This window comes from Podarcis gaigeae (assembly GCF_964106915.1).
Source record: "Podarcis gaigeae genome assembly, chromosome: 2".
NCBI lineage: Eukaryota > Metazoa > Chordata > Lepidosauria > Squamata > Lacertidae > Podarcis > Podarcis gaigeae.
Genome location: NC_139679.1, coordinates 46,645,361 through 46,717,449, shown reverse-complemented (window position 1 = coordinate 46,717,449; position 72,089 = coordinate 46,645,361). Strand labels below are relative to the sequence as shown.

Genomic DNA, 72,089 nt, shown 5'->3' with positions numbered 1-72,089 from the left:
AGAAATGCCATGTACACCTGTAACAGCAAAACATGATGCCTTCTTCTGTCCGAGCTGCAATCAAACATGTCTCTCCCATATTGCTCTCTCCAGCTAATTGACTTCACCCCAGTGGTACACTCTTCCATTGTTTCTCAACAAGACATATGGATGAATGCTCCCAGAATGCTTTGAACCCTAGCAGGATGTGATGAAGCAGCTTAGCCACCACTGTATTTGCAGCCACATTGTTCATGAGGGCAGCCAAAGAATAGAGCTGGTATAGTGAGCAAGCCTGAATGAGGTCCAATGCCATCAAGTGATGGCTGTGGGGCCGGTTCAGGGTCCAGCAGATCCATGCCAGCTGAGCCCATCCCTGGAACGCCACATGTTTTTTGTCACTTTTTGTTGTGCTCAATGGAAGCAGGCATACCACTTTATGTTGGTTAGGCCTTCCCTTCATTCTAGATCCCCCAATCACTACAGATGATATGGCCGTGGATATTTTAGGCATTCTACATTTAGCCTACCATTTCTACTTTTATTTCAGTATTAGGAGACAAATCCTGTTCCACATCCCCATTATGAAAAAGACTAGTCAAGGACTGAACTAGTCCTCATGGGACCATGGGAAGGCTGAGTTTTGCTCAAACAGATAACTCTCATAAAAACACCCACCTAAAACAACTAGCTTTTCAGTAGCAGAGAGAAATATATACAATACCTTTCCTTGGACAAAAATGCTAATATTAGTTCTGATATCAAGAGAAAGAACACAATAGGAGAAAAATATTAGTTCCTACATGTGGCCTTGGCAAAACAGGGGGCTGCATATCAATAAGCTTGATGTTATTGCATTCACTGTTTGACCATCACTTTCCTTCCTGCATGCACACTATGTTGTTTACTTTAATTAAAATGGAATAATACAGCAGAAGTACAAAATGAACCCTCCATACACGGCTGCCATCATTAGGTTTCCAACATTAACAGGATGGTCAAAATAATAGCTATAACTCCTAAGTCAGAATCTTGTACCCAGGATCAAGAAGAGTAAATTTGTTTATTTCCTAGTGGGTAGTATTCAGCCCAGTTTTACTCAGAGTACACTAACTGAAATTAATGACCATGACTAACTTCACTGGGTCTATTCTGAGTAAAGCTGAGCTGAATACCACCCATTATTTTATACACTCACACATACAGTGCTGTTTTTCTAGGAAAAGGTGCCAGAACCCATTATGAACACCTCCCTTGTTCTGTTAGAATGGCAATGGTGCTCACCTGAGAGGTGCCAGAACTGAGTTCCGGCGAGTTTCGGCTGAAAAAAAGTCCTGCACACATCTATCACAGCAATTAAAACAGGAGAGCTGAGGTGGAGAAATCAGAAAGGCATGCATGGAAAGCAACTTCTCTCCTACCTCTTCCATATTTACACTTTTCTCTTTTTAAAGACCTGTCTGTTGTGATTTCTTGTGTGCTAATTTCCAGCCCATTCCAATCTGCCGAAGATGCTACCTTTTTTATTTAGAAGGGAGGAAAAGAAAGCTGTTTTGCAGAAAGGAATGCGCGTGCACACACGCACACACACAGAAAGATTCTCCTCCGCATCAGCCCTTTTTATAGATTCGTGTCACACCACGTTCCTTTTAAAGTTCCTTGCACTGTCATTCATTCGATGCCCTACCCTGGCTTTGAAAGCTTCTGGCTTGGCCCCTGAGATTGCTCACTTCGTTTGACGTGTTCGGCTTTCATTCTTTCCTCAATAACATACAGCCCTTAGGAACCCGTTCTCTTCTCCCCCCCCCCCCCCACCCTTTCCTCTCCAATTTAAACATTCTCAAGTTGTGGCATTCTAGTCATGGTTCCCTGCATTTCTCCCTAGTAGTACGGTACTGCAGTCACATATGAAAGTCATCATTTCATTCCCAGCTTTTAAAGAAAGCCAGTGTGTAAACACAACATGCACTGCACACCAAATACAGGGATATGTTGTTCTTCCGTTGCGGGTTAGGTGTTATTGCAAGCACTTGATGTTGAAAATCCATTTTGATGTGTTCAAATGAAGATGAGTTTTGTCACAACAATATATGCCTTTCAGAACGGTTAATAAGTGTCTGTATGAAGCGTTTTGTTCCCTCACAAATGAAAATGTAATTAGAGCTTGTCTTAAAACTATGCAATGTCTAAGTGCATCTTGCGGGGGACAACTTAATTAGAGTAAAAACAACACCGCAGGAGGGAAAACAGAAAAGCAGTAAACTGCGGGCAGCTAACAGCTCAGTGCTCTGCATATTTATATCAAAGTCCCACTGCACTCAATGACACTTACTCCTAGGTAAGCGTGTACAGGTGTCATTCCTTCTTATAGGGAATGGTAAAGTGGCACACCTGAGGAGAATATCACAGTGGAGAAAGCAAAACCTCCAGGCCACATTCCTGGCACCGAAAGGCTCAGCCACCACCAAGAGTGATCCTGTGGGGAAGCAGTGTCACCCCTGTGAGAGAATGGCAATATTTCTGATGCTCTCCTCAACAAAACAAAATTGTGAACCATCCACAGAAAGAGAGTGGATGCCTTCCCACCACCTTCAAATGCAGATTCTGGGTAGGAAAGAAGAAAGTCTCCCTTTTCCTCCACAGACCTGGGCAGCCCCATGCTTGGTTGCTTAGGTCTCAGTGATCAGCTGAGAGAAGGGTAGTGGGCAGAAGAAGCAAGGAAATGGGTTTGCGGGAGCTTATTATTATTTCATTGTTTTATTTGGCTGTTAACGGTTGTCAGCTGCCTTGAGACTCCCAATAAGGTTGTATAAATATTTAAATAAACAAATAAATAAATAATGACATGAAATGAAATGAAAACTTGTGACAGTTGCTAATTATTTTGCAATAAACTTGATTGCTGGGATGGTGTTTCAGCTCTAACTTGGCTGTTCCATTTATTCACCATAGTCCACTCACCACTTGGTTAGTAGTGAATCTAGCTAAGGGTGGCTTGAACTGACATAGCTCTTTTTGACAAGACTGATTGGGCCATATGCTTTGGAGGACTGTTCCATCTACATATGATTGAGTCCCGTGATGCCATGGTGAAGGTTTTGCATTTCAGTAACTATTTTCTCATTTGGTTTCCTGCCCATCCTCTGGCTAGTCATCACTCAGCCAAAAGAACTATTAGAAAATTGTCCTCTTCTGCCAAGTTGCCAGACACCACAAAGCAAAATAAATGACCAAAGAAAGTACAGAGCCAAGATGTTTTATATGGAAGTCAATTTCCTTCTCCATTTGTGATGTCTCTCTATTTTTATTATCACTCCAGTACTGACTGAATTACTTTTTTTAAAACCATTAGCCTATGGCTAGGATAATATGAGACTTCATTATACGTATCGTGGAAGTGCTTGAATGACAAATTGGAAAACTTAGGCAGGACTGTGTATGATGGAGTGAAATGCAATCTTTGTCTAATGACCTTAGCAAAGGCACCAAATGTGTCATGAGGCTCTTTGTGCAGGTGCTTCTCCTTAAGGGATCTCATCCAGGCATCTCCAACCTGCGGCCCTCCAGATGTTTTAGCCTACAACTCCCATGATCCCTAGCTAACAGGACCAGTGGTCAGGGATGATGGGAATTGTAGTCCAAAACATCTGGAGGGCCGAAGGTTGGGGATGCCTGGCATCCATCCATCCCTCTTTCCAGGGAAGTCTGGAGATTATAGGGGAATGGGTGTCTCCTAACAACTCTCAGCACCTTTAACAAACTATACTTCCCAGGATGCTTTGGGGGAAGCCATGACTGTTTAAAGTAGTATGATACGGCTTTAAATGTATAGTGCAGACAGGGCCTTCTGCAGGAAACAGTCAACTGTTTGAAGCTCATAGAAGCACCCCTAGGTCCCATTATTAAGTCCAAGGTCAGCATTAGACTCAGTATTCTCTGAAATGGATTCAATCACGTACCAAAGATGTGGGTTTGAACAATTAAAGTGAGTTAAACTCTCTGGTGCAACATATTCACTTCTTTTTAAGCACATTTTGTGGTTAGGAAAGTGATGGACCAAAGGAATAAAAGGAATGACTGAATTCTTAACAGGAAGATTTGTAAACACCCTGCAAGCAAATCATGATAAATGCCTATTGACATGTAACCTCCCTGCAAGCAAATAAGAACAAATGCTCAATAAAGACCAGGTTAGTCTAACCTCTGCTGAAGCTCTGTGCAAGCAAATCAGGAAGAATGCTAAGGAAAGGTCATCTGGAGAGTATTATTTTTTGAAACCACAGACAATTCTTTATTTTGTTCTTATAACCCTCAGAATAAGGGACGCAGGTGGCGCTGTGGGTTAAAGCCTCAGCACCTAGGACTTGCCGATCGAAAGGTCGGCGGTTCGAATCCCTGCGGCGGGGTGCGCTCCCGTTGCTCGGTCCCAGCGCCTGCCAACCTAGCAGTTCGAAAGCACCTCCAGGTGCAAGTAGATAAATAGGGACCGCTTACCAGCGGGAAGGTAAACGGCGTTTCCGTGTGCGGCTCTGGCTCGCCAGAGCAGCGATGTCACGCTGGCCACGTGACCCGGAAGTGTCTTCGGACAGCGCTGGCCCCTGGCCTCTTAAGTGAGATGGGCGCACAACCCCAGAGTCTGTCAAGACTGGCCCGTACGGGCAGGGGTACCTTTACCTTTACCTTTAACCCTCAGAATGTTGCCCAGAGGCAACCCTTGAGCTTGAAAAGCTCTCCCATCCTTGGTGTAACAATACCAAGTTAAATGGACCAATGTCTGCTTTGGTATAAAGCAGATTCTCATGTTCCTAAGGCAAATTTGGAGAATAATGCTCAAGCAAATAACTTTAGCAGAGGATTTTTTTGTGGGGGAACAGAAGAGAGTTGCAAATATTGAGGAAGTTCATAGCTTTAAGTACTAGCAACATTTCTTAGGACAGAGATCACAAACAGGTCGAAGCATTATAGGAGAGGTACACATGCTTACTTTTCTCTAACCTAGTAATCAAATTTGAAATGGTACTGTCAGAGCCACCCGAGGTCCCAGCTCACAAGAGACCAAAGTCCAGTCCGGGTTATATACAAAAGCTTTTATTGAAGAACATTCTTGGTTTTACATCCGAGCTCCATGGCTCTACGTCTGTTACCCTTAGACCGCTGAAGTCCCCTCTGAGTCAGTCCCGCCTCTACACCAGTTTAAGAGGCTTGTGCTGGACCACCTCTTCCTCTCCTTTCTTTTCCGCAGGGTCTTTCTGCTCCCCTGTGTTCTCTCCCTCCGGGACTCCCCAGAGGCTGAAACCTCTGACGCCTGCTCCCCCCTCCTTCGCGCTTTGGGACCAGGCTCCTCCCCAGGACTCTCCTCACTTCCGCGCACCTCCACATTTGAACTTGGCGCGCGTACGTTGCTTCTGACCTTCCTTTTGACAGTTACACTGCTCTCAGTACTACTCTCCGCCCCTTCCGGCAGGATGTCTTGCGCTGATCTCCTTCCCCCCTCTGCTCCCTTTTCTGCTGCTTCTGACACACTGGTAACTCCACCCCCTTCACTCCGTTCCGGCGGAGAAGCCGGTCCCGACTTCCAACTCCCACTGGGAGTTCCCCCTTCGTTCCCCTGCTCCTGACTGCTTCCCCCTCTAGCTCCCCTTGGCCTGACCAGGGGGGCTCCTCTTTGGGAGTCCTCCGATTCACTGGACGGACTCATGGACAACCTCGGGTCATTGTCATCCTCTTCCTTGTTGTCCTGGGATCCTTCCCCCTCGCTCTCTGTCTCCTCCCCCACCTGCGCCTCTCTCCCTGAACCCCTGACAGGTACTATGTATTATCCTATGTCGGGGATCCTTAACAGACATAGCCAAATGCATCTTATAAAAATGATCTTCATTCAGAAGTAATCAGAGTCCGAGCAAGTTTGTTTAAAAATCTGGTGGTACAGCTTTATTCAGACACAGTTCTAGCTCCATCTGGATTAACAGAAGACTGAAGGCCCATGGAGCGAATCATTGCAAGATTTTTGTCAGGATGAAAATGAACTCTGTTGGCTGAAGCTCTTCTAGTGTTCCAGGGGGAAGCTTTCCCCTTTCTTGTTGATTGATGCTGCTGCTTCTGTGTCTGCTTGCTTTGGGAGAAGATGACAAGCTGGCTTCAGATGAAGCACTTGTGTTAGCTGGTCTGATGCACAGGGAATATTTGTCATAGTTGGCCTCTTAGGCAGACACACTATGTGTTAGAAAGTGAAGGGAAAGACCAATCTGGGAAATAACAATCTACACTATAAGCCAAGTAAACTTTCCTGGGGGAAAGTGGATTTTAAACGAAGTTTAAGGGCCAGAATAGACAAGAATAATTTGACACTCAAATGGTAGTAGCATTGTTCATTGAGTGCCATATACAGAGCAAGGAGATGGGGGGGGGGGACCAGGCCAAATGCCCTTATATGTTTCCTTTCCAGGATCAGGATTGGGCAGGGGTGCTCCTTTGTGACTGACAGGTCTATTTTGAAATCTAAGGGAATGATTTGACCAGCACTGTCTAATCCCAGTTCCTTGTGGGAGGGAGTGCCTTTGTAAGAGCAAAATCTATTTCTCTAAGCCTAATGAGCATGCCAGGAAAGGGAAGGGGAGTTCCATTGTCACTGACTGTAATCAGAGGGAGTGATTTGACCTGGAAAGCAAATCCCTTTTTGTTCTTTTCAATAATTTAAGGTAAAGGTAAAGGTACCCCTGCCCGTACGGGCCAGTCTTGACAGACTCTGGGGTTGTGCGCCCATCTCACTTAAGAGGCCAGGGGCCAGCGCTGTCCGGAGACACTTCCGGGTCACGTGGCCAGCGTGACATCGCTGCTCTGGCGAGCCAGAGCCGCACACGGAAACGCCGTTTACCTTCCCGCCAGTAAGCGGTCCCTATTTATCTACTTGCACCCGGAGGTGCTTTCAAACTGCTAGGTTGGCAGGCGCTGGGACCGAGCAGCGGGAGCGCACCCCGCCGCAGGGATTCGAACCGCCAACCTTTCGATCGGCAAGTCCTAGGCGCTGAGGCTTTAACCCACAGCGCCACCTGCGTCCCTAATAATTTACCTAGTGGCAATTTTCAAACCAATTCCATCCCGCACAAGTTGAGAGGGGTATTGCAATTCCTTTTTTGTACATCCAAAGCCCCTTACAGACCCCCACCCCACCCCCAAAACACACTGCATTTATCCATTTCAAATTGGCAAGATCCATGCATTCAGCAGGCAAAGCCGTGTCTGCAAATTTCATCTAATTCTGGGACAAAATAAAAAAGGACTTACAGATATTTTCTTTTTAAACAACAACAAACTTTAAAGATTTCCAGCTCAAAAGCCTCAGGACCCATTTGCCTGAAATTTAGAAGGGCTACTATGCTTGGAAATTCCACCAACTTCTATCAAAAGCAGGCAGGGGAGTTATAACCATTTTTTTATTATTATTATTATTACCAAATAGTGAATTGGAGGTGGACTCAGATAGACTCTGAACCAAATTGGGCTGCATATGGAGCACTTCAGACCTAGTTTCACTGGGTACCAAAATCCTAGTATGTGGTCAGAACTAAAAACCTTAACATTCCATGCAAAGGCAATCCTTAACACATAATAAGAAAAGTCAACATTTTAAACCATTATGCACATTGAACTATTTTGCATGATTTACCTAATTATTCATAATTTAGTCTGCAGTTTTGACTTTTTGTTACCAATTTTACTCCGGCTGTGCTAATCACATGGAAAAAGCAGGAGCTATGCATTGACCTAATAACTGAATATCTTAAAGCCATCACCCTAAGGCTTGCATAGACATTGTCTGCATACTTTCAAGCATCCCCCCCCCCCCCGCAAGCGCAAAGACTTTCTAAAAAAAGGTTTCTGGTTTTTAAAAAGAAAAGAAAAACCAGGTTATCAGGAAGAATTCTACACTCGACAATTTTATTCATATAAGAATAAAAAGAAATAAAGAAAACTACTAATCCTATTAACTTAGAAAGACACTTTGGCCAGTGCTATATTCTGAGGGATCATACACATGGATATATACACAGTCCTCAGATTTGGTTTTCATTCCATTTTACATGATGATATACAGTGCTTTTAGAAGCTCTAACGAGACTACAAATAGATTATTTGAGTTAACATTTTCATCTTATTTCTTCCTGAATAGTACAATTTGAACCTGGGTCCAGTCCTAGCAGGTTTCCACTCCACAATACCAGGCCTAAATTCCGGAAAATGTGAGCTAATAACAAGATGGCATGATTCTAAACAAATGCTTTTTCATTCATCACTGAATAACAACAGCAGTGAAGGGAGACCAGAAACTCTTCACCAACAAAAATGGAGCAGTCTAGTATCCCCTTCTAACCGAGAGAAATCAGCCTTTCTGTGAGGATTTTTTTTGTACACTTGTCCTTCTACTTTCTTCTAGTCATAAATATTTTTGGATATTGATGAGCTCTGTCAGAGGACTACATCATCTCACATGCTTCTTTTTCCTTTCCAGAAAACATAGACCATGAAATCATTGTCTTGCTCTGAAAGACCAATGGCCTATTTGGCTCAATATTGTATGTCATACAATGGCCACTTGGAAAGTCCACAAGCAAGGCAAGACAGTGCTCTAACTCCTGTTTGTCACTGGTATCTTTTCAGATGTATTTCATTTTTCTTATTTCATTTTATTTCATTCCCCAGCTCTAGTAGAGCATTATTCCCAATCACTATGTGACCGTGTTGCAAAAAGAGAAGAGGTTGACCTTTCACAAGCCAAAACTTGTGAGCCTCAGAGCTGAGCCTCACATTCAGTGCTTCGGAAGAAGCAAAACTGTCATTGGGTTTACACATTTGCAACTAATGGCTGTCAGGAAAGCACGAGGGATGCTCTGAATTTCAGAGTAGCGATGAATTACAACAGCATTGGACTCTGCAATTATAGTTACAAATTGGCATGTATTGGCAGGCTCAGTTAATTAATATGTCCTAGCAGTAGAAGCTGGTGTGGTGGAGCTGAGCTGCAGAGCTTTCCTTCCATCATCATTGTTTCTGCAGCTTACCTGGATGAGACTGGTATAGGTAAGGACCCCTGGGTGGTTAAGTCCAATCAAAGGCAACTATGGGGTTGTGGCACTCATCTCACTATCAGGCCGAGGGAGCTGGCATTTGTCCACAGGCAGCTTTCCAGGTCATGTGGCCAGCATGACTAAACTGTTTCTGGTGCAACAGAACACCAATTCATTCGAAAATCAATTCAGAGTCAAATTAAAGGCAACCATTGGGCTAGACTTCTATGAGAATTATAGAAGGAGGGGGTCAGACTGTGCCTCAGCCTGTCTTGCAGGCCCTGCGGAAAGATGTCAAGTCCCTCAGGGCCCTAGTCTCTTGTGACAGAGCGTTCCACCAGATTGGAACCGCAGCCGAGAAAGCCCTGGCTCTGGTTGAGGCCAGCCTAACCTCCCTGTGGCCCGGGATCTCCAAGATGTTTTTATTTGAAGACCGTAAGGTCCTCCGTGGGACATACCAGGAGAAGCGGTCCCATAGTTACGAGGGTCCTAGGCCGTATAGGGCTTTAAAGGTTAAAACCAGCACCTTAAACCTGATACTGTACTCCACCGGGAGCCAGTGCAGCTGGTATAGCACCAGGTGAATGTGATCTCGCAGCGAGGACCCCATAAGGAGTCTCGCCACAGCATTCTGCACCCGTTGGAGTTTCTGGGTCAGTCTTAAGGGCAGCCCCACGTAGAGTGAGTTACAATAATCCAGTCTGGAGGTGACTGTTGTGTAGATCACAGTGGCTAGGTCAGGGCGAGAGAGATAAGGAGCCAACTGCTTAGCTTGTGGAGATGAAAAAAATGCCGCCTTTGTTATAGCTGCAATCTGCGCCTCCATGGAAAGGGAGGTGTCGAAGATTACACCCAAACTCTTAACGGACTGTGCTGGCACTAATTGTGCCCCCGCAAGAGATGGGAGTTGCTCCCCCATCCCATATTGTCCCGACCCAGCCAAAGGACCTCTGTCTTCGAAGGATTTAACTTCAACCGGCTCCCACATCTGATCAGTGTGTCTGGGGCCGAGTTAGGATGGCCGTCCATCAACAGATAGAGTTGGGTATCATCAGCATACTGATGGCAGCCCAAACCAAAACTCCGGACAAGCTGGGCGAGAGGGCGCATAAAGATGTTGAAATTCATCGGGGAGAGTATCGCACCCTGCAGCACTCCACACGCCAAGGAGTGGAGCGACGACAGTTACCCCCCAAGCACCACCCACTGTCCATGACCAGAGAGAAACGAGCGCAGCCATTGAAGGACTGTGCCCTGGATCTCCCACGTCGGCAAGGCAGTGTTCCAGAAGTTCATGACCAACCATGTCGAAGGCTGCTGACAGGTCTAAAAGAAACAGCACCCCTGACTCACCTTGATCCAGCTGCCTGTGGAGATCATCTGTTAGGGTGACCAGAGCCGTCTCGGTCCCATGACCAGAGCAGAAGCCGGATTGGAATGGATCCAGAGCTGATGTTTCATCCAGAAACCCAACAAGCTGTTCAGCAACCTTACCCAAGATTGGAAGATTCGAAACCAGGCGGTAATTAGATAGAGCTAAAGGATCTAATAATGTTTTCTTTAAGAACGGGCGCACCACTGCCTCCTTCAATTCCCCTGGGAATGTCCCGGTGCCAAGGGACAAATTGATGATATCCCCTAGGGGGCCCCGCACCTCGTCTGGACATGCTCTAATCAGCGAGGATAGGCAGGGGTCAAGAGTACAGGTGGTGGGCTTTCTAGCTCAGAGGAGTCTATCCACATCAGCTGGGGATATCCGGTCAAAGTGGTCCAATACTGGACCTGAGGGCAGTCAAGGGGCCTCCAGTTCTGTTATTGTATCCAAATTGGCAGGGAGGTCATGGCAGAGAAACAGGACCTTCTCCGCAAAAAAGTGGAGACCACAGTGCCACCCATGTCCCTGAGCAACAAGATCAGGGCTGCACAGTATTCTTTGGTATGACCAATCTATCACTCCTGTACCTCCAAACTACAAGGCCACCCTGCCTTTCCTCATCCCTATCCCAGTAGACTGCAGAACCACCAGTGGTGGGAGGCAGCTGTACCACACCACATCAGCCACTATGACTAAGATACATGAATTCACATAGTAAGCTAGTATATGTTAATTCGTAGCTATAATTGCAGAGCTCAATGCCTGGGCAGGTATATAAGAGGACAACCAGGCCTGGGCAGGCCATAGCCTCGGCAGGCAGGGTCATCCTCTTATATACCTGCTGGGATTGACAAGGCATCTGACCCTCACCTGAATCTCATAGCTCTCATGTAGCTCCCTCTGATTAGTTACCCTTTAACTCTTGGGGAAAATAATTAGCATCACATGTCATGTGCATGGAAGTGGCTGAACCAATTAACCAACTAGGATTACTGTTAATAGCACCAGTTTTCCTATAACTTGATATTGCTGGATAGTTTTAATGAACTGCAAAAGCATTTTTAGTTTGCTTTCTGTTGCCAGCCGGAAACTTTTCTTTATTAGTGCCACTTTGTTTTGTACGATTCCTTGCAAATGAAGGAAAACAACTTTTCTACTTGTATATGTTGATAATATAATTTTGGTTACTGAGGACAAACAAGATTGTACAAAAACAAGATTGGGTGCAGGCCTGGCCAGAACATAGGCGTCCTGACTGTGACAAAGGTGACCCGTGTGCTTGCTTGCTTGTTTTACAGCTGTTGGAACTTCAAGGTCCCTGCTGTCCCTTCTTATGGTCTTTGTACTGGACCTGGAGACTCTTAATAGAGAGCATTCCATGTCAAGAAGGAGGGCAAGTGGGCACTCTATCAACTGACAGGGCAGGAGTTACGTGGAGCAGGGCCTTTTCACTGGTGGTGCCCATTGTATGCCTCGCTCTTCCCAGACCAGCTCTCTTTTGGCCTGTATTTTGGAGCTTTATAATTTAGGAAGACTCTGGAAGAACTGGTTGACAAGTCTTATCAGTTGCTGATGTATGAGCAGATTTTATTTGCTTCTGTTCTGTGCTTCTGGCGCACCAGGGTTTACACCAGCATAATAGAGTTGGCCAGGATGCCAGAAGGGATACAATTTATGAGCTTTCTCCATTATCTGCACAGCAGGGGGTGTTCAGTCAATAGTGCAAAGGCTGAGCTGAAGCGTTGCCTGCTGATTACCTGCTTTCAGCAACAGGGGTCGCTGTTTGGTAGTACCCAATTGGTTAGCTGTCAGATTCTAGAGCTCCCTATTGGTGGCTCTTAGGTAATTCACAAAATACGGAGTCCATTCATAAAACACAGAGTTCATTCATAAAGCAGTAACATAAATCTCCACTGCTACATATTGAGTGTATATTTCAGCAATTGAACATACAAGTTTATGGCCATGCTGTAGTGTAGTGCTTATGCTCCTGTGAATAAAAGGTCGCTGGGCTCATCATCCCAGGGTTTGGGGGGAGAGGTGACAAAACTGATTTCCAATAAGTGCCCCCCTTTTTTACATAACAAGTCCTTGAGTCTGTACTCTGAATGGTGACACCAGGGACCTAGCAGGTGCAGGGCTTGTCAGTCCAACCCCTGCACAGTCTCATCAGGGCTGACCTTAAGGCAATTGGAGCAACTGGGCCAAATTGGGCCCCATGGGCCGCTCCTAAGGGGGCCTCTGCACCAGAGCAATCTAGATGGATTTTATTTATATCTATAAGATTTTGCAGACTTTGGCTGTGAACTGGGGCCCTACCAAAAAATAAAAATAAAAATTCAAGTTGTGTCCCATTGCTTCAAATTGGGCCCCACTGGCTAGCCCTGAGTCTATTAGTTGCTGGGCCTGAGTTGCCCTGTCCTTGCATGAAGTCTTGGGTTTGCAATTTTGGGAGAGGGGAGACTGCGGCACTGGGGAGAGGGCAGGCTGGTGAGGCCCCTTAGATTTAGAGGCCCTAGGCTTCAGTGTACTTAGCCTATACATAAATCTGGTACTCCATCCCACCACCCAGCCACTGGTTTGTCTCCCATCAGTGCAAGGATTTTGCTTTTCTCCTCCCCCTATACGCACCCTGCAGCCTCCTCAAATCTGCTCCAGAAAGTTGGGGAAACACCTAAAGCAGAATTAAGGGGAGCACAGAGGGAGGAGAGGGAGAGAATGTTCTGTTGTGCAAGCAGGAATCCTTGCACTGATAAAATTGTCACTTAGCACCGTGCTGAGTACAACCCAATGTCTGGAGTGAATAGAAAAGAGAGAGGTAATAATACCTTCTCATTTTTAAAAATGAATAATGATTTAAAATTAGGCTCCTAACAATCAAGGTCTGGAGGCTGCAGTGTAAGCCTTTAATTTACTTCTGCTTTTACTAAAACAGGAGTCTTGTGAAACATTTTAAAAGGATGACTAAGAAATGTATTATGAAAAGTATAATACATTTGTTAGTCATCTTTACTTAAAGGTGGCACATGTTATAATATAATCAGTCTCAAAGAGCCCTATAAAGTTATTGAGGCATAACTTCCATTTTACAGAAGCTACACTAACTTTTCCCCAAGAGTAAAGTCGGGATGAAGGAGAATTTCATTTGGTCTGTATTTTTAAGCGAACAGACCTAATTCACACCTCCTTCGGATTTCACACTTCTCCAAGTTTTGTGATACAGATCTCGCCTCAGAAAAGCACAGAAAAGTTTGTGGTAAAAAAAAGCACTTGTTTAAATACATAAGTATGGGTTTATTTATTTTTTAAAGAACGAATTGCAGGCCATTGCAGAAATGAGATGGAAAAGACTTAGGAATAAGCACATCAGAAATTGACAGAGCCTGGAGACAGTCGGCTGTATCTATTCCTACTGAAGAGCACATACTTCTGCCCTTGTAAACAATCCTCCCTTAAATAATGCTTTCTGTTTTCAGCATCACATACTTCCAGTTAAGCATTCTGACCAATTTCTTCCACTTCCCAACATACATTAAAAATGCCTTTGTTTTCCCCAGTGAATTCATTTCAGTGCATTGCTTCGATTTTTATTTTCGGCAAGAGCTGCAACCTCTACTTTAGAGATAGAATGAATCTTCTCTGTATGTTTAATAGTCACAGACAGAGTCTGCAGCCATTTGAAAAATGCAGAGATAAAGAAATGTCATGCACCTTTTCTAAAACATGACAGGGAAACAGAAATGTACATTAATGAGAAATGGGAAGCATGTTTGGGCTTGCTTTCCTTTCCAGGTGTTGAGGAACACTTCCACAAGTTTTTGTGATTCTGATTTTGCTGGGGAAATGTTCTAGTCAACTATGATAAGGCGGTACTGCTTGATTTGATGCATAGTTTAGGAAGAAGCTCTACATTAATTTTCATTCTGACAGAGCCATGGTGAATGTGCTCAGAAAGGTTCTAGCAGTGCTGCTGAGCTTTTCAGAGACGGGACAGGACGGGGGGTGGGAGACACATATGTAATTATGGAACAGACCAAAGCAGGCCCATGCAGAGTTGTCTGAAACCCCGAGGTGCGAGTCTTGTTAAAATAAAATTAAAAACTCAAACAAAAAAGCAGCTGGTCCCTAGTGGGCACCTCTGGCTTGCTTAGCCCTCCAAGGCCCGGGGCAAGTGTACCTGGTTGCTCCACCCCCCAGCTGTGAAGGCCTAGACCAAAGCATAAGTCCATTGAACCATCTGTGCTATTTACTTTATTGCACAGCTACTGGAATTAGGAAAAAAAAGTATAGAAGCATTGTTAAGTTACAAGTTTGGCTTCTTCTAATTTCTAGTGCCTTTAAAATCTACCTGAGAGGCACACATTTTTAAATAACGCTTTTCATGGCTTGGGGGTGAAGTGATTGTGGGATACCTCACCTCCTAATTTATGTGGTTGTTTGAAGTATAGATCCCCATCTATTTATTTTTGGGAAAGAGAATTTTCCCGCCATTGTTGGACTCCAACTCCCATCAATCTCAGCCAGCATGGCTAGTGCTCAAACATGACAAGAGTTGTAGCCCATCAACAGCTGGGAGGTCAGGGATTCCACATCACTCATTGTAGCAGTGCTTAGAGTTGAGTTAGGGCATAGGAGAAGTGTTGAATCAATTCCTCCCCATCCCTATCTGATGGGGCTTCTGTGTCTATGACAGCTGCCAAAATATAGCAGTAGAAGTCCATACCAAGTACTTCATCTCAGTGCCCACTTTTGGAATGGGTGGTATTGGTGTGAGTTATTCTAAGCAGGTAGCTTGAGTTAGGTTCACACACCCACACCCAAATTCTTCTGGGACGGATGGTGAACCTGGCTGAGAAGGAAATATAGTTATCACCCACTGATCTTTTCTATTTATGCTCTTAGTGTTTGAATGAAACAGTGCTTGGTTAGGGAAGCTATAGTTGAACACCTAGGTCACCAGAAACGTTGCAGGAGCCAGCAGAAGCATCCCACACTATCCTAAATCATTTGTGCCTTGGCTATACAGCCCTAAAAAGCTCAAAATGTGCTCCAGCCATGTCTTATTCTCCAATGGTTAATTATTATCCATTAATGCTTATAATACCACAGGGAACCAGAGAGAGCAAAAGGCCAGTCCAATCTGTGTTCTCCCAACGTTAGAAGATATGTGTGGGTTTATTTTTTGCCAACCTGCTGTCTGTTTTGCACTGCCAAAAATTATACAGGCAAACCAGCTGAAGATTGTGGGCCTGGTGATGAGAAGCAGTGGGCAGCTCTGCCTTGCCACAGAAGGAAACCATAGGTCAGAAAGGAGGCTGTGAAAGGCTTCCCTAGCCAATTCCATAGCTGAAGAGTGAGCAGCCAAAAGCACTTTAACCATGGAATCAGGCAACGGAAAGGCAGGCGGTGGTGGTGGAATGACTAGGCAGGTTGCCATAAATAATATTTGAATTATAAGAGGGAATCAAATGTGCATCACTCATCCTGCCAAGGCCTCTTTTGCTCTCGTTTGTATGCAAGAGACATAGCCTTACACAGAGAAAAATGCAGACACCTTAAATCCCCAAGTTATTAAACATTCATTAGAAAACCTGTCTTAATTTGCTGTTGCAACGCATGAGCAGAAGCAGAATGTTTCATCTGGCTTGCTAGGTTTTTTAAAAAGAATCCCATCATCTTTAGGAACATTTATTAGCTGTCTCTTTGTAGGTGGGCCTAAAACACTGATGTTAAGCACTGGTATATGGAAGGCCTGTATCTCGTGCCCAGCTTTATGAAGGCTGCCTATAGCCAGCAAGTGTGGGTCTCTGCAGCACTCAGACCAGGAAGTAAACTTGCCCTGATTGCTTTTCTAGGTGCAAGGCTCCAACTGGAGGAAGAAGGGGACCTTTAATGAAATCTACAAGTTTTGCTTCTTGATGCCCCCTAGTTTTAAATCCTCTAGCCTTTTAAGAACAATTAGTTGTGGGCGGGGCACCCAAAAAGGTATGTGGACTGGACCCTTTCTGTTCCTTTCTGATACAAGCACTGTCAAACAAGGTAACATCAGACCCTCCAAGTGTCCCTATTTTTCAGGGACGTCCCTGATCTAGAGATGCTGTCCCGGTTTCTGATTTGATCCTGGAATGTAATGCTTTTCCTTAAGACTTCCCTATTTTCATTGGAGAAATGTTGGAGGGTAAGGAGTTATCTGACCCCCAAGCCATCTGAAGGCAATCCTGCAAAGGGAAGGGTTTTTTGTGTGTTTTTTAAAATGTTTAATATTTTATTATGTTTTTACATATGTTGGAAGCTGGCCAGAGTGGATGAGGCAACCCAGTAAGATGTGTGTGGTATAAATAGTAAAAATATCATTATGGAATGGGACATGCCTATTTTTATGGGGGAAATGTTGGAGGTTATCCTACATCACCTGAGGTCAGAGGACTGCTTTATGAAATCTCTCTGCAGTTCCCCCATTTCAGCAAAATGGGGGGTGGGAATGAGATGCATTGTGAAGGAACCACTGCAAACTTGAGGCCTGTCACTTACATGTGTAGTCTGAGGCACTGATTTAATTCTTTATCCCTTCTGTATCGGCTTATTGATGACTCATGATGAATCATCAATAATAATGAGAGACAGAAATAGAATCAGTCTGCACATCATGTGGCTTGCCCAACTAAAAGCAGGCCAGAAGCCATGTATTTTCATTTGCCAGTTGTTTGACAACCCCCTCCTTTGTTCTGGCCGCTGCAGGTGGCGATAAGCAACAGGAGTTTTATTGAGCACTTGATATGCTGCTGTAGCTGACTGATGGGCTATGCTTCAGTTTAGTTGGTCGCAACTTGGTTCTGGAGTGGCCACTTATGCATCACTCCAAAATGAGGAAATGCATCAATGCGCACACACCACCAAAAAGAGAGAGCACAGATTTGCATATAATTTTCATTTGTTAATATATATGTATAGATGCAAATTGAGAAATTGTTTATATAAATAATAATGAAGCACATAGAATCATAGAATCATAGAGTTGGAAGAGACCACAAGGGCCATCGAGTCCAACCCCCTGCCAAGCAGGAAACACCATCAGAGCACTCCTGACATATGGTTGTCAAGACTCTGCTTAAAGACCTCCAAAGAAGGAGACTCCACCACAGTCCTTGGCAGCAAATTCCACTGTCGAACAGATCTTACTGTCAGGAAGTTCTTCCTAATGTTTAGGTGGAATCTTCTTTCTTGTAGTTTGGAACCATTGCTCCGTGTCCGCTTCTCTGGAGCAGCAGAAAACAACCTTTCTCCCTCCTCTATGTGACATCCCTTTATATATTTGAACATGGCTATCATATCACCTCTTAACCTCCTCTTCTCCAGGCTAAACATGCCCAGCTCCCTTAGCCGTTCCTCATAAGGCATCGTTTCCAGGCCTTTGACCATTTTGGTTGCCCTCCTCTGGACACGTTCCAGTTTGTCAGTGTCCTTCTTGAACTGTGGTGCCCAGAACTGGACACAGTACTCCAGGTGAGGTCTGACCAGAGCAGAATACAGTGGCACTATTACTTCCCTTGATCTAGATGCTATACTCCTATACTCCTATTGATGCAGCCCAGAATTGCATTGGCTTTTTTAGCTGCCATGTCACACTGTTGGCTCATGTCAAGTTTGTGGTTAACCAAGACTCCTAGATCCTTTTCACATGTACTGCTCTCAAGCCAGGTGTCACCCATCTTGTATTTGTGCCTCTCATTTTATTTTTTTTGCCCAAGTGCAATACTTTACATTTCTCCCTGTTAAAATTCATCTTGTTTGTTTTGGCCCAGTTCTCTAATCTGTCGAGGTTGTTCTGAAGTGTGATCCTGTCCTCTGGGGTATCAGCCACCCCTCCCAGTTTGGTGTCATCTGCAAATTTGATCAGGATGCCCTTGAGTCCCTCATCGAAGTCGTTGATAAAGATGTTGAATAAGACCGGGCCCAAGACAGAACCCTGTGGCACCCCACTAGTCACTCTTCTCCAGGATGAAGAGGAACCATTGATGAGCACCCTTTGGGTTCGGTCAGTCAGCCAGTTACAAATCCACTGAGTGGTAGCATAGTCAAGACCGCATTTTACCAGCTTCTTTACAAGAATATCATGGGGCACCTTGTCAAATGCCTTGCTGAAATCAAGGTAAGCTACATCCACTGCGTTCCCTTCATCTACCAGGCTTGTAACTCTTGTCATAGAGGGAAAGACTGTGACTAGGTGACCTGTGAACAGCTATTTTTCTAGAAAAAGAGGTGTTGAAATTCACCATGAAGCCAGGTTCTCTTATAATGGCAATGGTATCCACCTGAGTGATCCTCAAACTGAGTTCCAGTGAGTTCTGGCTGAAAAACAGCCCTGCCTCTGAGCTTGCTCACAGGATGTAGGGGGGATAATGAAAAGCTGTTAATTTATATACAAAAACAGGGTGGCTTATTGTTTTTCTATGAGGAAGAATGAGGCAAATGTACAACATCCACTGCCCTTCACTTTTGCAACACATTGCATAGTCAATGGGAATAGCTGTGCCCAATATATTTTGCTGCCTGAGATAAAAGACAAACTGACACCTCCCTCGCCCTCCATGTACAGAAGCTGATTGGACTAACAGTTGAATTTCACCTCAACATCAGTGAAGGTACAGTCTGTTCCACCATAAGCAGAATAGTTTAGGAGGCAAAAGACAAAACTCTGTCTCCCAGCACCTCATTGCTGCTCCCTGTTCCCCAGAATCTTCTTCCTGACATGATCACATCACTCTGCCAATTGGTAGGGCAGGTTCTACTGGACTCCTGCTCACTGCAGCAAGTGTGTGGCAGATGAAGGGACAAGGGAAGGATCAGAAGAAGCCACACCTATTTCATTCCTTGCTTATTCACAGTTATAAAAGGAACAGTAAGAATGCCTGGGTGCAAATCTAGCAACTCTAATGTGGCTTTTGTCCAATCCTTTTCTAATGTATAACTCCGCATATTTAAATTATAGACTTTTTTAAAATACAAAAAACGCATTAAGAAGTAGTAAGTATGTGCTGGGCATAATTAGAATCCTTGGAAACTTCAGATTGGTTCTCTCCATAAACTGGAGGGAAAGTTCTTGAGACAAGCTAATGATGTGAGGGGGAAAATGAGTATAATCAGCACTGAAAAGGTAGGTGGTTATAATTGCTGGATAAAAGAGCAGATATTTAACCACTCAGTTAATGTTTGTTCCCAGAAGAAAACACTAAAGCTCTCTGGAACATCCAAAGTATTAGCTAATCAGGAGGATATTACTGAGATAGTGGGTTTTTAAAATAATAATAAAAAATGGAGTGAAAGGATTATTTGAAAATGTACATTCATGAACTTTCTCTAATTGCAGTGGACTTTTTCTAAGGGAAGAAAAACTCTGTTTCCCTTTGGTCATTTCTAGCTTTATTCATTGGAACACATAATCTATAATTCAACATTTTACTATACGTTTTTGGGAGGTATGATTTGCAAGAGGTGTGCATATTCAGGATTCGGTTGAAGGAAGATAGGGCCTTCAACCAAGGCAACATTTTCCTTGACACAATGACCTCATTCAAACAATATGGTAAGCCATAGACCAGGATGTGAAGCCTTTTCAGCTCAAGGACCATTTTCAACCCTGGACAATCTGCCAGGGGCCGCATGCCAGGGGTGGAGCCAGAGGCAAAAGTTGATGGAGCAATGAATATAAATGTTACCTTTGTACAGTAGGTTAGTTTCTACAGATACTCAAATATCCTCTTCTATTGCCCATCCATGCAAGCAAGAGGCATATTCAGAGTTCTGGAATCTTCCATCAGCAGGACCAGTCCAAGCTATTTTGCCACTTGAGGTGGAAGAGCACACGCCCCTCTGCCCTGCCATCAAAGTAGAAAATTCAACAAGTATCTTTTCTCATCCATGGCTGTAAAAATTCAATAACGCATTAATAGCCAGTTACTGCCTGAGGCAGCCTCCTCACTCTGCCTAATAACAGAGCTGGCCTTGTCCATGGGTGCTAGTTTAGGGATTCATGTGCAATTTGACACATTCAGTCCAAGGACCTACCTTTGCTCGGTAGTCTTCTTGAATCTAGGATATGTGTTTGCTGGAATAGTTCCCCCAGATCAAAACTAGAAGTTAAAGCATTGAAAACAATTTCCACAGTTCCTTTCAGATTACATATGGAAGCCACAATCAGTAACCCACAAGGAAGCTAACTTTTTCTACATGCCCAGGCTCTTTCTGTGGTCTTATTCCCCCTCCCCCCTTGCAGGATCTGAGGAAAGAGGAAAGAAAAGGAGGAATTTCACCACAGGGTACACAATACATCCTCTCTTAAAAGTTCTAATAGTCAAAAGAGCAGCCCCCATTTTCTGAGACAGCATAAACCTCTGATTATCAGATACTGGGGATTAGCAACAGTTGTGGATTCAGAGGCATTGAGCAAACCATTCAATGTGACCTAAAATGAGAGACATCTGCATGAACCTATATTCACACTCAGAGAGCTTTGGAGATGCGGTGTGTGTGTCTGTCTGTGTGTGTGTGTGTGTGTGTGTGTGTGTAAAGTAGTCAGTACAGGGACTCAAATAGACTGAATAATGTCATTGCCAAAAAAGAAGAGAGAAGCGATTTTTTAATCCCAAAATTTGAAGGATTCTACCCTGACAGATTGGGGGACGCAAGTGGCGCTGTGGGTTAAACCACAGAGACTAGGGCGTGCCGATCAGAAGGTTGGCAGTTCGAATCCCCACGATGGCGTGCGTTCCCGTTGCTCAGTCCCTGCTCCTGCCAACCTAGCATTTCGAAAGCACGTCAAAGTGCAAGTAGATAAATAGGTAACACTCTGGCGGGAAGGTAAACGGCATTTCCGTGCGCTGCTATGGTTTGCTAGAAGCGGCTTAGTCATGCTGGCCACATGACCCGGAAACTGTACGCCGGCTCCCTCGGCCAATAAAGCGAGATGAGTGCCGCAACCCCAGAGTCGGCCACGACTGGACCTAATGGTCAGGGGTCCCTTTACCTTTACTTACCCTGATAGATAAAGGCCATGCAGGTAAACTATCTTGCTCACCGCTTGCTCACTGATTAGAGTTCATCTGGTATAGGCCTAAAGTTTCTTCACATCGCATGGAAGAGGCATCCCCCACATCCCAGTATGTAAGGCTTTGGCCTTGTACCAAAATCTTACACTGCTCGGGGTGATTCCAGTTCAAAGAATTTCATGTTGCTTAGGGATACCAGTTTCAAAAGATGCTCAAGTCAGAGGGAAGCTTACCTTCAAAAAATGTTACATTTCATTAAGGCACATCTAATCATGATCCGTAATATTCCACATTGTGGCTGCCTCTGTCTTGTTTGAAGCGCCTTGATTTCCTGAGAGATGTTCCCTTGGAATACCAGGAGGGATGCTTCTCCCCTGAAGGACTTTGTATAATTAGAATCTGCATAATCCATAAAGAATGGTGCATTGTTTTGATAATGTGTGCTGAATAAATGCTGCCCATGAAAAACACTGTTTTTCAATGAAGCCATTAAAATGCTAACAAGCTTGCTTAAATAAAGTAAATTTGTAGGCACAAAGTTAACAAATATTTTAGGATAGTAAAGAAGTATTTCTTTCAAGAAAAAAATATAAAAAATGCAGGTCCAGTTCCTTCTCAAGTTTTTATTTAAGTCTATCATTCTCAAAAGTATTATGGAACAAAGCATTTAATACACGTGAACTAGGCTAGGTGAATTCCCTGCAAGATCAAACCCTGGCTAGCTGCTCTCTAATAATCTCCCCCTGTCCCCTTCCTTGCTTTATTTTCCTGCTTCAGATGCCACCTCTTGCTGTTTTTGGTTTTTGTTTGAGCTCTGAACATATTGCTAAAGTGCAACTAATTGCTCAGCGTCTTTGTCCAAATCCAGGGAAGTCACCAGGGAACATAAAGAGGAGGAAATAAAGGTGGCACAAATCTATCCATACCTTTTAAAATTAATTTACAGGGATTTCAAAATACTCTTTACATTATTGCTGTAAGCTTTATGTTAGAGGATAGGTAGTGGTGGGTGGCGTCCATTGGAACTGGTAGGGTGGAAGGCTGGGAGGCCAACCATCGGTGGAGCCACAGGCAATAACAGGAAGAAGCAACTAACTCTGGTTTTGACCCCATCCTCCTCCCTGCTGAATCCTAGAAGGGCAGCACACATTAAGAAGAAAGAGGTTGACAGTCAGAGGCACCCAAGGAACTGGCTGGTGGATGTCTGGCTCAGGACAGATGGATGTTGGTGCGTCAGTGTCCCATTTGCCCTAATGGACCAGCTTCCACCGGGGGTAGGGAACATCAGGCTCACAGGCCAAATGCAGTTGTCCAGGTTCTCTATCTGGCTCCCAGGATTCTTCCCAGGTAATGTGATTCACTAGCCTCCCTGGGTGCCTTTTTCTGGCTGGAATCTATCCTTGAACTGTGATAATGTCTTTTGGTTGCCTGGATGAAGGATGGAGAGATGCATATGAATGTGTAGAAGCCCAGGAGCAGGTGGCTTACCTTGCCAACCAGCAGGTGGGTCACTGCTGCTTACTGGCAGGGAGCCAATATGAACAGCAGTGACCTTGCCACTGACTTGCCCCTTCCTCTCTCTCTCTCTCCTGATAAGTAACAGTGATTCTTCTGCCAGGAGGTCATGGAAGCACTGCTGCCCTGCCCTATGGTCCACTACTGTAGAAACCTTTGACTTTGGTATGGCCTTCTGTAAAAAGAGCGGCCTCCATTGCTCCACCTACTTTTGCTTCTAGCCCCACTTATGTGGCCCCCCAAAAGCTCACCCACAAATAGATTTATTACGGTAATTACTTTATTTATTGAATTTATATTCTGCCCCATACTCGAAGGTCTCAGAGTATGCAGTCCTCAGGTAAAAAAGGGTCCCCCAGCCCTGCCTCAGGTATATTATTAAAAACAGTAATAATAATACTTATGAAGCATCTAGTTTTCCAGGTGCTGCACAAACAACACTTTCAGAAAAAGTTAGTCCTCTGCATTAATTTAAGAAGATCAATGTAGTTTAAGAGAGAGAGAGAGAGAGAGAGAGAGAGAGCGCACAGCAAGGGTGCTTTAGGCTGTCACTTTGCATAATGCAAGGCAAATAAAGAAAGGGTTAATCAAAGTAAGATTTATTCTAGAAAATAAAGGATGAGTTTCTGGATTTAGTTTCCTAAGAATTCCCAGGTTTCAACCTGATGAAGACATAGATACTCCTGAGATGGTTTTGCAGGTAGAGCATATGCACAGCAAAAGCTGACAAGGCTTAGAGAATAACTAATGATTGCATTGGGTGATGGGTCATTACGCATGGTAATTTGTATATCTGTACCTCAATATATTACAAAGATTAACATCCATCAGTTTGAGGCTGATGGTGCTCACCTGTCTCAGGAGGACTGTAATTTTTTTTCTTGTACATTTACATGGGCCTTGATCAGTTTGTTGACAAATGGTTACATTTTTAGCATTTAGCATTTTGCTTGGTGCCAGGGATCTTCCTTGTCCTTAGTGTACTAATCGGAGATGACCAGGGGGAGAGTCTATCATGAACTGGAAGTTTCAAAGGCAGGCAGTATTGATTTCCAAAGCAGAGGGACTTGCAGCACCCTTCCTCTCTAGATGTTTGGTGGCTTTGAGGTCAGCACAGTGCAAATGCACTAGCAGGAACGCCAGATTGCCCCTGTCATTGTGCTTGCACAGTGCAGAACTCCCCCCTGCCTCACCCCTCCCTTCTCTCTACAGTTGCCTTTGGGAAACCAGCAAATTAGTTTTCCAGTGATATCTAAAAACCCAGACCTTTGTTGCCACCTAAGTGTACTGCAATTTTGTTCACAGCAAAATATTTTCCAGTGCAAAGAATGCGAAGGAATGAATCCTAAACTAATTAAGTAGATTTTTAAAAAGTGAAAATAGAATATATAAATAATGAAATAGTGTAATTAATGTTATGATTTTGCTGAGGCAAAATACTTTCATAATTCATCTTTATTTTGATATGTATTTCTAAAGTTGTCATTGAATCCATTTTTAATCACTTCCTGCCTAGCGGTTTCTGATTGCACTTGACTCTTAAGATCACCCTTCCTGATTATAAAACCAACTTCATCAACTCAGAAATAGCTGGCTGAAGAACATTATCACAAAGATTATTTTTGCAGGGAAATGAAATGGGCAAATAAAATGCCAAGAGACTGTCTTTGATATATCCTTGTAGTAAAAGCTCATTTATTTTGCTCTTGCAAAATACTTCTATGATTTATAACATTGTTCGGGGGCCCTATAATTTAAACTCTTAAGAGGAGACATGTTGTTGCTTATTGTATTTCTTTCATGTATTAACAAGCAGTTTAATCTCACTCAAGAAGCAGAAAATTAGCAGGTCTCTTTGGTTAAGTAAAGAACTTTTTCAAAAACAGAAGACAGCTGCCTAGATGATCTACAAGCAGTTTATCTGAGTTCAATAGACTTATTTGTCTTTGGTTCATACTTCTATGTTAATCACACATTAGAAATATGCACAATATTTTTTTCCCTCATAACTTCTTCTGGAACACATTTTGAAGTTTTAACAGGTGGGAAGGTACCTTATCAGATTCACAGGACTTTTATTCAGTTCAGACCAGATAGCAGCTATGTGTAAGCAGAGAAGGCCTGCAGAACTTTGGACTCACCAAACCAAACACTATCTAGGGGTGATGTTCCTACTTCCATTCCATTGCAATTTTGCTGGTGCTCAGTCATATAGAATTCATTAGAAGTTTGCTCATAAATTGTATGCACTTTGTATGGAACTTTTACATCAAGTGAACATTTTTCAACGCACCTTCTCTTGAAATACATATCTATTCAATAAAATAGTATTTTGTGTGCATATTTTGTACAAGAAAACAGCATATTAAAATCTGGTGAAATGCACAATCCAACTGCGAGTTGTTTTCTGATCTGCCAGCAACTATGAGTCTGACCCACTGTAAAACAGCAACAAATTTCTCCTCCACCTCTAATGCTGTCTACCAGCCATGGATGCAAACACTAATAATTCAGAGCTTCAGTTGTTCAACATTTGTTGAATTATGAAAAATAAATGCACAGTGAAAATAAATGGGTTGTACACAGTGTAAGATCCACTCAGAGTAGACCCATTGACATACCTACTCTGACTAAAACTTAGTTGAAAACAACCACTTTCTATAGTTACCAAGACCTCTAATCAGATTATCGCCATTAGCTGCTCACAACAAGCAACAAAGGAAGCAAGCCCAGGAAACAATGCATTATTTGAGTTTTTCAACAATGCACTACTGTCTTCAGACTGGTGTTTTGTTTTTCTGTGAGTGTATTTGCAATGTCATTTACCCAATAATAGTGCTCTAATAAAGGATTTATAGGGACGCGGATGGCGCTGTGGTCTAAACCACTGAGCCTCTTGGGCTTGCCAATCAGAAGATCGGCGGTTTGAATCCTCGTGAAGGGGTGAGCTCCCGTTGCTTGGTCCCAGCTCATGCCAACCTAGCATTTTGAAAGCATGCCAAAAATGCAAGTAGATAAATAGGTAAATGGCATTTCCGTGCACTGCTCTGGTTTTGCCAGAAGCGGCCTAGTCATGCTGTCCACATGACCCGGAAATACGGTCTGCGGACAAACACCAGCTCCCTCTGCCTGTAAAGCGAGATGAGCGCCACAACCCCAGAGTCGTCTGCGACTGAACTGTCAGGGGTCCTTTACCTTTTTAATAAAGGATTTATACTGCAACGTTGATGCATCATTCTGGTTTTTAAGTTGTTCTGCAGTACTTCGCCAATGTTATCACATTATTGCCACCTGGAAGGGCACTCATGCACTAGAGCACAATAAGAGCAGGACAAAAGATAAACCCAAACATTTGTACTATTTAAGTCAGTGTTTTAGCAGGACATGCAATGATAGGAAATGAAGCAGTATGTCCACCACAAAAATTTTGCAGGCGCAAATGGTATTAAAAGCTGGATCATGTATAAACTGACCAAAATGAGTGCAAATAGTCAGGAATGCACAATAAAAGAAAGGCTGTCTGGTGGGGCACCTAGAGTTTATTATGTCAAGTCCTACTAGATTAGCCATTTCAGACTTCCCACTTCTGACAATGCATATTTTAAAATACATTCCTAATGTAATCATTGCCAAAAGATTAATAAAGTTGTTCTTAAGCATGAGTTATAAAATGTTATGAGTGAATTAGAAGACTACCCAACCCTTAGCTAGATGTGTTGGTTATTTCTGACGTGATGCTAAACCAGGGTTGCTTTCCAGAAGTGTCTGACTTCAGATCCCATTGGCCGAATCAGGACCGCCAATGGTCAGGGATGATGGGTGTTATACTTCATAACTCCCTTCCCAACTCTGGATGAAGGTTGAGTATTTGGTTGATTACAATTTAAGGACTGACTTGTGAACAAATGCTTATTAAAAAGCAGTACGAGCAACCCTTTTCTGTTCCTTGTTTCATTTTCCACGCCTTTCAAAATTCTGCAAGTCATTATCTGACTCTTCCTGTTTTTCAAAACATAAAAGTGCCAACTTCTTCAGCATATCTTCATAAGGCAGTTGCTCGATTCCCCTATATTTCTACTTGCTTTTTCCTGTAACTTCTTCAGCTCTGCAACATTGTGTTTGAATTGACAGCACAGATAAGATCCAAGAAGCGTTCTGATTTAACTGGGTTGTGGGATTTGGCCAGGTCTTGTGACCTGCAGCCCAGTTAAGGTAGAGTATTTGTATTTAAGCTGATTCAGCACCACTGATGAACAGATCCAAATAATCCTACTTATCTGGGCTGTGAATTGGACTATAACTCAGCTTAATTCAAGCACCTGTCTTAAGTAGGTTTATTGGATTGTGGCTGCTCACATACTTCATGGTAAATAAAAACATGGGAAGCAATCCTTTGCAAATCATTCACAACCAAGTACTCTTCAAATTTATGGGGCTTTCATACTGAGAAGTAGCACAAAATTGCAGGCATTTTGCTTTGCAAAATGGATGTGGCATCCCCATTAAAAACAAATCAACTAGAAAGGAAGTGGAGAAATATTCATAGGAAGAGCATGTATTCTCTGAGGAAATATGACAAGAAAGGAACATTGCTAATGGAAATTTTTAATTCAGCTACTTCATTGGATTCATAGCCCATTCCATCCTATTTTTTTCTATTATATCCCTCTTGATTGCCGAACATGAAAAACCAATAGGACTAAAAATGTCTCCTGTTACTTCAGGAAGGAATTCATTTGGGCTTTGAGAAGTCACCAGGGCAAGAAAATTCCATACTTCAGGGGCTGCTACCTAGAATGCTACCCTGTGCACCCTGGCAGAACTTGGACTAGATGGTTATCTAAAGAGAATGTTCCAGGTCAAATGTAAAAGTCATGATAAAAAGAGGGAGACAAAAACGGCTCACTTTGTTTTATATTTTGTTTTTTTTAATAACCCAACACTTTTTTGACTGTGCATTTTCCTTTTGCATTGTTTGCCTTTGTGTAGGAAATGACACATGCATTTTAGGCCAGTGCTATACCAAAGCTGTCATGAACAGTCAACTTGTCAGCACCTTGGAGAGCTCACAGTAACCAGTGCTTGCTAGGACTCAGTCAAGAAAAGCTGTTGCCTCACTATCCTGCTGATGCTTTGTGCGGGCTGGGTGACCTGAACTTTGTCTTTTTATCATTATATATATATATATATATATATATATATATATATATATATATTGCTATAAACTGCCCTGAGATCTACAGATGAAGGATGCTATACAAATTTTTAATAACACTAATACTAATAATGATAATGATAATAACCCCCATCCACTCTGAAGAGCTGACTGCTATTTTGAAGGGCCATTGACCTATTCTGCAACCACCGGCTCTTACAGTGTAGAGGCAGTGAGTTAGTGGGTGATAATGCTAAGGATGTGGTACTAGGAAATGGGAGACCAGGGTTCGAATCCCACTCAGCCATGAAGTTTGCTGGATGACATTGGGCCAGACACTCCCTGTCAGCATATTTTACCTCACAGGGTTGTTGTGAGGATGAAATGGGGAGGAGGGGCACCATGTATGCCACCTTAATCTCCTTGGAAGAAAAACATGGTATATAAATTTAATAAATAATTTAAAGAAGGGGTGTCCTCCAAGCTGGAGGAATCTGATAAGCGACATCTTTGGGCCTGGAACATCTGGGAGCAGGGAGGAATCGCTCCCCAGTTGCTACCTCATTTCTTTCCCTCCATGTCTGTCTCTGAGCTGGATAGAGGAATGTAGCCACAGAACATGGCATTAAGGAGACAAGCAGAAAGACCTAAAGGCAATTTTTTTGCAGATCTGTGCCAAACAGTAAAATATTATTTAACTGTTCTTTTTGTCAAGACAGAATCCTACATGGGCCTCACAAATGTCCACATTATACATTACAACATCCATCCATTTAACACACACAGAAGTGTGTACACACAGAGAAAAACTGGCAAAAGACCAGTGGCATCCACTATTCCCCCTACTCTCCCTTCCCCATGAAAGTTAACAAAACAAGTCGCTTGCCATTTTCTTTGAAAACATCTCTGGTGTCAAGGATGCCAATTATATGCTGCGCTAGCAAAACATGGAACTTTATCATTGCAGTGCAGAAGCAATTAGCATGCAAAGAAGTCTGTGCCCTTTTAGGCCATTTCTTTTTGAATCTGCTTCCATGCAAAGCCGACTCACGCAGCACTCGTTTGAGAATATTTTAACTTCTCAGATAGACAATTGTGGCATTTAGGGTTTCTTCTGCTTCCACCTCCTGCCCCCATTAAAAATTACAAATACTTAAAATAAATAAATAATGCATAACAGCTGATTGTCTTTATCTTCTGTTAAATAAAAGGCATCCAGATTTGAAAGAGGTCCAGCAAAGGTTATGGAAACAAGTTCAGAGAATGGGTGGAAGAGACTGAGGCAGCCATGTCCATCACCATCCATCACCTGATATGAAACAAATTCCAGTTGCTCCAGCAGGAAGGTGGGAATAGTGGGCAAAGGAGTAATGAAGAAAGTCATGTCATGTCCAGCTAAAACTAGGATGGTTTTATCTATATTTAAGTGTTCACCTAGGTAGCCAAATTTTATCAGAATGACTGCTGTTGTTTCTCAGTAATGCATACATATATTCATTTAAAAATTGACCTATTAAGGAAGGACTTTTTTAAAAAAAGGTTTCTAGCAGTTAAAGATTCTTGATTGGTTATTAATTTATTGTCAACCAAGTTTGAATGGGTACTGTTTCTGTGAAAAGATTTTCCCCGCATCAAGGAAGCTGTAGGAGGTGCATTAGGCAACTTACCTGTGAGTCCTGTAAAACCCACTTCCTGCTTTTTTGGCCTATTTCCACCTGGCCTGCTACTACTACTGTGGGGACCAGATACTATCTTACCTGTGAGTCCTGCAAGAAGTGCTGCTGAGGTAGCCTGAACACTATCAAGGTGGGGTATTGTTTAGGACAGGCATCCCCAACCTTCGGCCCTCCAGATGTTTTGGACTACAATTCCCATCATCCCTGACCACTGGTCCTGTTAGCTAGGGATCATGGGAGTTGTAGGCCAAAACAGCTGGAGGGCCACAGGTTGGGGATGCTTGGTTTGGGAGTTTCTACTAGGGTCAGTATTGAATTTTGGAGATGCCTATTTTTTTTTGCTGTTATTGGCATTGTTTTTGTGTTGTTAGACCAGTTATGAATTCTGTGGGGATTGATTATTTTTTAGTATCTTTATTCAGATGTTTTCATTTATTGTTTATGGCTACTCGGTTTTTGTCATATTTTTTGTAACTGTTGGAGTAAGTTATGGTTTAACATACAAAGGTGGCATACACATAAATGATGATGTGGACAGTGGCCTCCAAGCAGCATGCTGAAGCTCTCACCACCTGTCAGCAACAGCAACAACATTAGGCAGTGCATTCCTTGGAAGGTGGCTCTGTTGCCCCTATGGATTCTGCTACCTGAGGTGGTCTTTTCACCTTGGCTCATGGGTGGTCTGGCCCTGCCATTGCCCAAGCAGCTTCTCCCCTCCTCTGCCATCCCCCATAAATTATGCTTTATGTTAGTATGAGCACAGACTTCACAGAGCTATTGGAACTGGGCAGGGGTAGAATTCCCTGCTAAGAATAGGAGAACTTTAGAATCTTCATGAAATACTGTGAATTGGTCTAAGGGATCAATTCAGAACTTACAACCCCCATATGAAGTCCAATCAAAACTATGCTTCCACATGGAAACCATAACATTTGAGAGCTATTTTTCTTTTGCTTCATGAAGTCTTTATGCCAGCATAGTACATTCCTGGCAATTACTTGGAGGGGCTGCAGCAGACATCTCCAGTGTAAACAGGGCAAATGACATGTTAAGTACCTTGCTAGTGTTACAGCCCCTGAGTGGAGCTGTTGCCACACATTTGCATTTTTCAGCAGTTTCCATGCAGGGACTGCAAATTAGTATTTGGCACTGCAGTCTGGAGATCAGCACAAATCACGACAGCTGCGTGTATAACATCCATATGGCAAGACAAGCTTATGCAATGTCATGGAGACAACGAGGGCTGAGCTGGGTTTGAGGCTTTGGAAGCTGTGGAAATATTGTTCGATGCTGGCTACCTCTTTCTGGAAACCTGATGTGGAAGCAGTGGGATTTTCTGCTGGAGTGTGCACAACCTCTGCATTTGTAAACAAATATCATAAGCCTCCAGTGACCTCTTCCTAAAAGAAATGAAGCCTCTAGACGTGCTGCACCCCTGAAACTTCTCAGAGCTCAGGAAAGTGAAAGAAATGCAACACTATGGGCTTCTGCATCTATGAATACAGGGAAGAAAAGAACAAAAACAACAATCAAGTGTGGGACCAAGAGGCCTGTGCCATCCACAATATCATTTCTGTGCAAAGCCCACATGTATCTAAAATGTACAGAGTGACCATTCAGAACAGGAGGAGGAGGAGGAGGAGGAGGAGGAGGAGGAGGAGTTTGGATTTGATATCCCGCTTTATCACTGCCCTAAGGAGTCTCAAAGCGGCTAACAATCTCCTTTCCCTTCCTCCCCCACAACAAACACTCTGTGAGGTGAGTGAGGCTGAGAGACTTCAGAGAAGTGTGACTAGTCCAAGGTCACCCAGCAGCTGCATGTGGAGGAGCAGGGAATCGAACCCGGTTCACCAGATTACCAGTCCACCGCTCTTAACCACCACACCACACTGTAGCCACTCAGGTGCCTATTCAGATGCTTGCAAGCAGGACCAGAGTCCAAGAGCTCTCTCCCCACTTGCGATTCCCAACAATTGGCATACAGTGGCATATTGCCTACAACAGTGGAGAAACAACATAATCATCATGATTAATAGTCCCAAGTTTACTATGCTAACTTAATGTCAAAGATGGTTGAGAACTCCTCTGTTTCATCTTAGCTCTAAACAAATAAAATCAACTATTTTGTAGTGGAGTCCAAACCTGAAGTTAGTTGTTTGTTGAATACTGGTGATTTTCAGGTGAGCAGCAGAGTATCTGAGAAGACTCAAAATGTTTCTCACTGGGTTCCCCCATTCCCACCCTGGATGCTGCCATCTTTATGCCCAATTTGTGCCTGTTTATTCTTTAGATGACCCGTTTGCCCTGTTTAGACAGAAGAATGGCAGTGTTGTCATGTGATGCCTGAAAATGTTTGCATCAGATTGGAAGGACACATACTAGTCAGGAATTTGAAGCAGTTGTGGGGACTCATGTGCATTTTTCCAACACTCAGTCCAGGTATGAACATTAAATACAAATGGAAATTAAATGTGTTTAAAAGGAGTTTTAAACACAGACGAATTTAAGTTACAATATATACAATCATGGAGTTAATTAACCACATTTATGATCATCATGATCAATAATGTTCCTTTTGTAGGAAACCCTGTTTATGAGACAAAACAGCCATTTGCATCAGGTAAGGGATAAATACCAGTTACCAAGGGTGCATTCAGACATGGGGAATGTTGCATTAGTTTTCCTGATTACAATGCTAAGGCTTCTGTGCCATTTCCTATTGTTAATATCACACTGAACCGATATACTGGCAAGTCATAAAAAATTTCATTCACACCAGTGGCATAACAGTGGCCATCACTAGACAACAACACTATTCCCTCATCCTTTCCACACATGCATGGTTCCATTCCCTATGATTCACCCATGAAAACAGCAGAAAAGAAATGCATGTTGGTAGATTCCCTCAGATTTTGTCATTTTACTCCAGTGGTTTCCAGGGGTGGCAAATAGATTTTTTCTAGAACCAATAAACATGGAAATGAATGCTAAACTTCCACTATATTCAGCTAGGTTTCCTGAAGTGCCTTTTACATCACTCGAAAGCTAAAGTGTAATGTGGAAATTAACAGTTTGTTAAATGTGGGGGGAATGAAATAAACTGCTGTGTGAATGCAGCCTAAAACAGATTTACAGAGCAATCTTCCACATAGTAGCATTGTAAGAAAGCAATGTGGTCCACAGATACCTGAATCAGCTTTGAATAATATATTCCTGAAAGTTAGTTCAGGTTGAAAGAGGTGAAGAACAATCTGCTCAAGTTACCATGGTAAACAACAATGGTGTTGAAGTGCTTTCTATTCCTGACAAAGTAATTTAAGTAAAAGAAAATATATTGGATTTTGAATGTAACCATGTGAAAAAATAGTTGCCTGCATCACAGGGTTGGCAAAGGCATAGTTGTGCCTTCACTGCTGGGGTTAGAAAGAATGGGTGCCATTCATTAGGTAACAAAAGCTATGAGGCAGTCTTTGCAGGGAAGATGGGTGTTTTAAAACTGCTGCATTGGCTGCCGTTTCATTTCCAGGCCCAAGTAAGCTTCTCATGTTAATGTTTAAAACCCTAAATGACTCAAGGCCCAAAATATCTGCAAGGACACCTCCTTCACTATCGACCGTCTTGGGTGCTAAGATCAGCAAGAAGGGCCCTATAGCTTGTTCCACCATCCTCAGAATCTCAGTGGGTGGTAGCTGAGAGAGAGCATTCTCTGTGGTAGCCCCTAAATTGTGGAACTCCCACTCCACTGAGGTGAATCTGGCATCTTCATTAAGCAGCTTAAACACCATTACAAAGGATGGTGGTAAATTCTATTTGTATTGCATTCTACAACATGTTAATATCAAAAGGTCCACCACACTCTATTTTTATTTACATTTTCACATTTATTATATATTAACATTTATTTATACCTTAATATTGATTTTTATCTACCCCCTTTCTTCCATTGTGGAACTGAAGGTGGCATACTTGTGGGTTCCTGGAGGTTTCCCATCCAGCAATGACCAACCCCAGTCCTGCTTAGCTTCAGCAAGGTGGTGGCCTGATGCTCCTTCAGACCATTTCCTGTAGTCTGAGTAGGTTTGCTATGCAAAGGTCATTATATTTTGCATCTCAGATACACCCCAGACTGCGGTGCCAAGGCTTATACACACAACTCATTGTACCTGTGAAAAGTAAAAATGAATGCACAATTCCATTATGTGTTGTTCACAGGTCACAGCTGTAAAACTCCCAGTGAGGGGTTACATCTGATGACATGGAGTTAATAACACAAGTTAACTGCAATTTACTATACATGCAGTTAAGCACTGCCTCTGATTATGTCTTATTGGATTTACCATTTATCACAAGCTCACAGCTAAAGTTAGGAACCAACGAATAAGTTTGTGCTCACCAGTTCCTTAATACATTTCCTCCCATTGTCATTACACCTTCTAGTTCAAGCACTATATCTTCCTTAATATGGCACCCATTATTAGAGAACAGAGTGTCTCATCTACTCAAAAGCTACACATCATAAATGCCATTATTTTTCTTCTACCTAATGATTAGTGGGGAGAGAGTATATTCTAAGTCCTTTGCTTTTTCTTTGTAACAATTAACAATTATGAAGTGTTAGCATTATCTTTAGGCACCATCCTGGACCTTTATGTCCTTCAGCTGATATTCAAAATGCCTCAACTAATTTTGCATGCCTCTAAGCTGAATGCCAGCAGACACTTGGCATTTTTAAATGGCTGTCTAAATCCTGCATAATCCTTTTGGTGTCATCCTAGGTTATTTGATCAACTGCTTAGTATTGTGTTATCAGCAAATGTGTACATCTTTTTATTGATTCTATCAGCTAAATTGTTTTGGTAAAGAGCACAAGGACAAGGGATGGGACTAAAAATACAAAGCAAATTGTTAGGAATATTATCTAAAGACTCAAGTGTATGCTTCATTATACACAAGGCATAAATTAACTGCAGTTTTATTTGTAGATTGTCCAAACAAAAGTTTTGCAAGCACAGAGGTGACTCTTAAGAAAGCACCTCATTCTCCTAATAGATAAACACAATGTATGTTACTGTCCTATGTAACTACAGCGCACAATATGACAACAGGCCCATCTTATCTCCCCAACCCTTCATGACTGTTGCGGCACAAGCACCAATTTTACCATGAATGCTACCAGCCTTCCACGTTGTGTTAGATGAGGTTGGAAGACTTTCCCATTTGTTTCTTTCAAAAGGTTACAAAAGTTAGACCTGTAGGTCTTAGACTAAGGTGCAGAGCCGTCTTTCCCATAGGGCTTAGTAGTGAGTTGCTCCAGGGCACTGGCCTCTCAGGGGCACCCCGGCAAGTGGGGGAGCTGTGCAGCTTTGCCAGCAACCTCCCCTTTCCCTGCATGCCCGCCAGCTGCACCCCACCAACCTTAAGGCTGGCAGGCGTGCAGCTTCCCTCCCAAGCTCCCTCGGGAGGAGAGCAATCCCCACAGAGACTTAGGATGGAAACTGCGCCCCGCCAACCATATGGCTGGTGGGTGCGCAACTTCACTCCCAAGTCTCTGTGGGGATTGCTCTCCCACAGCGGCATGGGGGAGAGTTGTGCCCCCCCACCGATGGCTGGCATTGTGCAGCTACAGCCACCCCAATACTATCTGTGGTAATTTGGGGGCGCTGGGTGGATATTTGCACCCCGGTGCCCCATCTGCTAAAGACGGCCCTGGGTGCAAGTGGTAGGTTGATGCAATGCAAGCAAACCAGTTTGTTTCCACTGCTGTCCCCACACCACATCAACCTCTCTAGTACCTTGCTTCTCTCTGTAAACAGCAGCATCCCCATTGCCAGGAAGCTAACACTGCAGCTTTAGCCCACTGGATGAGCCACTTATGCTTTGCATTCAATCTGGTATGAGAAATAATAAGAGTGTCAAGCAGCAGCAGACTGATATGAGTAAATATCACACATCTTTAAAATTTAGATGGTTTTGTAAACAGAAAATAATATGGTATATTGGTGTCCTAGTACTGCATCATAGTGCACAGCACTAACAATACAATGGTACCTGAGGTTAAGAACAGCCCTATTTATGAACTATTCAGTTTACAAACTCTGCAAAACCAGAAGTAGTGTCCCGGTTTGTGAACTTTACCTCGGTCTAAGAATGGAAGCTGAATGGTGGAAGGGCACCAGCAGCGGGAGGCCTCATTAGGGAAAGCACGCCTCAGTTTAAGAATGGTTTTGGTTTAAGAACGGACTTCTGGAATGGATTAAGTTCATAAACCGAGGTAGCACTGTAAAGAGGAAATAGGATTATTAAAGTGTAGTTGGAAAGTGGAAAGAAATTACATTTTCTTCCCAATAATCTCAGGACTGTACTAATAAACTGATAGCAAATTGACCTATTATAAAAAACAGACTAGGTTAAATGTGAGGTGCTGCTAATTTCTTAATAACAAGAGGAACATGCAAATATAAATATATAAAGTGTTTTCTGTGTGTCAGCTAGTGTCAAGCCATAGGGATGTGAGATTTGTAAAGCCACAGAAGACTAATTAATACTCATAAATCACCCAGGTTGCCCACTATTTCAGCTGTGAATTAAACTAGCTCAAATCTATTCTGGAACATTGGTTCACATAGGAAATAAGACGTCTTTCAGAACTTCTCATGTTTCAAGCATATCTTATGCATCATGGTACCAGGAAATGAGCCAATGGAACACACAGCATGGTTGTTGTCTCTCCCCCCCCCACACACACACCATGCTAATATTCCAACAAGCTTGTTCCAACAAACCAACAAAAACATCAGGCTAAAATCCTAGATCCAAATTCAATGGGAGGAAATGCATTTGCAAACAGGAGGCTTAACACACAATTGTCAACATACCTTGAAAGAAGACTTGAGAAACCAGTATGGTGGGAAGGTCATATTTATTAAATACAATAATTAGAAGATTTGCCAATAAGTAACCAAATTATGAAAGTGCAATCTTAATATTGAGTAGAGAAGCACAGCCAATGATCTCCAAGACTATAATAATGACACAGAAACTGCAATTTCAACTGGAGAGAAGAAGGGAATTCCATGGCATATTTAACACCCAATCCAAAACCCTGTTAGCATGTGGTTGTTAAGGCAGGAGAAAGGGGAGGAGGGCATTCTCCTCCTCTCCAATGAAGGCGAGTCCACCACCTTCCAAATGAAATGGACTCCCTTGGAAGGTGGTGGACTCTCCTTCACTGGATGTTTTTAAGTAGCAGTTGGGTGGACTAGATGACCCTATGGTTTCTTCCAGTTCTACAATTCTATGATCACCACCAATGAGAGAAAATTACCCATGCTGGCTGAAGTATTCAGAGACCAAGGGGACTTAAGATCCTACAGATCCATGACATCCTCTGATACTCTCTCAACATATGTTCATTTCTATCACCCGTTAAATGCCAGTAGTAGAAAAGTAATGGTGGTGGAGCTTTACATTGCCTCAGTGAGGAGTTATCTGATGGTGGACCTTTGCTGGAGGAGGTACACAGCAGCCAAGAATCCCTCAGCAGCCCTCCTTTGGAATTTAGGATTACTCTCTTGCTATGAATAATCCCCTTTGGAACAGTGGGAGAACAGTTGCTTAGAAGGTGATCCCTATGCAGTTTATTCAAGGAGAATTCTATGAGTGAATATTGGATTTTCATTAGTTCCAGTTGGCAAGTTGCAGAATTATCTTGAAGAAGATACACGGATGGCTCATGGTGACATTTTTTTAGTGCCATATATCCATGCTAATCACTCCCTCAAGCCATCCCTGTGGGTGCAAAACAGTGCCTTAGGCCCAAGTCTATTTTCTGTGGACTTGTCAAAATTTATTACCTAACTACCAGAAATTGCAGATAACCTGTCCCTAACAGTGGGGTCATTTTAAGAAATTTCTGGACACTTCCTGACTTATTTAGGGCTCTTTTATTAGAGGGTTTTCAACAAGCCCTATTTACAATAGTAAACTGCACTCATCCTGCTTTGTTGGGAACTGCTATTGCTCATTTTCAAAAAATTAATAAAATAAAATTCTGATGCTTCAGACAACCTGCTCAAAAATAAGTATTCCACTCACTAGAGTATGTTAAATGTAAATCAGGCTACTGGGAAGAATTCTCAAAGGAGGGACAGCAAATTTCCCTCACCCCAGTCTCATATCCAGACTTGGTTAATGACCCAGAAGGGAAATTCTTATCATGAGCAACAAACTTCTGAAATAATTTGCCAAGGAGAGCAGCAGTCCAGCAGCTCTTCACTTTATAAGGAGGGTAAGATAGCTCCCAGGAAGACCAACACATTCCTCTTCTAACTACAGAAGCTGATGCGAAAGAGCAGCTCATAGACATCAAGGGTCTTAGAGCTGCTAATCATCCAGGATACTGAGCATGTCCAAAGGGCAGTAGTAACCTTGATGAAAAAGCTAGCACAGTTGGACTTGGGCTAGGCAGAAATGCAGATGTGTTGTCGATGGTGGTGGTGAATTCTAATACTGTATAGCCCTTTTCCTAACTGAACAAATTAACCTTCCTTATCCTGAATCAGGACATTGGTTAAAGTAGCCTTGTATTGTCTTCTTTGACAGCAGCTCTCCAAGGATTCAGATGGAGGTCTTTCCAGGCCTGCTACCTGCTCTACCACTGAGCAGCTGTCTTCTCCAAAGCAAGGGAAGAACCATTCAGGAGACAAATGCTATGTGGGATCCCTCTTCCACAAGGGCCATCACATGCTCTCTCCATGCCACTGTTGTACAATCATATCAAGGGCCAATCAGTGAGAGCAGCTGTGCTTGGAGTCAATGAGATTTAGTTCATTTCCCCTTTTTCTTTTATGTGCATATTATCATAATTGTCTATTAAGGGACCACGGAACAGTGACTTGAGCTAGAGTCATGCCTCTCACAACTCCACAGTTGGTCTCCCTTCTCATCACTTCCATATTTTATTCTTATTGTTGCAGGGCTTTTTAAAACAAGATTCTTTCAAGAACGTTATAGCTAATGATAACAGGAAGCAATAAAATTTCATTTAGTGGTTGGAGCCAAATTCATGTCTGGGGTTTGTGTGCTTATAAACTTGTGTGCTTTTAAACACCTAATTAAAACTATCATAAAAAGCTTACAATTAGTAATTTTACTCTCAATCAGCCATCTGAAAAAGCAGATTTTAGATCCTGGCCAAATCAGCATAAATGTTATGTGAATGATCATTAATGATTCCTTAATTCCAAATAGAAAGAAAGAGAGGGAGGGAGAGAGAGAAAGAGAAACAGAGACAGAGAGACAGAGAGAGTTCTAGGTCAGCATGACTACTGTTATGTTTAGTAATATGATAGGTTGCAATTATCTTGCAATAATCATAAATGTGTGAGCAGTTAAGAAAATGCAAGGAAATACAGAAGACGAACTAGCAGAAGACTAAATACTGTATATTGCCAGGCCATTCTGGAAAACAAGATGTGAAACACCTCCTGTCAGTCAGCCAGCAGGGTGCCAACCAAAGGTGCAAAAAGGCTGGCTTTCTCAAGAAAAGGAGGAATTCTGGAGGTAGGCCAGATTTACAGCTCACTTCCTCCACTGATGGTTTCTGGCTGCTGTGAAGCGTCAGCTCATTCACTTTATTTGCAGGGAAACTGGACTAGTTGGCTCTAGTTCTGCTCACTGTTTCTGTGCGCTCTGGTTTTTGTCAGTGCTCCATTGTTCCAGAGGCGGTTTAGTCATGCTGGCCACATGACCCAGAAAGCTGTCTGTGGACAACCAACGTCTCCCTCAGCCTGAAAGCGGAGATGAGCGCTGCAACCCCATAGTTGTCTTTGACTGGACTTAACCGTCCAGGGGTCCTTTACCTTTTTACCTTACTGTTTATACACGGCGAAGCAGTTCCTTGGACACTCATACCTGATGATAGTAAGTTCCATCCTTTCTATCCTCTTCCAAAATTCTTGCAGTGTTCCTTTTTCTAACTTTGCAAAAGGCACTTTATTGGCCACACAGCTCATAATTTTCAATATGCACTTAGCAATTTATTCAGGGAAGATTGGTATTTAAAAATTCAATCAATCTGTCAAGTCTTATACTGTTGTTAGAAGATTCCTTAATGAGTGATATGGTATACTGATCTGAAAAGTAATCCTGTAAGTCAATTATTAATATAGCTCTCACTGTCTCCTCAGTTTGCAAAGGGTTAAATCAATATTTTATTTAGAACTTTTAAAATATAAATCATGCTCTTTTAAAATTGATTTTTAGAACCAAGGTGGGGATTGGCTCTAATTTGCATTGATTAGGGCATGGTGTCATTCCTTTGGTTTAATCCTAATTTTTATTGAGAGATAAGAAGAATTACGTGATTTAATTTAGTAACAATGGAGGGGGGGCATCTAATAGTTATGAAACAAATATGCAAGCAACTCGTCTCTACATATGTGTTGCTTTCTCTTCAAGAGAAATAACTGTAGGAAGAAACAAAAGTATAATTTGCATATGAATAAAGGGATATGTTTGATTTTTAAAAGGTTTCGGTTCTAAACACACATGCTAGGGAGTAAGTCTTGTGCCTAAAAACAGTGAGACTTACATGTCTAGTATTGTGCTATTAGTTATTCTCAGAAAGTCAATGACAACATGGTGATTTACTTTGTTTCAGACCCACCTCATACATATGAAAATGCCCCAAACAGCAAGACCGCAGGGGTTATTTCAGTCATTATATCTTAAAGATGTCTCTGCAGGAACAGTCATGGGGAAAATATTTTTATTCCATCTACCTGGTGGTTGTGGGCCTCTACACCCTGATTCTATGCATATTTATTTGTACTTAAATTCCATTTAAATTCATGGTACTTACTCTCAAATTCTTGTGTGTAGGCTTGCAGTCATTACTGAGCAGACCTTTTATTCATTTTCCTTCGAAAGAATGCAGTGTATATGGCTTCCTTGCAAAATCTAAATTCTGCACAACAAAGGTCTTCTCTTCAACCAACACAAGCACAATGGTGTGATATGATACTCAAAAACATAATAATCCAGTACAGTATAAGTAATTATTACTATAAACATATTGTTCTAACAATTGCTTATGCTGGATCATCCTGTTTCTGAGTCCAGTAATAGTATCATTTTTAAAATATTAGAGTTTTGTGTCTGTGTTGCGTTTATTTGCAAAAGACCCATCAGTGATAATAGCCTCTTCAAAAAAATAGGTAACACAGGAGGCTCATAAAAAGTTTTAAGTGGTGGTTGCTACTGTTTCTAAAACAATCTTTATTTACCCCCCATGGTTGCTTTACAATGATGCCCAACAGCTATCTGTTTAAGGATCTTTCGACACTTACCATTTTTTGTGGTTTTGTTGCTAATTTTTTGGCATGCTGCTTTACAGTATGATTATTTAGCTAATATTCCAGGAAAATTTCCTTTAAAAATGCTTTTTCTTCACACACAAAATTGACCTTTGTGAAAGATTCAGAATTGATCCTCAGTAGTTTAATTTGTGTTGCATGTGTACAAGCACCATCCTGCTTTCATTTAAATCCTTTTTCCATATTCATAAAGCTGGCTAAACTGTTAAAGCAAATTTAGTCAAACAAATCTGGGTACTGTAGTTTAAGGATTGCTGGGATTTGTAACTCAGTGTGGGGTAAACTACAGTGCCCAGAATTCTTTGAGTAAAAGAATGTGATTCAAAAGTGCTTTAAAGGTACACGGCGTATATGGCCTGAAGGTTTATTTTGGCTTTTAGTATGAGCTGAGCGGTAGAAATTTGAAACACCGAGGCACTCAATAAAAACCATCATACAGGAGTTTGAAACAGCTCAGGTACTAAATCTTAGGGCACTGCAATGTCAGCAACAAATCAACTGTATCTAACTCTTGAGAACTTTCTGAATTGAGAGTTTGGGGAACTAAGAGTGCTGGGGGTGGGGTGAGGCAGAACTTTCTGCTGAAATGGTTGCTTGCTCGTGACCAAATACGGTTTTGTTTTTGCAATTTTGACACAAACAATAAACATCTTTTAAAAACATCTTGCAATAAACATCTTTTTTTAAAAAAACCAAATACTGTTTTGTTTTTGTTTGTTTGTTTGTTTTAAAAAAAGATGGAATCCAACTATACTGTTTGAGAGTGTGAGATTAAATTGGGGAGAAGGGAAGAGAGAGGGATGTGGATAGTGAGCAAGGAAACCATGGCAAAGAAACACAATCCCTGTGGGTGGTATGTTACACAATTTAGGCACAACTCATTCTGAAGGAAATGAGCCCTGAGTGCTCCCTGAAAGGACAGATCCTGAAGCTGAGGCTCCAATACTTTGGCCACCTCATGAGAAGCAAAGACTCCCTGGAAAAGACCCTGATGTTGGGAAAGATGGAGGGCACAAGGAGAAGGGGATGACAGAGGACGAGATGGCTGGACAGTGTTCTTGAAGCTACCAGCATGAATCTGACCAAACTGCGGGAGGCAGTGAAAGACAGGAGTGCCTGGCATGCCCTTCAGTCAACAAAGGCTTCCAAAGTTCCCTATGTAGAATAACCATAACAAAAAGCAAGACACAGGGTTACAGCCTAAAAGACGGTTGCCATATTTTGAAGAGCAAAAAAGAGGATGCTATAATAACTCTTATTTTAAATACCCCTACTATATGAAGGCTATAGAAGCTGTGATTTATTGCTGAGGGAGACAGGAGAAGAGAAGAGGAAAGCAAGTCTTCAACCACCAGTTATGTCTACAGGTATGTCTCACCCAGAAAGTATAGCAAATTTTGGCAAATTTGAAAAAATCCACCCCGACAGAAAAGTTACCCCTAAAAAAGAGGATGTGTCCTGGAAAAAGAAGGCACATGGCAACCCTAGGCCCTAAAAGACACAACAGCAGATGGTGTAGTTTGGGCAGCAGTGCTTTGACCTCCAGCTGATCTTGTCACTGCTCCTTACTGGGAGATAGAGAGGGAGGGACAAGGTGATAATGAGCCTGGTGTTGTGTGAGGTAAACCACCAGAGACTCTCTGCTGGAGATCCAAGTTGCATACACCTACAAGCCACATCCCCACTCCTTCAGGTGTGCATTCATAGGAAGTGTGTGGAAACCATTTCACATTTCTACCCAATGTAGAGGTTCCAGGGGCATGAAGGGATCCCAACCACAGGAAGGCTTCTAAGTGTGTCCAGCCAAATGTAGCTAGAAGTCTTGGTCTGAGGTAGAGCCAGACATGTGTGTGATATTGCGGGTGAGGCTTGCATGTGCACCCCCTTTCCAGCTTAAGCACTCATACATGTACTCAAATGACTGAAAAGGACTAACACTGGCACAAAATGAATATGGAATACTAGCAGCAATAACTTTATTGGGAGATTGACAGGTTGGGTCCTTCCAAATGTCGTTCTTCGTTGACCATTGGTTATGTTGGCTGAGGATGGTGGGAATTAGAATTCAACAACATCTGGAAGGCCACAGGTTGCTCAAACCTGCTTATATATCTCTGCTAACCAAAACCTCCCACTCTTTAAATATTACCATTCTAGTGCTCTTTTCAGCAGCAGTATATTCAGCTGGAGCTAAAATCAATGTCCCATTATGGTAAGAGCACCCCCCCATCACGGAGCCAAGGATTTTAAACTACCTTAGGCCTTCTGAAGTTCCTGGTTGCCGGATGAGCTAAGGAGATAGGCTCTAATTGTTCTGCTCCACTTGATAAAGAAGTGTTCTATCAAGATAAAGTTTGCTGTAAAAGGCATTATCTCAAAATAAAATTAAATATGATAAAAACTCAATTTACCTTGATACAATTTATCAGTGACTCAATGATAAGGACAGCAATATCAGGAGAGGAATGTAATGAGCTTTGGGGAGTGCTGCATTACAGATAACTCAGCTTGGGGGCAGTGCCTTTGTGTACTGTAGGTACTCAATGAAACCCCAGATGTTGGCTGAAATAGCTGTTAGTGTGGCGGCATGTGGGCAGAAGAGTGGTATCACACTAAGCAGCCACCTAGAGATCACTTTGAACAATTGCTGTCTTTGGAAATTCCGGAATAGCGCTTGTACATTTTCTACTTCTTTTAAGGTTTAGTTCACTCCCACTTCAACTCAAAAATAAAAAGCAGTAGGAAGGGGATCCTCCCCTGCAAGGCTTATTTGTGAATATGAATGGTTGCTGCACAAGAGCCCTACCAGATTCCTTTCTTTCACAGCTCCTGTTCATTTCAATTGGATTCACCCATGAGATTATTCCTATGTCTTCTTTTATTTCAAATAAATAATAATATTAGAAAAACCCAGTGTAGCTCACTGGGGACTGAGCATGCTCAGTGGTCATGGAAAGCTGTCCAACTATGGTCAAATTGGGGATGGAGGGGTGGGGAAGGCCATGGAAAACTGAGGAGGGGAATGGAATTAGTGATTGGAATCCTGACCAGGAGCACTCCAAATGTTGCTGCAGGTTCCACTGGTACTTCTTGTACCGGGAAGCGGATGGCACTAAGGTCTAAATAACTGAGCCTCTTGGGCTTGCCAATCAAAAGATCAGTGATTCGAATCCCCACGACGGGTTGAGTGCCTGTTGCTCTGTCCCAGCTTCTGCCAACCTAGCAGTTCAAAAGCATACCAGTGCAAGTAGATAAATAGGTACCACTGTGGTGGGAAGGTAAACGGAGTTTCCTTGCAGTCTGGTTTCCATTACAGTGTCCCGTTGCACCATGAGTAGTTTAGTCATGCTGGCCACGTAACCCAGAAAGTTGTCTGTGGACAAATGCCAGCTCCTTTGTCCTGAAAAGCGAGATGAGCGCCACAACCCCATAGTCACCTTTGACTGGACTTAACCATCGGGCTCCTTTACTGGGCTGCTCCTGTAGAGATATTATGGGTGGTATTCAACTAGGTTGACTGAAGAAGACTGATTGCCGAAGAATTGATGCTTTTGAATTATGGTGCTGGAGAAGACTCTTGAGAGTCACATGGACTGCAAAAAGATTAAAAACCTATTCCATTCTTAAGGAAATCAATCCTGAGTGCTCACTGGAAGGACAGATCCTGAAGCTGAGGCTCTGATACAGTACTTTGGCCACCTCATGAGAAGAAAAGACTTCCTGATGTTGGGAAAGATTGATGGCACAAGGAGAAGGGGACAACAGAGGATGAGATGGTTGGACAGTGTTCTTGAAGCTACCAGCATGAGTTTGACCAAACTGCAGGAAGCAGTGGAAGACAGGAGTGCCTGGCGTGCTCTGGTCCATGGGGTCATGAAGAGTCGGACACGACTAAACGACTAAGCAACAACATTCAGCTAGGTTTTACACAGAGCAAACTCAGTGAAATTAACAACCATAACAAAGGTAGATGTTTTCACCTCAGTGGGTCTACCACCCAATGGCACTGCCACGTAGATCTCCCATCATCTGAAACATGTTCTAAAATAGACCCTGGTATATAATCTCTTCATAAGGGAGATGCTGATTACACAGTAAAAAAATGAGCTGCTCCTGCCTCCTCCTCTGGTGGTTCTTTGAGCATTCAAACCTTAGAAAGCATCTTAGAAAGCATTGTACAGGCTGCAGTCTTCTACCCATGTACCTGGGAGTAAGCCCCATTGAACTCGTTGGGAATTTTTTTCTGAATGGACTTTTAGAAGTGATACGCACTTGAATAAAATGAACATTTTAAAGTTTAGATTGGGGAGGGGAACTTCAGGATCAGAGGCCCAATTTAGGCCTCTTCATCTGGCTCCCGAGACTCTCCCTCAGGTTACATTCCCTCTTCAGCTGCAACTTCACACTCTACTGGAGTGATTTTACTTGGCTAGAATGTGTCCTTGAATTCTGAAAATGCTTCTTGCTTGCCTAGATGGGGGAATAGAGAGGGACATGTGAGTTTGTATAGAAACTATACACAGGTAAAATTTGCATGTGCTGCTCTGCTCACTCTTGACTCTGGCATGTGGCCCCCAGATGGGGTTACCCACAGACAATGTGGCCCTTGGTCTGAAAAGTGTCCATTTCCCCCAGCCCTGGCTTAGATGAATTCAGTTCTCTCTCCATTTTCAAATGTTTTGGAAAAATAAAATTAATTTTAACAAGGGGGGGGGGACCCAAACCTCAGCCCAATGAAACAGATGCTAATAATTCTAATGCCATCAAAAACAGACTTGTCAAATTTTTCATTAACTTAATCAATATTTGATTATACAAAAATGGTTTCTTGCGCGTCATTTGCTTTTCCCGCAGGATTAAAGCAGGCAGTGGCTGCGGAGTGTTTGCGAGGCTAGTTTCTTGGCACAGGAAAGTCATCTACTTATCAAATTAATGAGTATGTGGGAGAGTTTCCTGAATGGGTAAAGTGGATGAATAATGAATCTTCTCCCATGGCAAAAAATATAAAGAAGAAATTGCAATAAATCAGTTACAGAATTATGTCTGAATGTAGAACAATAAAAAATTAAGGGAACTGGGAGGCTAAAGAAAAACAAATTACAAAATCCTAACCAGTTAAGCTATGTAATTGCTTTTGTTACAGCACTACTTTTCTGTAATAGAAATCATCATTACACTCTGTAAAAAAATGCAAGGTAGCCTCTGCATTAAATATGATCATGGAGATGGTCTTTCACTGATGTTCCTGATTTTCCTCACTGCTGGCTGTGGGTGGGGAAACTTTCTTACTCATTGCCCCTAAAGACCGTATTATATGGTGAATAATTATTAAAATAGACTAAACAATGCCATAAGCATGCATAGTGTTGCTGTTTTCTTTGTAGCTCAATATTTCCACTTTTTCATAGTCTAAGGAACATGCATTCCTTGGTTATTACTACTGCACACTGTCCAAGAGATGTGAATATTATATGACAGAAGGCTGTGCTTCTTTAAGCTTCCTCATAGCTGTTAAAGCATAAGCCTTCAGTATTCAAGGGCCAAGTAATGCATTATGTTTGTAGTTGGGGCACCATCTCTGACAAAGCCATTCCTGCTTGTAGGTTGGGGTGGGTATTTGCCTCCATCCCACGCCTCCTTGCTAAGGTGGACTGGGAGAACCTCACCTCTGATGGGAGGGGTTGGAGTGAAGAGCCACATGGGCTGCAAAGCTCAATAGGAGAGGGGTTGGAGTCAACCATTTTATGCTCTCTCTACCCAAAACTAAAGCTTTGTCACTCACACAGCTGTGCTCATTCTTCCTCTAAAGCAGGGGTCAGCAACCTTTTTCAGCCGTGGGCCAGTCAACTGTCCCTCAGACCATGTGGTGGGCCCAGTGGCGTAGCGTGGGGGTGCAGGGGGGGCCGGCCGCACCGGGCGCAACATCTGGGGGGGGGCGCGCTCGCACTCGCAGCTCTCTGCCCCTACCTGGCTCACTCACTCTCTCTCACTGCAGTGCTGGCTGTGCGAATCTGATCCGAGCCGCCGGGTTGCCGCCCACTGTGGAGGGGGGTGCCAGGCGTGCGGTTAGGGGGCGCAATCCACGGGTTAGGGGGCACAAATTACTTCCCTTGCCCCGGGTCCTGACAACCCACGCTGGGTGGGCCAGACTATATTTTGGAAAAAAAAAAATATGAATGAATTCCTATGCCCCACAAATAACCCAGAGATGCATTTTAAATAAAAGCACACATTCTACTCATGTAAAAACACGCTGATTCCCGGACCATCCGCGGGCTGGATTGAGAAGGCGATTGGGCCGCATCTGGCCCATGGGCCTTAGGTTGCCCACCCCTGCTCTCAAGCAACGTGGTCTGTGCTTGTCACCTTTTATGGGTCTCGTGTTTTTAAATCTGCTTTTAACTCCAGGGATGTGGCAAGTTCTGGCTTGCTGTAGTTTTTTTCCTTCACTTTTAATGATTTACTATAAACATATTATATTTCTTCCCTCTCGCTCTGGTTAATGGTTATTGAATAGATATGCAAAATGAAAGTCAAAATTTAATGCAATCAAGTGTGTCCTAATATTCAGTTCTTTTGTAGCATACATTAATTATTAATTATTGCAACATTTCCCCTAAAATAGAGATCACCGGGGCAGGGCGGGAAGAGTGATTTGCCCAGATCTTTCATTCAGTGTTCAGAAATGTTGTTTATAGAGCTGGTTTCATTAACATTTTTTTCTCTTCATATTGTGTCAAAGGCAGTCATTTTTATGCAGTGAATTGCTATGTTGACTGTGCTGCTGTTCCCACATGTGACATCGTCAGATGGATGAGGCACTTATGAAAATGGCATTTTAAGCTTTGGGAGATTGGTGTATCCAGCTCTGCGGTATATGATTTCTAGAAGTAACGTCAGGCAAACTTGGCGAAAGATGTGCATAACTTTAGCAGAGAGATTGTGACTGCAATCCCATACTTACCTGAAAGTAAGCTCATTGAGCTCAGTGGGACTTAACCTCTGAGCAGACATGCTTCGGGGTTCACTTAAAGTAATGACCTTAGTAGAAAATACCTGCTGCTTAATTCCCCTCCCCCCCCCCAGCATAAATGGAATTGTTGCAGTGTGGAATCGTTGCTGGGCTGTAGGGAGCCAAAGGGAATCTTTGGAGTGCTGAATCTCCACCCACCCACCCCTATGATATCTGATAAGACACAACTTTTCTGAAAGGAAGGAAGGCTGGTTTATTTATACCAAAGCTGCAGAGAATAATGCCAGAGAAAATATGGAATGTTTGTTCTGTGGGGTTTTGCTTGGGACTTGCTCTTGCTGACCACGGTGGCCACAGACATCTCATGATTCCACACTTGAGCTCCCTGCCAATGCAAGCCATCAGTGCCAGTTCTGATTTAAAGTGTCCTGGGCTTACCCTGATGGGGCAATCTAAGCTAACACACAAACAAAAGCTCCACACAGTTGTGTTACATAAATTCACCATACGTAATCACAATCCAAGCAAACCGATGAGGGATGGGCACATTCCCCTCAGCAAAAAGCAAAGAGGTTGTTAATAGAAGATGGCTCTTTCCCCTCGAAGCTCAGTTCCAAACTTCATGCCCTATCACATCTCCAATGACATAAATGAGCCCATGAAACATTTCCTACTGCCCCCTTCCCACTTACTTGGTAGGGGTGACAACGAGAAGAGGTGTGGCTGGAGGACTTTCTGTGGGTCACCATACATGTGGTGCAAAGATCCATGGGAAGTGTAATTTCCTGGGTACCCACCGTTCACACTTGGGGACTCAGACACCCAAGAGAATTACATTTACCAGATTCCCCCTTAGTGCCTTGGACATTTACAGCATTCAGGAGAGACATTTCCCAGCACCCGTCCAAATGCAAGTGAGGGTGGGGGGATGGCATCTGTGGTAGCAGTGCCCCTGGATATAAGGTCAATAAATTAGATGCAAGCCAGACTTCAAATTTGGAATTTGGCATGGCTTGTAATTGGTTCCTTTTCACGCCAGGTGGGGAGAATTGACCTTAGAAGGCTCCATGTTTCCTAATTTCAGCGCCATCACTTTTTGAAATCTCTTCCTGCGTTGAAATCAGCTCTTGCCCCCCACTCTCCCCACTGACATTTTGCTCCTTCTCTTCTGATGTTTGAAACTTTTGTTGAAATATGTACCTTTGGCTCTGTTATCGTCACAGTTCATGAGCTGTTTCCAATAAAATAAAAAAAAAACATTCCACGAGGCTGTTGGGCACACACACATAAATCCCCATGTTTTGCTCACACCCACATAGATATATAATATTCCAAGAGAAGTGTGCTGAAGCGAAGGCTGATGCTGATTACTAGGAGGGCAGGAGGGAGGGGAAGTAAAGTGATCCCAATAAAAAGCAATAGTACAGAACTAAAAAGCATAAATACAGACAGGAATCAATGAATATTTGGCAAGCCATTTTCCTTCTTAAATAGGTGACAGAATGCATTACAGAAGTATTTTCTCTCTCTGCCTCCGCTGAAGTGTACTAAAAGCCTACCTTATTGGCGCTAACCCAATAAGCTTATTTTTATAGAGGGAAAGATAGACATAAATCTAGAATAATTCATTGGGAGTTCTTTCTCAGAACCTTTAAAACAGAGAAGCAATGTTTCTTTTTGGTTTGGTTTCTCTCTCCCTCTCCCTCTCCTTCTCTCTCTCACTTACACAGCCATATTAGTGGGGGAGTTTTCCTTTAGCCAAGAGCAGCGATGGCTGAATGAAAGTCTCATGTACAGGGGCAGTCTACCTCTAAATGCCAGGTTCCCAGGGACAAATAGCAGGAAGACTATCACATTCATGTTCTGCTTCTGAGCATCCAGAAGCATCAGACTGGCTGTTATTAAGACACATGGATTTGACCAAGCAAGTCTTGCAATCTTGTTTCAATTAAACTATCTCATAATCTAGGATAAGTAGCCTAGTTTGGCAATGCTGGTGCCTGCATGAAGTCCAAGGGTGTTGTGTGTGTGTGTGTGTGTTATTCACTGTTTATCCTCATTTGCCCTTTGCATTCTGCTTTCCAATCGACATTTTCCTCTCGGCAGGAGGGGGAGAAGGAACCAGGCATGCCCAATAAAGAGATAACTTGTCATTCCATCTCATCTGTGGCCATTCATCCAACAAAATGTGTCTTGCACGTGAAGGAGCTGTGAATGGAGGCAATTGTTGTATTATTCAACACTATGTACAGCATCTGCCCCTGTGCCGTTTATGTCTTCTCTGTTTTTGAAACTGTCCCAATCCTGGTTGCATGGAATTGCAGGGCTGAGCAGCAGTCGGGAGAAGATCTTGCTCCCTTCCCATCTGTTCCAATTGTTTTCAAGTACTTCAAGGCAAATGGCAATAGGCCTGTGCAAAGAGTTCAAATCAGAGCCAACATGAGTGCCAGCAGAATTGTGCTGGCAAGAACTGGAAGGATGGTGGTTTCCCTCTCTAGAGTAGATTCCCAGTAGATTTTGGCAAAGTTGTTTTGTCTAAATCTATGCCCAGCAAGCTGCTTGGCTATTGTTTTGGTTCCATTCAACTATGATTGAGAATGTCCTTACACAATAAGGAGTTATGAAAGGGCAGGGGAAGACTTTGGATAATCCTTCATGAAACATGTCTTTGCTTTTAAATGAAGAACAAGGTTTTAGAAAACAGCATGCATGGCATCTAAAAATTTTAAAACACAGCACTGCAGGTTTAGGTCAAATTCTGAGCAATCTCATCAATGGCTTCTAATGTTACTATGCTCTAGTAATTTGGCTTCTCCCAAACAGGATCCACATTGTGTAGACAAACACACACATTGCTTATGAGAGCCTGGATGATGTAGTGGGTGGAATGGAAAGCATCCACTGAGGAAATCTGGGTTCAAGTCCCTTTTCAGCAATGATGGTTACTGGGTGTCCTTACTGGGTGTCCTTTGATTAAATGTTCTGATAAGGGATGAGGAACAGTGTTGTGGAGAGGGGATTGGGCGCATGGTCCTCTAACCCAGATGACTTCAATCCTGCTTTCTACAGGGGAACTTGGTCACAGAGCTAGCTGCATCTCTACCTACCCCACAGCTAATGTCACATGTGAAGTCACAATGTGTGGCAGTTGGGAATGGTTTGGGGGAAATGGCCTTGTGGGCCAAATAGGGATCCATGCTGGGCTAAATTAGGCCTGTGGATTGGAGGTTCTCCACCTCTGTTGTCATGCATAGATCAAGGCTAGGGAATCTGTGGCCGAGATGTTGTTGAACTACATCTCCTATCATCACTGACAATCAGCCATGCTGCCTGGGGCTGATGAGAGTTTGAGAAAAGCAACATCTTGAGGGCTTGAGAAAAGCAACATCTTGAGGGCTGCTGGTTCCCTAGCCTGGTACAGATCATGCTTGTGCACTTTGGGCTCATTATGAAAACATAATTACTCATGTTATCAGGGTTGCCGCTTACACATTGCTCCAAAGAAGAAATCAATCACCAAAGAAAGAGGGTGAAAGAGTATACAGCAGGCATAGGCAAACTCGGCCCTCCAGATGTTTTGGGACTATAACTCCCACCATCCCTAGCTAACAAGACTAGTGGTCAGGGATGATGGGAATTGTAGTCCCAAAACATCTGGAGGGCCAAGTTTTCCTATGCCTGGTATACAGCAGAACTCATCATAATGAAATAGGCTGTGGCCATGGGACCAGTGTGCTTGCTTAGTTTGCTTCCTAGATGCTGTTGATGTGAAACTCCAAGTCCCTTCTCTCCTTTCTTTCTCTTTACACCAGACTTCGTTCAAACAGCCCTGTACTCTGTACCTGTGTACACAACAGTTCAACTGAACAGGTCAAAGAGTGTACACTCTTCCACACAAACATTTGTACATGTGTAGAGACAGCTTGTTATCTGTGTTCAGTATAATGTGTGAACAAGTTCTAAATTACCTAAGAGGAGGATAAAATGCAGATAACCCCTATGTAAGTCACCTTGTGCTCTTCGGAGAAAGGATGGGATACAAATCTGAAATAGATGATAGATAGATAGATAGATAAATGATGATAGATGATAGATAGATGATAGATAGATGATGATAGATAGATAGATAGATAGATAGATAGATAGATAGATAGATGACAGATAGATAGATGATAGATGAGGATGATGATGATAGATAGATGAAAGATAGATAGATAGATAGATAGATAGAGATGATAGATATAGATAGATAGATTGATAGATAGATAGATAGATAGATAGATGATAAATAATGTTTTCTGTGTTGATTTTTATTGTACAAGATGCTTTACAATGCTTATTTTTTTATTCTCACAGCTCCTATGAAATGGTTTGGGCTGAGAGACAATGACTTGCCTTAAACCACCACATAAGATTGGCTGCTGAATCCCCTCACTGAAATGAAGATGTTTAAGGGCGGCTTGTATTGTATTGTATTGTATTGTGGACACGTATTGTGGCTCAGCTGTTGGTTTCTCAAAATAATGCCTCTCGAAAAGGCCTCATCACCTTCGACATCTTTTTCATTCATTCACATCTGTTGTCAGGTTCTTTGCCAAGCAAGCGAGGGAATGCAAAATGTCACCATGAGTTGTATTGTAAAGGCACTTCAACACATGAAGCTTCTGGGATGAAAGCATCCAAAATGCTAAGTCAAGGCTTAATGCTCACCAAGGCCATAGTACTCTGTGATGTCATAAGCCTGAGGCAGTTATTTCAGTTGGTACAGTTATGGCAGTTATTAACAGCCTGCCTCAGAGTTAGTCCATCTGTAACAGTTTTTGTCTTAGATACAAATCTATGTAATATGTATTAGTACCATAAGTAACACCTGGCTTGTATATTTAATCTAACAAGTGCAAGCACACTGAGCAAAAATGATTTATTTAAACTTAGTGTCTTGCATAGTTTTTATAGGAGGGAAAAGGGAACTAATTAAAGAGTCAAATGACCTGGGCTCTGTTCTGCAGAACTCTGTAAATGGGAATGAGAGTTTAATTCCCACAAGGCCTAGGGCTGCTTGTCTGTAATCAAAATTTTAAACGTATATTGGCCAAAATGCTCAGCTCCCTGACCTGTACAATACCCTCTCCTTTTCTTCTTCCCTATTCACCTTTGTGTCAGCCATTCACACAAATATATACTTAAGACTCAGTGGTGAACATCAGGCATGAATTGTGAAACTTATATTTATATGGGGGCTGAGATGATGGTGGTCATAATTTACTGGATTTTTTTTTAAAATCTGCCTTCCACCAGAAGGTCCCAGGACAGGTAAAAGTACAATATAAAAATACAACATTAAAATGAGTTAAAACAATTTCAAATAAGAAAAGTGTGTGTGTGTGTGTGTGTGTGTGTGTGTGTGAAGGTGCCAGACATACCTCTGCAGGGAGGGAATCCACACCTTTAGGCAGTGATGGCCAAACTTGGCCCTTCAGCTGTTTTGGGACTACAATTCCCATCATCCCTGACCACTGGTCCTGTTAGCTAATGGTGATGAGAGTTGTAGTCCCAAAACAGCTGGAGGGCCAAGTTTGGACATCACTGTCTTAAGGAATGCCCTCTCTCGGGCCACCCCATTCTCGTGTTCTGACTGTGGCAGAACCTCCAAGATCTCAGCACCTAAGACAGTCTAGAGGTGGTCCTTCAGATGTTTGGGACTTAAGTCATTTACGGCTTTAAGCACTAATGTTAACACTTCGAACTGAGCCCAGAAATGAACAAACAGTCAAGTGCAGCTATTTTAAAATGAGGTCTGTGTGAGTTCTAAATGAAACCTGGATTGATCTGGAAGCAAGATGAAGGCAGAAGCACACATTGGGCTTATCCACACTTACTGTTTGCCCTGCGGTTTCTAGGCACAGGCCCGAACTTTAAAGCTCTGTGTCTGAGTGCTCTTTAGAGCTGAAGCACAACAAATGAGAAATTGGGTTTTCTGTGCATTTCTGCTTGCTCCAATTCAGCAGTAAAGAGTGGGTTTTCACAGGGAAAGCACCAGAGAGAGAAACACACACTCAGACACAGAGCTTTAAATTGCAGAGGAAAGGTACCGTATTTTTCGCTCTATAACACGCACCTGACCATAACACGCACATCGTTTTTAGAGGAGGAAAACAAGGGAAAAAACATTCTGAATGAAACAGTGGATGTATCATTTTTGTGCTTCATGCTGTGGCCACAGACATGTGATCTGATGGTGAATTTGGGCTGACCCAATGCAAAAATCCTGAGAATCCCTGTGCATCCATGGTTTGTAACCACGTTTTTGCACCATTGCAGCCCCAGGCAACAGTGGGTGCGTGATTTTTGGGGGGCAGGCTGTAGCCATGGACATGCTATGTGCTCTGATGGTGAATTTGGGCTGACCCAATGCAAAGATCCTGAGGATCCATGTGGATCCATGGTTTGTAACCACGTTTTTGCATCATTGCAGCCCCAGGCAACAGTGGGTATGTGATTTGGGGGGGGGGGCAGGCTGTAGCCATGGACATGCTATGTGATCTGATGGTGAATCTGGGGTGACCCAATGCCAAAATCCTGAGAATTCCTGTGGATCCATGCTTTTTAACCACATTTTTGCACCATTGCAGCCCCAGGCAACAGTGGGTGCATGAATTGGGGGGGGCAGGCTGTAGCCATGGACATGCTATGTGATCTGATGGTGAATTTGGGGTGACCCAATGCCAAAATCCTGAGAATTCCTGTGGATCCATGCTTTTTAACCACATTTTTGCACCATTGCAGCCCCAGGCAACAGTGGGTGCGTGATTTTTGGGGGGCAGGCTGTAGCCATGGACATGCTATGTGATCTGATGGTGAATTTGGGGTGACCCAATGCAAAGATCCTGAGGATCCATGCTTTGTAACCACATTTTAAGTGGGGAGCGAAGGAAAAACAAAGAAGGGACATTAGAGGGGTGTGCAGAGAAGCAGCTGGCTAAGAATGCAGGAGAGGGATTTAACGGGAGGGAGGAAAGAAAGGCAAAAGCTTCCCCCCACCCAAGCCAGCCATCTCTCTCTCTCTCTCTCTCTCTCTCTCTCTCTCTCTCTCTCTCCCTCCCCCTCCCTCCCTCCCTCCCCCCTCTCTCTCCCTCCCCCCCCTCTCTCCCTCCCCCTCCCCCCTCTCTCTCTCCCTTCCCCCCCCTCTCTCCCTCTCCCCCAGCAGCACCGGAGCTTGCCTGGAGGGGAGGGGCTTTCCCTGCTCTTTGTTCCGTTTCAGCAAACACAGCAACGAAACAGAGGAGGGTGGGCAGTAAGACCATGAGGCAGAATGCAGGAAAGCAGCCGCTTCCTCTTTTCAGGTTTCGCTTCTCCGTGCAGCGTGCAGCGCCGCGATTTGATTTTTGCATGATTTTTCGGCTCCAGGGACCACACATTCGCTCTATAACACGCACAGACATTTCCCCTTCCTTTTTAGAAGAAAAAATCTGCGTGTTATAGAAGGAAAAATACGGTAAGTGTAGATAAGCCCATTATGGTAGTGTTGTGATTCCCTTTTGGGCTGGCACAGAAGAGAAGACTTAAACCTTTCCCTAGTGCAAATTTCCCACCAAGAATCCGACCACCAGCTCTATTTACACTAGTTGAGATAAAATAATAATAATATAATAATAATTTATTATTTTATACCCCATCCATCTGGCTGGGTTTCCCCAGCCACTCTATAAAAGCATTTGCAGGAGGAATTTTCAACAATAAAATGAGAGGAAAAGCCATTAGAGACCCAACTCTCCTACACCAGTCACTCAATTCAAATTTCAGCCATAACAACTGTTTGTTTTATCTGCTTCCCCCTTTCCTTATTAAACAACCACATTGTTCTGTCCCAAGTTGATGAGAAGACACAATCCTTTGACGTTCATAGAGCAATTCCTTAGTTTGATGTGCAAACATTTTTTTGTTTTGCTCCTGTCTAATATGGCTACACTTTTGGAAGTCCTTATGACATTCATCCTGCTCCCATACAATACTAAACCCATGAGCTCAAATGTAAACAATCAAAATCCATGGCACTTTGCCCTTCCCAGAGAGCTTTGTACTTTAAAATCTCAAAAAACAGAAAGGGATAGAGAAAGAACAAAAACTATACTTTCCTTTTATCACAGGATTATCAAGGCTTGGCTTGTGGCTTTAGTGCATCTGAGATTGGCATCTTAATGCTAAGCAGGTAAGAATCAAGCTGTGTGGAGCATTCACATACTGGATTCAGCCAAGAGAGCCATATAGTTGTAGGTAAGCTATCGACTTTTAAATATCTCTTAATGTTACATTCATTTAGAAATGTGCTCTTAAGCAATTTCGCTGTAATCCACCAGGCCTTCTAGTTTACATTTATCTGTATAGGTAAAGAGGTTTTGTTTGCATTTAGTAATGATTCAACCATTAGTTTGATTGAGCAATGGCTAGGTTTTAGTTCCTCCTGGCAGTTATTGGGCAATTCATTTGAGCATTTCTGAAAGTGTGGCTATCACTCCAGCTTGTGCAAAGGTGATGATTGTGTGTCTTCTCGGAGGTGTATTGGAGGAGCAATCATTTCCTCCAAGAGTGCTGCGTGGAACAACAGACAGAGAAAATGCCACGATTGAAAATCCAAGCTGCAGCAGAGTGGGAGATGAAGACTGGCAAGATTTATGAGGCAACAGCATGAGATAGAGAGAGAAAGAGAGTCCAGGCAAGACGGCTTCACTGATCACACTGATACCACTAATTGAAAGACTGCTGCTACCTAATTACTGGAGCCTTGGCAGGACCTTACATATCTAAACTGCCTTAAACTGGGATAGGACACTGGTTCTTCCAGCTTAGTATTTTCTAAATGCTGACTGGCAGTGGCTCTTTGGGGTTTCAGAGAGAGGAATTTGCCATGATAGGTGCATGACGTCTGTAGCTGATGCAGGGTGAATCAAAAGAATGGACTCCCCTGATTGGACTGGTGGGTGAGGCCCATCCTGATTGGAGGGTCCAACGTGGTTGGAGGTGGGTGGCACCAGGTGGCCATTCCCTTCCCCAGCCATGCAAGACCAGCCATGGCTGCACTGTGTGGCAAACACACCTTCCTCCCAAGCCCCAGGTGAGCGGCTATTCCTACTTGAAGATGCCAGGAATTGAACCAGGAACTGCCTGCATGAAGAACACATGGTCCACCAATAGCTACAGTCACTTCCTGATCATCCAGCCCCTGTGCTGAAGTAGATTGTTGAGACAGTTCCTGGCTCAGTGGATTGAGTTGCAGATGACTTGTATTATATAGGATTCCCAAAGTAATGTTCGCCTATAATATAGAGGACATTTTCAGGATAGAAACATTATGCGGTACTTAACATTTCCCTGGGTGCTATTTTTCTTGGCAAACCCTTCTCTCTATTTCTGAGAGAAAAACAAGCCGGAATAAGGTGTTTTGCGGAAGAAAAGCAACATATGAGAGAAGAGTTAACTAAACCCCTCCTGCCTACTACTTTTCCACTACGAACACCCTCTCCACTTTGCATTGGAAATTCTGTGTTTTGTCACCAAGCATCTAATTCCAGCCTTAATAGATATTTTTTAAAGTCAGTAAGTCACCCCAGGTGTTATATTGAGGAAATGTATGGAACTGTTGAAGGAATAGAGACACAGAAAAGCATATGTACAAAAAAGGTTAATAAAGTAAGATATTTCTTTGCTTATCTTTATTATATTGTCAAGGTTTTATTTTGTAGGCTTACATGACTGGTATTACAACTATTCCTGTGACAATAGAAGGTGGTAAATTCAATAATGACCATTCTTCCTGAAATTGTTTTGCTCCAAACAGGAGATGTAGCATTTAAAGAGGAGCAGATACAAAACTGTGACTTCTATAGCGGCATTTTGAAAAGCAGTTGCAAAGGCAGACAATGTGGATTGGAACAGAACGTGTATTATCTTTTAATAAGTTAGAATGGCATATGGACTCACTGAAATTTCTTATACAGTACACCTGGAGTTTCATGAACGAAACAGACTGTTCGGTGAGCTATAGGTTTATATGTTCTCACCGAAGTCTACACTGGCAGTAAAGTTTGCGCTGGTGCACAGTTTCCAAGGTGGTTGTCAGGAAGGAGGAAGACCATCTGTTATCACACAAAAGGACTAATATTTAAATAATAGATACCTTATTAATAATAATAATAATAATAATAATAATAATAATAATATCCTGCCCTCCCCAGCCAAAGCCGGGCTCAGAGCGGCTACCAACAATAAAATTAACACAGAATTCTAAAATAAATTCATTCTAAATCTTTTAGGAAGAACCTGCCTTATACAGAACTAGACAAATGGGCCATCTAGCTCAGTATTATCTACTTTGCTCAGAACCACAATACCTCAAGGACTGCCTTTCCCCATATGAACCAACCTGGACACAGTGATCATAATTTGAGACCCTTATTCATATGTCTCCTCTATGAGAGGTCCAGAGAGTGGCAATGTGAGAACGGGCCTTTTCTGCCATGACTCCCCACTTGTGGGATGCTCTCCCCAGGGAGGCTCGCTTAATACCTTCGTTACATATCTTTAAGCAAAAACATTCCTCTTCTCCCTGGCCTTTAACTAAGCAATCTATGGCCTTTTAAACTTGGCTAGCAGTGGTTCTTCACATTTCAGATTTTCAGATAAGGGGCATTCCCAGCCCTATCTGGAGACGCCAGGGACTGAACCAGAGATATTTTGTCTACAGATGATGCACCACTCTTGGAAAGATAATGTTATAGAAGACTCTTCTAACATTTTATATAAAAGCACAGCTCCAATAATGCATCACACTTGCACTTCCACCTTACCCTTCTGCCTTTACACTGCTACCCCAATATGAAGAACTAAAGCTCTTGGCAGACTAGCACATTGCTTATCAGATCATAGCTATAACAGGCATGTCCAATGTAATGGTTCTGGGGGTTGCTCGTGCGTAAACCGGTGCAATGCCTGGCTGGGTTGCCTGAGTGAACCTTTTCTGTCCGGACAGCCACTCACCTGTGGCTGTCTCAATCGCTGGCAGAATCCGTCAGTGGGCGTTTCTTGAACTTCTTCCAGCAAAGAAGCTCTTTGACGCCTAGTCTCCTCCTACTCTCCATGCGCAGAAGCCTTCTGCGCAAGGAGAGTGTAGGCAGCGGAGGACCCTTACTCTCCCCGCTGGTCCCTGGCAAGGAGTCATGGGACCGCCTCGCCAATTCCCCCATCTGCCCCCCTTCTTCACTGGTGCTGTGCTGATTCTCTTCCCCAGAAGATGGGCTGCCTCTCCCCATCCCAGGATGCTCTCTGGGACCCCTCCGGAGCCTGCTCTCTCCCTCCAGCCCTGATGGCAGTTCCCTGATATCCAACTTTCAAGAGACTCCAGTTGTTGAGCTTTTTTTTAGAAGCAAAAGTTTTCTTTTTTGGGGGGGATGGTCGTAATCGACTGGTAGATTTTGATCAACCTGTTGGACATCCCTGCCCTATAATAGCACTAAGAGGATTTTCCATAGCATGATTCCCTGTGTTTGCTATCAGGCCACACTGCTCAGTTCTTCCCTTTTGGAGCTGATCCACTGATACACAAGGGACTAAGTGGAGCATATTAATTGTGGGCAGCTGTCTGAATTTGTCCCCACTGAGTTCATTGTGACGTGCTCCAGGTTAATGTATAAAGGACTGCAGCCTTCGTCAAGAAATGTCTGGAAACATATTTTCTCCTTCCTGTCTCAGTGATCTGGTTGTGACATCACATTACATGACCAAGCCCCAGGCTGATGCAGTCCCACTTTCCCTTCTCCAGCATGTAAGGAGTGGATCAGAATGTATCACTGTCATTTTCAGTTAAGTACAGTTTAATGTTTTGTCTGAAACCTTGTTGGCTTGTTTTAGTAAGTTATAGCTAAGAGCAGCAATGTAAGAAGGCATTGTTTTACATTTCACCCTGTATTCATCACATGCAGCACTGCTTCTGCTCTGCTACAGAGCATCTTTCGCCCAACACTACAGTATTCATTTTACTGACTGCTGTGGTGAGATTATGGGAATTACATAAATTATACTGCCATCATGTTATTCTACCCCATTCATTTTGATGCAAAGGAGACACAATGCAAATGGCGGTGGGAGGGGTAATCAGTTATGTATCATTTGCACACCAAAAGCAAATACTGATCAAATTCACTGGATTGGTATTTTGTTCTGGATATGGGATGAATAAGAGAATATCAACAATTTCTTTTCCCATGAAGAAGAAGTGTTTGGATTTGATATCCCGCCTTTCACTCCCCTTCAGGAGTCTCAAAGCGGCTAACAATCTCCTTTCCCTTCCTCCCCCACAACAAACACTCTGTGAGGTGAGTGAGGCTGAGAGACTTCAGAGAAGTGTGACTGGCCCAAGGTCACCCAGCAGCTGCATGTGGAGGAGCAGAGACGTGAACCCGGTTCCCCAGATTATGTGACTACTGCTCTTAACCACTACACCACACTGGCTCCCATTTCTGTTTTCGTTCATATTCTCCAACATTCCTGGTTAATCTAACCACAGTTTCCTCAGCTTCTCACGTAATGATAAACTGCAGTTAATTAAAAACAAAAAAGTATGTAAAAGCTTCTCATCTCTTCCTTGTGTCCACACTGGAGGATGCTGATGGGCCTTTGCTCATGCACATCAGACGAAAATATAAAACTTTGTCCAAACACAACCAATGAATGGTCAGCCAAATTAATTTCTGATTTCCAGCCTTAAACTATTTAACAAAGCAAACAGATGCATTCTTATATAAAATTCTTAATTGTAACAAGGTGCTCTCACTATCTGAAGGGATGTGATCATTTGATTCAACATGAAAATGTCACTATTAACCAACAAAGATTCTAAGCAAAGATATGTATAGCTGGGTGCTTAACTAGATTAGTTTGCAAACTCCATCTTCGTTATTAATAGTAAAGGTAAAGGGACCCCTGACCGTTAGGTCCAGTCGTGAACGACTCTGGGGTTGCGGCGCTCATCTCGCTTTACTGGCTGAGGGAGCCGGCGTTTGTCCGCAGACAGCTTCTGGGTCATGTGGCTAGCATGACTAAGCCACTTCTGGTGAACCAGAGCAGTGCATGTAAACACCATTTACCTTCCCGCTGAAGCGGTTACCTATTTATCTACTTGCACTTTGACGTGCTTTTGAACTGCTAGGTTGGCAGGAGCTGGGACCGAGCAACGGGAGCTCACCCCACTGCAGGGATTCAAACCGCCGACCTTCTGATCGGCAAGCCCTAGGCTCTGTGGTTTAGACCACAGCACCACCTGCTTTATTAATACCTGAAGGCTAATCATACTCCAGAGACTGGGTGAAGAAAGCAAAATTTGTACAATATCCAAGGATCTTAAATTTGTCTGCATTTTATGCAATGGTGCATTCTTGGTTTTTTGAAAGCCATTTGCAGAATTAAAGTAATTTCTGTGACACATGTGCAAAGCAGCAAGAACAGACAATGTGTTTCCCTCCAGATGATGGGATTTGGAATCCAACAACATCCCTGACCACTGGCCAGCACCAACAACTTTTGGAGGACAACATGCTGGCTACCTCTGCACTACAGAAAGGATAAGAGAACAAGATATATACTGCAGCATAAACATTCAGTCAAATTAGGCAAAGAACAAGCATCAAGTACGGTATTTCTTTGGTGTTTACCACCAAAGTGAGGAACCTTGTAAGTAAGACTTTCACAGCAGGTATCCACACTAGGTGTGCTTGTCCATATAACCTCAGAGCAATTCTTGTGGCATCAAGTGCATCTTCCAAGAAGCAAACAGCTGCTCCTTTGTATGTCATAAAAGGAACTAGTTGAGTAGACGGTAGATTTCTCATTGACCTCTACAAAACTATTAAAAATAAAAATAAAAATCAGGAGTTGGGTTACGTAAGAGGTCAAGAGTTCATTTCTTCTTATTTTATTATTAGTAATTTATCGTTCAAAGGGCAATGGGCCTCAGCAGAAATTAAAACTTTAGTTGGACACATCTCTGAAGGACCAGATGGAATTACCATTTTAAGTGGAAGCAAATAAGATGAGAGGCAGACATAAGAAGTCCGTTCATTACAGCCTCAGTGATTAAGGAAGCGAGACTTTCACCAGAAGAAAGAGCTTTGATGACTGAAGCCCTTATTCATCTACGTCATTGTGTAATTTAAGCTGTAAGCTTGCATCAATCTGTTATACAACAGGCACTTATGAAAAGACTTGCTCCAGAGTCCACCGGCTCCCAAGCCATTTTAAAGAGTTACTAAAAGGCTTCACACCAGGAAAAAAAATGTTCCTATATTTTCCAAGACTGAAGGACTCTGCTAGGACATGTATTAATTTTGCACAAGAAAGAAATCATTTAAAATTTACTCTTGCCTTCAGCAATAATTAATGATGAAGTAACTATTAATGGGACCTTCGTAGAGTATATATCCCACCTGTGATTTCTAAATTCCGTATTAAGTGTAATGTCTTAAAGGAAACTCATATTCTGAAAGGCAACTGGCAATTTTTGTTGGAAAAGCAGAAACATGGGGATATTTCTGTTTTGAACTATATGATTAGCAAAGATTCCTCATAAGATACTAGGAGAGAAGAGTAGCATGAGCTGCTTTTATGCCCATATGAGTTTTAGCTGATCTAATAACCATTCCCTTAACTTCAAGGTACCCCAAATCTGTGACTCTATTTTCTTCTCCATATCCAAACTCACCTCCATCTTTCATAGGGGACTTTATGTTATCCACAAAGGATCAGAGATGCTGATGGAGACGGGTTTGAATGAAAGCTTGGGAGACTCATAAAGGTCACTTTAAGTGAGAAGAAAAATTTTAAAGCCCACAAAGTATTCTCCAGCATGGATCAAAATCTGAGCAGGAGAAGAATTACTAGCCCCAGACATCAGCTAGTCTGCTTAAAAGTCTTCCCTGCCAGTCCCTGACTCCCCAAACACTTCCCTTTACTTTACCTGTCAAGCAGTAGCAGCAGGGAAAGTAGAGGAAGGATACTTCCCCCCTTCACTTCCTCCTCCATGTCACCATGATGTGCTAACTTCTCAGTAGTAAGCAATGGGTTCCTGAATCAGTCAGAATGATATGTCCTAAAATGAGTTACAGATAGGTAGCCGTGTTGGTCTGCCATAGTCAAAACAAAAAAAAATCCTTCCAGTAGCACCTTAAAGACCAACTAAGTTAGTTCTAGGTATGAGCTTTCGTGTGCATGCACACTTCTTCAGATACACAGTGTATCTGAAGAAGTGTGCATGCACACGAAAGCTCATACCTAGAACTAACTTAGTTGGTCTTTAAGGTGCTACTGGAAGGATTTTTTTTGTCCTAAAATGAGTTATTTGGGGATACTCAGTTCATGAATTAGCCTCAAAGCTCACACCATTCTGAGCTTCAGGCCTTGGCCTGCTCCAGATACATGGTGAGGCCTGGAGGCCCTACAGTTCCCTCTGCCATCTTCATTTTACCAAAACTTATTTTCCAACAACATGGAAAGAATGGAAGCACTTCCTCATGGGCCTTTGTTAAGTGCTTCTAATTTTCTCAACAGGTTTTGTGTAGACACACCCAGCCACCCCCTCACTGTGAGTTGGAAAGGCAAAGTACTGGAGGGGTTAGAAAATGGGAAGTTTTAACATGAACTAATTCCAACTCTTGTTTCATTTCAAAATGTTAATGAAGTTATAGTATCTAATCCTGAACAGCAAGTAAAGATTATCAAGAGTATCTTATCCAAAGCACTTCCTATATTATAAGCACTCACCTGTTCAATACTCCCACGTCCTCCAATCAAGTATCACTGTAGGGAGTAATCAACACAACTCAAGTTAATTTAGGACATTTTATCCATACAGTATTAATTGCCACTACAAACAGATTAGAGATAGCTACTTGATAAAACTCATAGATCACTTTGTTTCAAGATTAGGGGCATGCATATGTTCTGGCCAGGGAATAGAAATTACCCTTTCTTTACCCTTATACATAGCACACAAATTACTCTTCATGAAAAAGATACACTCTGCTCTATTTTACATTGATTTATGGCTCTCTCTGCTTGGATTTCTTTTTAAAAATGACTTATCTCTAGAATTATTTTTGGACAAGAGAAATCCTTGTTGGAGACCTGGAGCTTTTGATGCATGGGTTAGCATCCAAATGAATGACCCCATTTAATGAAAACTTACCGAGAAATGCTGTGGAAGGGTTCTTCTACAACTTGTGTTATCTAAAAAGTTTGTGAAAAGATAGGTAGTAAAAATTAGTAAAAACCGCAGGAACAAAAGGCAAACTCTCGTGCCTCTCAGCTGAGAACAGGAAGTTCTGGGTTCGAGCTCTTTAGCCAAGGGTAGTCCTCCCTGAGATGATGCTTTCCAAATGTTCTTGAACTGCAACTCTAATCTGCCCCAATGGTCAAGGATGATGGGAGTTGTAGTCCAACAACAACATGGCACTGGATCAGGGAAGGCTGGTCTTGGGACTCAAAGTTAAGGTGTATAAGGGAGGGATTGAAAAAGATGAATAAAGAACAGCAGTGTGATCACAGTGACTGGAAAGGACAGCAGCTCAGTGCAATACATGCTTTGTTTACAGGGAGACCCAGGTTCAATCCCTGTCAATGCAGATTAAAAAGATTTCAGGTAGCAGGAGCTGGTACTAGTCAGAGTAGACGATAGTGGTCTAGATCAGAAATGGAGAACATGTGCCCCTCCAGATGTTGTTGTGCTACAACTCTCCTAATTTCTGACAATGTTAGCTGAAACTGGAAGGAGCTGGAGTCCAAGAACTTCCGAAGGAATACAGGTCCACCACACCTGAGCTAGATGGAGAAATGGTGTGTCTGGCTTAGCACAAGTAAGGTTCATGGGCCCAGACAGATAGTTTCTCTTGGTGGGCCAGACAGTGAGGCAGACATACATTCCTAACTTAAAGTTCTCTCTCTCTCTCTCTCTCTCTCTCTCTCTCTCTCTCTCTCTCTCACACACACACACACACACACACACACACACAAAGACAAGAGTGGAGTGGGCTTCCTTACATGAATGGATTTTTAAAAATAGATTCATCCCATTCTGTCAGAGAAGCCACATATACTGGTCCCAGAACTAACAGGATATTTCATCTGTAAAATGCAGAGCTAAAAAGGATGAAAGAAAGATCTAACAGGATATTTCATGTGTGTTAGTGGTTGATTTTAATATTTTAGCTGCTGCTTTTAGTGTACCTGGGCTATTTTTAATTGGTGGGTTTTGTTTGCTTTAGTAGACAGAGGTTGTATATGTGTAAATAATACCATATATCATAAAGGCATCACAGACCCTGCAGTGCCTCATTGCCCAAAAGGGAACACAGTCCCTGGTAAGTGCTCCTGCTATACCTGAAATTTCACACTGCTCAGAGATTGGGGTGGCATGTAAAAATATGTTTTAAATGCCACTCCTCTGAGGGAGAGGTTCCTGTCTGTGTCCAAACCAAGGTAGGGATTTATTTTTCCTTTAAGTAGGAGGTCACAGCCAGGAGAGGGGGGACATCAATTGGGATCATTCAAGTATTCCTTTTGAATGCTTCCAACATTCCTCATGGTTTTTCAGATGTACAGCAGGATTAGTTAAAGGGCACCACTGATTTTCAGGATGACCACCAAACGATTCAGCCATCTCTAAAAACAGTAGAGGTGTTTCTCTCCAGACTATTGCTTAGGAATCACTACCCCATACAGACGTGCCAACACCTGTGTTTTGATCATGAGGCCTCTCGTTACAGCAGCACTTCCTCTTTTTCACAGCATCAGCATCTCTTAACAGCCCTTAGGTTACCATTGTAATTCCATAATACAGGCAATCACTGCTGAGAGCATCATACTAAATACAAAAAGGGAGAATAATTGATAGTATTTATTTGTTTGTAATAGCCATCTCCAACACAGTGGTATACTGATTAGAATGAGTTATGAGCTGCTCCTAAGTTGTCTGATTATTATTATTTTTTTCCTTTGAATTCCTCTCTGCGTACAAGTGCCTTGCGGCATCCTATCAGCAGGATCTAAAGCATGGCAGAGCATCACTCCTTGCTTTCTGTAGCACTGCACACAGTCAGGTCTGCGGGGATTCTGTCGAGATAGATGTGATGAGTTTTTCTCAACAACAAAACAGAATTTAGCATTTTAAGGTGGCTTAGGCAGAGGAAGTAGAGAGCAACAGAGAAGCTGTGTGATGTAATGTTTAAATAACTAGGGAGGGCTGGGTTCCAAAGGCATCAAGCTCATTGGGTCACCTTGGGCCAATCACTTTCTCTCATCCTAGCAAGATTATTGTGAGGATAAAAAGGTAAATTCCTGCCATCCTGAGATCCTTGTAGGAAGGCTGAGATAAAACTGTAATGAACAGAAATATACCCATCTTCTCTTCCAGGAGATGCCCAGTAACAAAATTAATATTGTCATAATCTAAATGGCAGGGGCCTAGCTCTGCTAACTTCCATATTTTCAAAATAATCAAGTAGTCTATGGACTAGGAACTAATAACCCCATTCTTTGTCTTGGACATTAGTTAGTAACTAGCACATGGCTATGTATCTTATGTATCATAAAAGCTATATTCACTTCAACAGTTTGGGTCTGTGCAGAATTTGGTATGTCTAACACCATTAATCAGTGTGTTTAGGTGTGCCTAAATGAATAGTACCAAACGGTGAGTGGCTTTCCTCCCTCTCCTCTTTCAAGTTCCAGCATCTCAGTGGTCCATACATTTGTGGTGTGATGAGAGAGAAGACATATTTTTCTCTTCTTCCACACTGTGAGCAAAAAGTATCACATTGCTGGTGCTGCATGATATAAGAGTCACTCCTGATTTTCACAAACTTTTCCCCTTTGGGGATAAGGGATGGTTTGCATATGTCACCCACACTTTAAAAACAAACTGCAAACCAAATGAAACCTAATGTTTATTTCCCAGTTGGTGACTAGCCAATCCATAGAGTTTTATGAAAGTTATCACAGATGGAAGAAAATGCATTAATTATGTGATTCTGAGAACTCACCACCACCCCTCTCCTTGGAGAAAAGTTGAATTTAGTCCACTAAGGAAACATACCGGCATACTGTAGAGACCAGCAAGGTCTAAATGGACCTTGGGTTTATTAGATCCGCAGTAAAAACCAATATAGCTTTGTGCTTCTATGATCTAATGCTTAATAATTATTTTCTATTAAACAACACAAAATTAAAAATAATGCAAACAGAAGCTGTTGTTGTTGTTTTAAAAAAGTAAGCACATCCTATATACCGTAATTTTCCAATCATGGATCCTAATGATTGCATCACCCCCCCCCCCAACCCCACAAGTATTATCAGGCTTGGAGAAAACTCCAAGGCTAGCAGAAATACTCCCATTAAAAAAATCCTAGGGGAGAGGGGACTTGCAAAGCAGCCCAATGAGGACTGTGTATGCCCAGTGGTCATGGAATGCAGCTAAGTACCTTATGGAACATAGGACACTGTCTCAGGCAGCATCAGACCATTGGTCCCACTAGCTCAGTAGGGTTTCAGAGGCTCTCCAAGGTTTCTGGCAGAGGATGGTTCAAGCCCTGGAGAGGCTGGGATTTGAATCTGAGAGCTTCTTCATGCAAAGCAGATGCACTACCATTCTGCTACATCCTTTTCCTCAAGAGCCCTGTCTTCTCTCACATCTGGTTGCCTTAGTTATAACTGTGTAGAAGGAATAAGCGCTATACATTTTGGAGGAACTCACAATGAGAGCTAAAGTATTCCCTGATATTACTTTCACCAGTAATTCATTGTAAAAAAAATATGTGGATGGAACTACCAGAAAAGAGATCCAAATATTTCCTAAACAAGCTCTTTCTTAGAGGGGCTTTGAAGAAATGCTTCACTGTCGCGTTCTATATGTATATATATTGCTGTGCACACTGTCAACAATTGATAAGCACTAACAATATAAATAATCATGTCTAGCCGAGTGTGAAAGTCACACATTTGAATATATGTTTGCATATGCATAGGGGATTTCTGGCTTTAACTCAACAGAGGCCAGAACAAAGTTTCAGAACTCACGGAGACATTTGCAAATCTTTGAAACAGCTGCTTTGGAAAAGAATTCACCAGGAATTTTCCATTCATGTCAAGTGGTTAGATAGGGAGCACACACTTTGTGTAGTCACAATTTGCCAGTTTGTGTCACAAGACTCTGGAGTGTGCTGCAGTAGTTTCTGCTCATCTTGGTGCTAACAAGGAAGGCAAAACAAGAGGAAGGGAAACCAAATCAGCAGGAGTTTCATGTAGAATCAGTGGTGGCACCAGAAAAAAATAAATGAGGTGGGGCTTAGAAGAGACAAAGGATATTTTTAGGTGGGTGAGCTGTGTCACACACATTAAGATCTCTGAAAGAAAATAGCACTATATGTTAATGACAGAAGCCAGCAAATAGGGGCAAGCTCCTCGTTTGGGGGGGCACTTGCCCCCTCTGCTTCCCCCTAGTGCTACTCATGTGTATCACCCCATTCTCCAGAGCCTGTCCAGGAGGATATGATGATCAAAAGCCAATGAGAGATCAAGAAGTAGGAACAAGGTCACACAAGCCCCGTCTACTCTCTGCAAAGGTCATGGATCAGGGCAATGAACTCATTGAGATTAATTTTCATCTCAGCCCATGGAAAGTGTTGCAATTAATATATGTCCTATGGGCTTTCCAGACAAAAACTGATCCAGAAATCCGGCCTCACATGAAGATTAAATTTAGGGACTGAACCTGGAACCTTCTGCATGTAAAGCAGAGGTTCTAACTGTTGAGTCACAGCTCTTAGTCCCCTTAGGTATGGATTGGATCCTAGAAACAGCACACTGCCACCAGTCATTGAGTTTTAATTCTAGTTTAGGATTCCTGTTAGCAGTTTCTTCCATTGGGAAAATCCTGTGTGACTATGAATTATGAATTTGCAAATGTTATTTTTCTCGAATGAGAGGGAAGGACATTAGCAGAGTTTCCAGTCTGATTCAGTTTGTGGCTCCAAAGAAATAGCTGGGTGATCAGCATAGGTGGCACATTATACATAGGAAAGAAGCAATGCTTCATATTTCATCAACTTACTCCCCCCCCCTTATACCTTCATTTTTTTAAAATAAATATTTATTAAAGTTTTTTGATACAAATGCACAAATAATAAACAATATTACTTATATCAAAACATGGTTTCATCACTTCTTTGGACTCCCTCACGTCTCCCGCTCCCACTTACATCATTAAAAAGTTTTTCCAAGCAAATTATCAACTTGTTTACAATCTTATATCCACTCATTTAAATACAATCTAGCAATTCTCCAAAAGGTTTATGTTTTCTTTAATCTCACTTATCATCAAATTCAAATCTAATTTAGTGGTGGCCAATTATTTATAATCTAGCATCCTTCTTAACACTCAACCAAATTACAATGTTTTTGTAAATACGTCTTAAATTTCTTCCAGTCTTCCTCGATCCTCTCTTCTCCCAGGTCTCGGATTCTGCCAGTCATCTCGGCCAGTTGCATATAGTCCATCAGCTGCATCTGCCACTCTTCCAGTGTGGGTAGATCTTGCGTTTTCCAGTTCTTAGCGATGAGTATCCTTGCTGCCGTTGTTGCATACAAAAAAAATGTTCGGTCCTTCTTTAACACCTTCTGGCCGACAATACCCAAAAGGAAGGCCTCTGGTTTCTTAGTGAAGGTATACTTAAATACCTTTTTCAACTCGTTATATATCATTTCCCAGAAGGCCTTCACTTTAGGGCAAGTCCACCAGAGATGAAAGAATGTTCCTTCACTTTCTTTACATTTCCAGCATTTATTATCAGACAAATGGTATATTTTGGCAAGTTTAACTGGGGTCATGTACCACCTAACCCCCCTTATACCTTCAAATGTTGTTTCCTGCATATTTATTTTTGTGCTGAACACCTGAAATGCCAAAACAGAGGAAGCAGCATGCTGCTGTACAAACAAGCTCTAGTTAGAGCTACTGAAAATAATGTAAATGGGCATATTCCAAAGAAAGTTAGGTATGGTTCCTGCTACTGTTACAATTCTGGTGGCTTCAAGGGCAAGGATGAGAAAGATTTTTCCCAATATTCTAGCCACAACCAGAGGGAAGACATAATTCTCTCCTCACCATGATTTGGTGAGGATGCCCTTTTGCACACCTGTGATTAATAGAAGTAAAAAAGAATAAAGCAGCTATATGGTATGCATTGAGTGTAATGTGTACTTGGGTAGCTAGACTTCCATACTGCTGCTAGTTATCAGATACTTTCGTTTTCTTTAGCATCTAGCAATCTCAGTGTCAAAACACAGCATTCATTGATTCATTCATTTTACTTGTATGCCACTTTTCCACACACAAATTCATGCTCAAAGTGGCTTACTGCAAAGAAACAAGGATGCATTTCAGAGAAACACCACAAAACCAATTTCATAATAACATAGCAAAATAATAACATAGTAACAATTTCATAACATAGCAAAGCAATACCATAGTAACAATTGCATAATAATGTAGCAAAGTGCTAACATAGTAACGATTTCATAACAACACAGTAACAATTTCATAATGTAGCAAAGCAATAGCATAGCAACAATTTCATAACATATTACCAACAATCGAGGAGTGGCAGATGAAGATGATGTAGTATGCCGAGTTGGCCATGCTGGCCAGTAGAATCTGGAACCAAGGTGACCAAAAATTTCAAAGAGACTGGAATAAATTTATTTGTTATATGAATAATTATTGCAAAAATGTGAAGACACTAGCAGGATTGAAATAAATCCTGCAATGATAAACTGAGGAACTTTTCATGATCAGAGAAAAGGAGATAATGTCAAATTTATTAAGATCAGAAAACTATAATTTAAAGTGCGAGTGTGTTTATTTGATAATAGAAAACCAGATGAGGGGTGCTGGGAAGTCTTATGCTCGGCAGAGCAAAGACTATGTTGTTGGTTTGTTAATGTATTGTTTGAAATGTTTTATAAAAAAGAAAATATAATATATATGTATACACACACACACACACACATGCACACACACACACACAAAAACACACAATTTCATAACATTTGTGTTGTTTAGTCGTTTAGTCGTGTCCGTCTTTGGACCAGAGCACGCCAGGCACTCATGTCTTCCACTGCCTCCTGTAGCTTCGAGAACACTATCCAACCATCTCATCCTCTGTTGTCCCCTTCTCCTTGTGCCCTCCACCTTTCCCAGCATCAGGGTCTTTTCCAGGGAGTCTTCTCTTCTCATGAGGTAGCCAAAGTATTGGAGCCTCAGCTTCAGGATCTGTCCTTCCAGTGAGCACTCAGGGCTGATTTCCTTAAGAATGGATGCATTTGATCTTCTTGCAGTTCATGGGACTCTCAAAAGTCTCCTCCAGAACGATAATTAAAAAGCATCAATTCTTCAGCAATCAGCCTTCTTTATGGTCCATAGCAAAACACAAATGTAATAACATACAAAAAGTACATTTTGATTCTATAAATTTTAACAAGATTATATCGCAACATGCAGCATCCAATAGCAAAAATAACATGGAGGCGTCTGCTTAGTCCTAGAAATACTCCTACTGAGATGTTACTCATAGTCCCTGTCTTGCATCAGAAACATCCCTTCCAATATGTCACTCAGAATGGCCAGCCTGGTGCTGCAGAGCCTCCCTCTCAGCATTAGTACTGCCATAGCTTATTTGCATGGAGCTGGGGAGGAGGGCAGGAGGGCAATGAGGTTGTGGTTGCATGGATGCCCCAGTGGGAGCACTGGATTGGCAATGCTGGTGTCAGGAAGGTGGTTCTGCCCCAGCATGGCAGCCATTATGGTCAAAAGCTATGAAATGCATTACACCTATT

General features: G+C 42.6%; 2 long non-coding RNA genes across 3 annotated transcripts in view; both read left to right on the top strand.

The window, feature by feature from the left end:
• The first annotated feature begins 53,679 nt into the window (after positions 1 to 53,679).
• Positions 53,680 to 59,094, top strand: LOC310835243. The gene is made up of 3 exons (XR_014559440.1): positions 53,680 to 53,953; positions 56,306 to 58,189; positions 58,827 to 59,094. It is a non-coding gene; the product is annotated as an uncharacterized lncRNA (long non-coding RNA).
• Positions 59,095 to 71,970: 12,876 nt separating this feature from the next.
• Positions 71,971 to 72,089, top strand: part of LOC310835284 — an 8,323-nt gene continuing 8,204 nt past the window's right edge. Inside the window, exon 1 of one of the 2 annotated variants that reach the window (XR_014559505.1) lies at positions 71,971 to 72,089. This exon is cut by the window's right edge and continues 300 nt beyond it. This is a non-coding gene — a long non-coding RNA (uncharacterized lncRNA). The other variant, XR_014559506.1, reaches the window with a different exon arrangement.